The 72,089-nt window shown below is 41.2% G+C and overlaps 1 protein-coding gene across 1 annotated transcript; it reads right to left on the minus strand.

The window, feature by feature from the left end:
• Window positions 1-8,221: 8,221 nt before the first annotated feature.
• SAMD7 (sterile alpha motif domain containing 7) lies at window positions 8,222-26,455 on the minus strand. The gene is made up of 7 exons (XM_036118364.2): window positions 26,370-26,455; window positions 24,960-25,084; window positions 21,566-21,644; window positions 19,777-20,408; window positions 18,657-18,778; window positions 12,494-12,604; window positions 8,222-8,759 (listed from the first exon to the last, which is right to left on the minus strand). Exons 1-7 carry the CDS (start codon window positions 26,453-26,455, stop codon window positions 8,562-8,564), a joined length of 1,353 nt encoding a protein of 450 aa, XP_035974257.1. The 3' UTR covers window positions 8,222-8,561.
• Window positions 26,456-72,089: the final 45,634 nt, after the last annotated feature.

A 72,089-nucleotide genomic window follows, 5' to 3' on the forward strand; every position in this document is an offset into this window, starting at 1 on the left:
GTCATTGTATTTCTCGTTTTACTTCTTTTAAACCTCCACCTTCTAGTCTGTGAAATGAAGACATTGACCTATAGGGTCCCTAGCAGTTAATATCCTATGATCTATCAACCACCTACTTGCGTTTCTATGCAAACGTACACACACGTATGTGTCTAAATATGTTTTATTTTTTAGTGAAGAAAGGGGCCAGAAACTAACCTTTGAGGTACTGGTATGACAGATTCTGGTTTTGTTTACTTATTTTCTAAAAACTGAAAATCTTTTTTTTTTTTTTTTTAAAGATTTTATTTTATTCATGAGAGACAGAGAGAGAGAGAGAGAGAGAGGCAGAGGGAGAAGCAGGCTCCCAAGGAGCAGGGAGCCCGATGCGGGACTCCATCCCAGGACCCTGAGATCATGACCTGAGCCGAAGGCAGACGCTTAACCATCTGAGCCACCCAGGCGCCCTGAAAATCTTTTTTTAAAAAATATTTTATTTATTTATTTGAGAGCGAAAGAGTGAGTGAGAGAGAAGGAACAGGAGGAGGGGGAGGGGCAGAGGGAGAGGCAGACTCCCTGCTGTGCAGGGAGCCCAAAGTGGGGGCTCTGTCCCAGAGGAACTCCAGGATCATGACCTGAGCCAAAGGCAGACCCTTAACCAACTGAGCCACCCAGGCACCCCTAAAAACTGAAAATCTTATAGGAAATAGGCCCATAAACACTTTTCATGGCTGGGGCGGCTGGAAGGCTCAGTTGGTAGAGCATGCAACTCTTGATCTTGGGGTAGTGAGTTCAAGTCCCACGTTGGGGGTAGAGTTTACTCAAAACAAAACAAAACAAAACAAAACCAAAAAACCCACTTTCCATGGCTAAGTTGGGAAAACTGAAAGCATGAAAACTAACAAAGAAAAACAGAACAATAAAAACATCTATGTGTGTGGCTTTTACTAAATTTTAGTTCAATTCTCAGATGAATGTTATAACTTTGTCTGAGGCTCCCTCTCTTGTTTCATGGCTTTACACTCTGTTGTGTCATTTCCGAAATATCTGCCTCCCCCCACCCCATTCCCAAGGTTACAAGCAGAGAACAGCTCTTCACCAATCTGTGAGTGATGAGCTCTGTTTGGCAAAGGAACTTAACAACTGAAGCAAAGAAATCCTAACATCAAAACAGGTTGAGACAGGAAAATGATTAGTAACACAAGTGTCTGGGTGAAGAGAGTAGGAACCATCACTATTCTTTCTGGCCCATCAAGCTTGGAGTCATTTTTAAACCCCACATTCATTCCCGGAGAGCATTTAAGAAATGAGATGTTTCCAACATGATCTGGGCTATGCTGGGGTCTCCTTCATGCCCGTGCCTCTTCACCTGCCTAAGTGGAGAGTAGGTGAAGTTTGGGGGAGAGGGGAGATTGGGGAGAACCATGCTGGGAAAACCCTGCTCCTGGAAGTTTGTCCACTCAAGTGCACCAAGGCTTTGGAACTCATGACCTCCAGTGTCTGCTTTTTCCAAATGACCAATCGGAACAGATTTGTCCATTCCCAATCTGACTGGAATGCACCCAATTCTTACTCATTTCCTTTAGCTTGGGACATTTTGCCCCTCTGCTCATAGCACTGAGTGCCAGGCCTAGTCCGAAGTGTTGTCTTTGATTCCTGGGGTCTAGGCCAGGTCTTGCTGATCCAGTTATCACTAATGTGGCCACCAAATGGGATGTGGGCTTAACACCTGGGCCCTTCTGTTCCTGCAGTGGTGGGGGGCCAGTGCTGCTTCCAGTGGGCCTAGGAAAGCAGTCCTCTGTCTTCAGCTACACCTACAGCTGTTCCTCCTCCTCCTACTTCTTTTGTTTTCTAATTTGAAATTTTAAAAAATATTTAATTAATTTATTTATTTAGAGAGAGAGGGCATGCATGCAGGGGAAGAGGGGACAGAGGGAGGAGGAGAGAGAGAATCTCAAGCAGACTCCCTGCTGAGCATGGACCCAATGCAGGGCTTGATCTCATGACCCCAAGATCATGACCAGAGCCAAAATCAAGAGTTGGACGCTTAACTGACTGAGCCACCCAAGCACCCCTTTTATCCTAAAATTTAAAACAAACCTTGATTTTGAATTAAATATTTCAGAGATAATAATCATAAGAAGTAACCCAATCAGACCACTCGTTTTGGAAAATTCTCCATAAGGAAAACTATGCTTAGAATCTGTTCTGTGGATGCCATTTGCCTAAAGTGCTGGTCAGTGTAGACAAAGGCTGGTGAATAATGACTTTTTATGCCTCTGGCATGGGAACAGTTATCAGGCCAGAAATAAGGAATTTTTTTCATATGCTCCCAGCCTTTTATGGATTTGTCCTTTGGGGTGGCTAATGTTTATCTTAGGTACGACCTATACAATCAGATGTTGGCTGATTCATTCTGATTCTTGTGCTGTGAATCCTTATTTGCTTGTTCACTTAAATGAGTGGTTTTAGTGGCAAACCATTGATGTTAATATAAAGTACTAAGAATCAACAGATTTAGGAAAAGCAGTGTTAAAAGGTTCTAAGCCTGTTAGATGACCATAGTGATTCCAATCTCATGAGACTGTGAACCAACCACCTGTTCATCTAATTTATAAAAAAAAAAAACGAACAAAAACCCAAAACCTAACATGGAGAAAATTGCTTTCTGATGTTTGAATAAAGTTATTTCTATTTATTCAGTGTCTGGGGACCTAAATGTGTATCTGAAAAGAAAATATTGCCTTTTTTCAAAAGAAATCTGCAATTGGAGTCTTTTTTTTTTTTTTTTTTTTATTTTGATTTATTTGAGAGAGAGAGAATGAGAGAAAGCGAGCACATGAGAGGGGGGAGGGTCAGAGGGAGAAGCAGACTCCCTGCCGAGCAGGGAGCCCGATGCAGGACTCGATCCAGGGACTCCAGGATCATGACCTGAGCCGAAGGCAGTCGCTTAACCAACTGAGCCACCCAGGCGCCCTGCAGTTGGAGTCTTAAAAATATCAGCGGAACTGTTTTCAACTATAATTTATCAAATGTACCAATGCTTTTTGTAAACACTGGTAATTTCTGTCACGTAGGTGAAAAAACACTGCAGCAGGGTTCTGTTATCAAGGCAAAGCTCAGCGCTGTATTTGGCATAACTCCAGCAAATATCGTGCTTTCTTCATAGAACTGGTTGGATTAGTCATACAACGTCAAAAAACAGGTTGACAGTTAAGCATACTATCTGCCTGGCCCATATAGAAAGCACTGAAATTTCAGGTTTCCACAGAACACTTTGCAGTGTTCAGAGAACAGTTGAATGGCATTGCTAGTTTGATTCAAGGCAGTCGGCAGCAGAGCCTACCTTAGGGAAGAAACAGGCTTCTGATGTACAACACGCACAGAAACTTTGCCTTACAGATTCTGCACAATGTGTCCAGTTAAATTCATCAAATAGCTCTACAACAGTATGGGATAAAGACTTAGAAATGCTTAAAACAGCATTTGAGGACCCAGATAAGGAGAGAGAAGCAGCAGAATGGATTGCAGACACAGAAGGAAGGCTGTTTCAGTGCCACATGATAAATATAGCTCATAGATTCTGCATCCGTGTGTGTGTGTGTGTGTGTGTGTGTGTGTGAGAAGAGGCCTGTTTCCTAGAGGAAAGAGGAGATTCTGATCCTGTCTCCCTGGAGTTATTTCCTCAGGACATCGGGACAGTGAGTGGGAGACTGCTTGAGGTGACCACTATAGGAAGATGGAACAATTTAGAAGAAACGTTAACAGGAAATGCTCAGGAGTGAGGTAGGCTGAATTTAGAATGGGTGGGCTGGTGGCCTAAGGAATTTAGAGTCAAGAGTCAGAACAAAGGATGCTGTCTGTCAGGCTGGTCCCTAGGATAGGGAGGGACATCCCTCCACAGAGTGGAATGGGTGAGACTTCTGAGAACTGAGATTCTCACAGTGGGCAAAACTCTTTGGGGTGAGTTTGCTTATCTGGGAAAGGCAGAGCCAAAACTCGGAGCCCTTGAATTCAGGAGACTGTGGAATGATTTCAGTAGGAGGAAGTGCTGGGAAAAGGGGAGGGGCCATGAGCCAAAGATGGATGTCCATCTGCCAGGCACTATCCCAGTGGCATTCATCTTCCCTGGCCATGTGACTAGAAAGATTGAATCCAAATTAGTGGGTTCCCCAAACTCAGTGCTCGTCAACTGTGAAGCAAGACACTGCATGTGCAGGCCTCCTCTAGACCCAACTTTGTTACTCCTGTGGCACTTGAGAGCAAGGGAAACCAACACAAATATGCTAAGGTTTGGGCTGCTTGTTGTGTCATGAGTAATAAATACTCTGACTCAAGAGTCTTGAGTATTCTGCCAGCCTCCATAAAATACTAAGTGGGTAATTTATTAGGTTGTAGTTAAGGTAAAATCAAACACCAGATCCAACATATATCATTTTAGCCATACATATTTCAGTATACATTTCTAAAAGATGAGAACTCTTTAAAAAAGAGATAAGTTCTAGAGATCTGCTATATAACATTATGTCCATTGTTAACAATATTATATTGTGCACTTCAAATTTTGTTAAAATGAACAATTTTACTTTCAATGTTCTTACCACAATGAAAAAAACCTTCATAATATTATTATCACATCTAAAAAAAGGTAATCATTCTTTAATAGTACCGGATATCTCTGATTTTATTCAAATTTCCCCAATTGTTTAATTTTTTTTTTTTTTTACAGTGCATTCTATAGGCATCCAAATAATTGTATTGGGTGATTTGAATCTTAAAACAAATTTTTTGTGGATATATATAACAAAATTTACAATTTAAACCATTTTTTAAAAAATTTTATTTATGGGGCGCCTGGGTGGCTCAGTCGTTAAGCGTCTGCCTTTGGCTCAGGTCATGATTCCAGGTCCTGGGATCGAGCCCCGCATCGGGCTCCCTGCTCCGCGGGGAGCCTGCTTCTCCCTCTCCCACTCCCCCTGCTTGTGTTCCCTCTCTCGCTGTCTCTCTGTCAAATAAATAAATAAAATCTTTAAAAAAAAAAAAAAATTTTATTTATTTATTTGACAGAGAGAGACACAGCGAGAGAGGGCACACAAGCAGGGGGAGTGGGAGAGGGAGAAGCAGGCCTCCCGCGGAGCAGGGAGCCCGATGCGGGGCTCAATGCCAGGACCCTGGGATCGTGACCTGAGCTGAAGGCAGACGCTTAAAGACTGAGCCACCCAGGTGCCCCCAATTTAAACCGTTTTTAAGTATACAATTAAGTGGCATTAATTACATTCATAATGTTGTGTAACCATCATCACTACCTGTTTCCAAAATGTTTACACCTGGGTGATTTGAATCTTTACCATCTTTTAATCTATTGATTTTCCTTTTTCCTCTCTCTGTTTTTCTTTTTTTTTTTTTTAAGATTTTATTTATTTATATGACAGAGAGAGCAAGAGAGCACAAGCTAGGGGAACAGTAGGAGGGTGAGGGAGAAGCAGGCTCCCCGCCAAGCAGGGAGCCCGATGCGGGGCTCGATCCCAGGACCCTGGGATCATGACCTGAGCCGAAGGCAGACGCTTAACCATCTGAGTCACCCAGTCGCCCCTCTCTCTCCGTTTCTCTTTGCAATTTGTCTGTTGAAGAAAATCAGGTCATTTCTACTACACAGTTACTAAATAGTTTCTACTGTGCAGTTTCCCACAGCTTGGATTTTGCTATTTTCCTAACTGTTTCATGGACTTCCATAAGGAGGCATGTAATGTCTGGTTGTTTCTTTTTTTGTGATGTTAGCAGCCATTCATGATCATCATCTAGATCCTTTATTTTTCAGGGGTGCAAAATGATGATATTCAAATTCTATTTTTGCTTTTTAATAGCTGTAATACTTTGGTAGGGGAAACAGTTGCAAAGTATTCCACTGTATGGGTGTTTATTCAATCTGTCTAAACAGAATATTTCATAAGTCAAAGATCTTATTTAGCAAACACAGTTTCATTGTGACTGGTTTTCAAACATAGGAGATGTCTTTTGGTTGCTGTCATTTGTTATATTTCCAAAAAGGGTACAGAGTATGCTCAAGACTAAAGGAGTATTTGCAGAAAAGTTAAACACTATTTCTATATGATAACCTGAGTGAAATTTTCATCCCCCAATATCATTTCTGTGTCTAAAGTGGATCTGTTGTTAAAAAGTACCCTGGAGGGGAGCCTGGGTGGCTCAGTCGTTAAGCTCTGCCTTCGGCTCAGGTCATGATCCCAGGGTCCTGGGATCGAGTCCCACATCGGCTCCCTGCTCCGTGGGAAACCTGCTTCTCCCTCTCTCACTCCCCCTGCTTGTGTTCCCTCTCTCGCCCTGTTTCTCTCTGTCAAATAAATAAATAAATAAATCTTAAAAAAAAAAAAAAAGTACCCTGGAGTTATTCATCTGGAAAGAAAGTAACCTGAGTATGGACAAGCAACTCCAGCCTTCTTTTCTTCCACAGAAGAGTGCAAGGAGCTGGGGACCACTTCCCTCACCTGTGTCCTCTGCTTCTTTTTTTATGCAGGGATCTAAGATTAAGCACAGTGCTTTTTTTGGTGATAGTACATGCCAGGAAGGCATATCAGAACACTTTCTCTAGAACAACATTGAGACACATCTGTTCAAGTGAATCAGTTACCAACTCAGCTGACTCATTTAGCGGGGATAAGAAATTCAAAACCATCATATGGATTGAACCACGTGATCCCTTTGCCACTAAAAATATTAATTAAGCTTTCCTTTTTATCCCCAACCATAACATCTGTTAACTCACATTTGGTATCCTGTGAAACTTCTGTACACTGAGAATCGTAGCCGTTGAAAGGTCATATGACAAAATTTCTTAAAACTTTGAAACTTGGAGGGATTATTTCTCTTTCTCTTTCTCTCTCTCCTCAGTCTCTCTGTCTCTCTCTTTCTCCATAGAGGGTAAACTAGCAAGTCACAAGCATATTTCAGAGTATAGTATAATTTTTGTTGGCAAAAAACACTGCTGTCTTCAGATTAAAAGTGAAAGAAAGCAAAGCTGAGTTATGTTAGCATGGCTTGTAGGAAAATAACTTCAAAAGCCCACTTTCCAAATCAGAAAGTGAATGTGGGTACCATGCTATACATGTTTATCAATGCAATTTATTTGTTTGTTTTAGCGACCTATTGCTGTGAAATAAATTCCTCCCAAATGTAGTGGCTGAAAACAACACATTTATTATTTTGCAGTTTCCGTGGGTCAGGAATCCAGGAGCAATTTAGCTGGGGCCTCTGGTTCAGGGCCTCCATCAAGCTGTGGGCAGGAGCTGTGTGCATTGCCATTTCGAGGCTTGACTGGGGAGGAGCCACCTGCAAGTTCCCTAGTGTGGCTGTTGACAGGACTCAGAAGATTCATTTCCATGTTCGATCACTCAGGAGGCCTCTCCACAGGGCTGCGTGGAGACATAGAAGCCGGCTTCTTCAAGAGCCGGGATTCCAAAGAGAGAGAGAAAGAGCGCCCCAGACAGAACCACAGATGTGACATCCATCATGTTTTTCATGCTGTGTTCATTAGAAGAGTCAGTCAGTCCAGCCCGCGTCAGAGGGGAGGGCATTGCACAAGGGGAGGAGTGCCTGGAAGCAGGGATCGTTGGGGGCTATCTTAGAGGCTGCCTGCTACAGTTTCTTTATTTTGAATGTAAATTTTAAAAATAGAAAATGCATTCTCATCTTTAGACATTTAGAATGTAGAAGAGGGTACACAGTCAGTTCCCCTCGCATCCCTGTTACCGGGCCCCTCCTTGAGCAAACTCCTAGCAGTTTCTTGTGTATCTTTTCAGGGGCTTTCTGTCAAATGGGAAGTTGAAAGGCACTCCGCAGGGACAAGCAGAAAGCCACTTTCATCTTCTTGACTCCCACCTGCCAACTCAAACCTGCCTTGCAGAGATAACTCTACCCCACCCCTCCGGTGACATCTGAGGTGGGCACTATGACTTTTCATCTCCCTCTCAGATAACCAGGAGTTATTTTTAGTCATAACATAGTTCCATGCTAGAAAGAAAATGTTGAATAACCGTCACTCTGAACTTAAAGATCCAAGCTTCTGCTCTTCCCTAGCTTGGTCCTTCTTCAGCCCGGAAGCCTGAAATGAGAAAAAGTGGAGGTCTTGTGGTGAGCTTCTCTTCTCTTTTTTGCACTTCACCACTTTTTCTTCTACCTCCTTTTAACTCCTCGGGGTTGCCTTTGTCTCTTTCTGGGTTGGGGGATGGGAAATGAGTGAAGAGAGATAAGGAGCTCTTTTTTCAGTATGGGTTCTTTTGGCTTCTTCAGAGATTTCCACATGGAAACATCAACTAGCTTTTTTTTTTTTTTTTAGTGTTCGCAAATTCTCTCCATCATTTAGCATTTGCTTCCAAGGATACACCTCCAGCCACTTTGCTCCGAGGTCACTTTAGGAAACCTTTCAGGCAAGGCCTCTATGAGCTCCAGGAGGGCTGGCTTCTCTCCCTTCCAGCCTCCATCTCATCCTGGGGAAACCTTGACACACCTTTCAGAATGTCCTAGACTCTTTGGAAAACTGATTAAGACGTTCTTGCTCCTTGAGGGTTTTAATTTCTCACGCTATCTCGTTCGATTCCTTTAGGAATTGTTATATCCTGGGAACAAGGAATGTCCAATGTATTATCACCCCAGGAATTAAAATCCAAAAGAGGGGATGTATCTGCTGGTTGATCAAGTGCTTGTTTTGTTTGGGTAGGAAGTGAAAGACTTTTCTTGTACAACATACTTTCCACATGCTGAGATACCTTTGAAGACAAAATGGTGAGAGTAGTTAAGGCTAGAGATTCTTTCAATAATCCAGCATACTCTGCTTAGCCACAGAGGGTAGGAAGGTTGAGGTCATTTCAAGCACGGGCCATCTATATAGTTGTGAGGGACACCGATCTAGGATGTGGTGGGCTTTTTCTTTCTCTCAGAAGCATACAGTGTTTATTACTATAACACTAGATATCAAGGTGGTAGTAACTTTCGAATTCCCATGCCCGGGTCTGCTGTGGTTCATCTGTGTACACCATTATTTCATTATTTCATTCTGAGTTCAGTCCACCTCACCCTTTTCTAACAGTCCCATAAGCGATCCCACAGATACACCACTCCATCTTTACCAATGGCCAGCTGGTAACTTCTCCAAGCCCAGGCTGCAATTCTTTAGGCAACTTCAGCACACAGCTGGCTTTAAGTTGGCTTAGTGTTGAGACATAAACACTGCCGCTTTGGGCCTCGGTGCCCCAGTATTAGTCATTGGGCTCCTACACTTACGTGACCCTCGCGGGGACCCAGGAGATTTCTATGTTGTTCACATTATCAGAACTCAAACCCAGCTCCCTCCATTCTAATAATATCTGGGTTCTCAAATTCCAGTAACTTTTCCCTCTCCTATCCCTTTCCTTGTATCCAGGTCCAGGTCCACCTTCTAAGTTTCTGGTCTTCTGGGTGGGTTTCCTTCTTCTTAGCAGGGCTCACTGTAATGGAATTTTGCCCCTGCTTCCCATTTTGGAGATTGAGACTTTGTTATCTTATCCACTGATGAATTCATGGCCACTCACCTCCTGGGTCTTCCAGATGTTACCCAGAACCTTCCAATTCTGCTGCTTCAATTGGACCCCTCAAAGTTCTCAATCCCAAGGACTCTACAACTGTTCCGTTTGGTGGAATGTGTGGCATCAGTCAGACCGTCCCCCACAGCTTCTGTGGGAGTCCTGTCCTGTTGTGCAGGCAGACGGAGCCCGGACATTAGAACTCAGCAGGGCTCTAAGGAGGCACTTAGACACATCAGGCAGGAGCCCAAGGAATGACTATAGCCCTCAGAAAATGATTTGGTTGTTAATACCAATGGCAAGTGAGAAGAAGATTAAGAAGGACTTGGAGAATGTAACATTGTATGCCAACTATACTCAAAGAAAAAAAAAAAGAATGACTTAGAGTTGCCACATTGTAAGGACAAAAAAAAAAAAAAAGAAAGCCAAAGTGATAAATTAAAGCCAAAGAAAATCGTATTTGAGAAAAAACCATGCAGTGTCATTATAAAGTATGCCAAGAGATACACTATCCTCATTAAAGAAAAATAAATTATTTAAAAGTGAATACCAGAGTGCCTGGGTAGCTTAGTCCGTTAAGCACCTGACTTCAGCTCAGGTCATGATCCGAAGGTCCTGGGATCAACCTGTGTTGGGCTCCTTGCTCAGCAGGGAGTCTGCTTGTCCCTCTCTCTCTCCCTCTGCCTCCACCCCTGTTCCTGCACTCTCCGGCTCTCTCTCAAATAAATAAATAAAATCTTTTAAAAAAAGTGAATACTATATTGTACCAATGTTAATTTCTTAGTTTTGACAAATGTGCCGTATTATGTAAGATGTTAACATTAAGAAAAGCTGGGTGAACTCTCTGTACTACCTTTGCAACTTTTCTGTATCTAAAATTACTCCAAAATAAGAAGCTGAAAAAAAGAATACCAATAGAAACATGAAAGTGTTCACATAAAATAAAGAACTTCTTTACCCTAAAATTTTTAGGCAGATAGAAATGGTTTTTGAAGAATATTTTGAAATCTCATTGTTCTTTGCATAAACATGCATTGTAGAAAGGTGCAGTCCTGTATAAATTCTGGAAAGAATTAGTTGATGCTTCTTGGTTTCACTTTTAGGAAACTCACTCTTTCAATAAATAATTTTTTACCTATTACAGGTCTTGCATATTCTAAGGATACATCAGTCAAACAGATATATCAGTCAAACAGATAAAGATCTATGCTCTCATGGAGCTTACATTCTAGTGGGGTAGGGGGAAATCAACAATAAACATGAATATAATAAATGAGTTATATTGTATGATTGATAGGTGCTATGGGGGGGACAAAGAAGAGCAGAAAAGGGATAGCAGTAGTATGCATGGGGGTTGGGCTGTGTACACTTTTATTTATTTTATTTATTTATTTTTTGAAAGACTTTATTTATTTGAGAAAGAGTGAAAGTGATCACAGAGGGAGAGAGATCACAGAGGCAGAGGGAGAAGCAGACTCGCCGATGAGCAGAGAGCCCAATGTGGGGCTCGATCCCAGGACCCTGAGATCATGACCTGAGCCAAAGGCAGACACTTAATGACTGAGCCACCCAGGCGCCCCATGTGTACACTTTTAAACAGGGTGATCAGAGCAAGCTCCATTAAGCAGATAGAGGGGAGCAAGATGAAGGAGATGAGGGAACAAAGCATGAAGATATCAGGGGAAGAGCATCCCAGGCAGAGGGAATGGCCCTACGGTGGAACATGCCTACACGTTCAAGCAGCATCCAGAGGCAAGTGGTCAAAAACAGTAACTGTGGGGGGAGGGAAGGTAGAAAGTAGAAGATGAGGTCAGGACGTTAACGATAGTGGTAGGTGGAGAGGAGCACAAATAATATAGACCTTCGGCTTTTCCTCTGAGGAAATGGGGAGCTATGGCAGACTTTTGAGGAGAAGGGTGACACGATCTGTCTTATGTATTAGAAGGATCATCCTTAACTGTTTTGTGAGTAGGTGCTGGGAGGGCAAGGGCAGAGCAGAGAGAACAGTTAGAAGGCTAAAGTAGTAATCCAATGAGAGACAATGGTGCTTTAGTCCCAAATGAAGCAGTGGAGATGGCAAGAAGAGGTGAACTAGAGTTGGCTTGTTCCAGTCTCGAGAGCCAGTTGAGAAACTTCTTGGAAGTTCGCAAGCCAGTTAAGCATGGCATTATTAAAAATTAAATTATATAAACTTACAATTAAATACATTATATTGAAAACTCAAGTAATAAATACTCAAAAACTCATCACTTCTTAATTGTTTTACCAAATTATTTTACTATTATTTATTACTATTGTTATTTAGAGAGAATGTGCACGCGTGAGCACACATGAGCGGGGGAGGGGCAGAGGGAGAGAGAGAATCTTAAGCAGGCTCCAGGCCCAGTGCAGAGACCAACGTGGGGTTTGATCTCATGACCCTGAGATCATGACCTGAGGGGAAATCAAGAGTCAGACCCTTAACTGACTGAGCCACCCAGATACCCCATACTGTTATTTATTATTAACTTTGCTCCTAAGGTCATTTATGTCTATCCGTAGAGTGAAAATACTCTCAAATGGGGTACTGCTGTGCATCTCTTCCCAATTCTGTATTCAGTGACATTATGTTAGGAGTTTGTCAGTCATACTGGGGGTATTTACACCACAGAAATTAAACGCTACAAATCAGGATTCATTTGGTTTTTAAAGAGAACTAGTTGTTAAGTATTTACCAGCACACCATTGCTTTGTGCCTTCCCAACTATAGCTAGGAATGGGTACCACTACACCATCCAAAGTGTTCAGGTTCCCTCACTCCTATCATTTCCCCACCCACAGAGGGGCAATGCTTCATAAAGAGGTGAAACAGGTATTGTGCATATTATAACAGGAGAAAAATAACATATTTCTCTTAAGCCTCATACCACTGATGCATATTTAGTTACAAGAACTCACCATACCTGTGATTGAATCTTTAGTGCCGGCCCTAGCTTTAATCCCAGAGTGCTTCGAAGATGCTCCTCTGTGAGTAACAGCAAGGTTTCCCCATCAATTGCATGGTCTTTAAATACCTTATTAAACACAAAAGATGTTAACTTTGTCTATACGTCTTTTAAAAACAATTCTTGTTTTATATATAGGTATTTTAGTTTTGGAGGAAACATTAAGACTGCGGAGGATGACACAAAATGTTATAAAATTTCTCATTTTTAGTTGTTCTCTCTTCCATGCTCCAGTAGCAAGTTGTCTATGTTCTTTAATTACTCTCAGAGTACATTGTAATTCTGTTTATGGGACTCAGTTCCAACCTGGAATAGTTACTATTTGAGGGCAGGCCCATGTCTTATATACCAGCGGCCCTATAATGCCGAGGCTGACACATAGTGGATATTTCAGTAGGTGTTGCTGGACAAATCAATGAATGCACTAATAGACTGAGTAAAGGGTTGTGGATAAAAACCATGGCAAACAAGTTTCACCTCTCACATGGACAGGTGCAGCCTCTATCCACTGCCTTGGACAAACAGCAAGGGGAGGAGAGGTAATGCAGGTGAGAACTGTCATTCTAGGCCTTTCCAGGAGCCCTCCCTGTTCTGACTGTGGAGTAGATACCACCATGCCTTCCTTACTTTCAGAAACTAGGAAGGCTGCTGGTGGACAAACATTCCAGGCGGATAAAGAGATGAATCAAAAATCTGGGCAGACTGATAGTACTGTAATTTCATGATCTCCAGCTTCAACCTGCCCGGCAATCCTTCATTTACTGATGAGCTCTCTTTTTTCTATTTTCAAGCTTCCTTCACACGCTTCAAACTTAAAACCTTACAGAATCCTTCCTCATTTTCAGCAGACCATATAACTTCTTAATTGAGAAGGAAGGAAGGAAGGAAGGGAGGGAGGGAGGAAGGAAGGGAGGAAGGAAGGAAGGAAGGGAGAAAGGAAGAAAGGAAAAGAGACCAGTAGGTAAGAACTTCCTTGGGGCGCCTGGGTGGCTCAGTTGGTTAAGCATCTGCCTCGGCTCAGGTCTTAATCCCGGGGTCCTGGGACTCCCTGCTCATTGGGGAGCCTGCTTCTCTCTCTGCCCCTCCCTGCTGCTCTGCTCTCTCTTGCTCTCTCTCTCTCAAATAAATAAATAAAATCTTTAAAAAAACAAAAACAAAAAAACTTCCTCTAATTCTGCCCAGCAACCTAACCACAGATGTTTTCTCCTTTGTGCTGATGTGGTAGAAGAGGGTTCTCCATGTGTGAAGACAGTCTCTTCACGTATGCTGTGGGTCCCTGCCCCTCCCACCTCAGGCTTCCCTCAGCGGATAATCCCCTCTCTCAGAGTCAGTCTCCCCTCTTTGGCTCGCTCCTTCCCAACGGCATTTACGCAAGTCTCCATCCTTGAGCAAACAAACAATAATAAAGCACTTACACAAACGCTACCTCACTCTAACTCTTGATCCTGCTCCATATTTCTCATCCCCTTCACAGCCCAATTTCTCAAGAGTTTGGATCCTCCCTGCCTCAATGTTCTTCTTTCCCAGTCATTTCTCCGTCTCAAGGAGTCTGACTTCCACCCTCACTAGTCCGTTAACCCTGCTTGCTTCTGGGTCCCTCGTGTCTCTGCTGTTACCAAATGCATGGATATTCCTTGTGCTCCTGGCTGCATTTGACATTGTTGACTACTTTTTCATGAAGAAATGCACTTCCCTTGCCTTTGTGAGGCATCCCCCTCCTGGGTATTCTGTGCCTTTCCTTCCCAGTCACTTCTGAGGCTACTGTTTCTTTATTTGAGTCCTTACGTGTTTGGGCTTCTGAGGCTTCTACTTCAGGTCCTCTTCGGTTTTCCTGATTTACCTCAGTCTTTGGCTTCTGTGAATGTCTCTCTATGCCGAAGGCTTCCTAATGTATATCTTAAACTTAGAAGCTGAATCATGCTAATTCTGCCTTTTAGATAGTCTCTTTTTCTTTTTTTCAAGATTTTATTTATTTATTTGAGAGAGAGAGAGAGAGAGAGCAAGCACACTAGTGGGGTGGGGTGGGGGCAGAGGGTGAGAAACAAGCCGACTCCCCGCGGCCCGATCCCAGGACACGGCGATCATGACCTGAGCCAAGGGCAGATGCTTCACCGACTGAGCCACCCAGGCGCCCTAGATAATGCTCTTATCTACCCGCCCCTCTGCTGCTACCCTGGATCTAGTGCTTCCCCACTAGTCTTGCCACCTTCAACCTATTTTCATAAAAAGCAACCTAAGTGGCCATTCTGAAATATAAAGCTAAGCATGCCACTCATGCTTAAAACCTCAATTGCCTTCAGGATAAAGTCACAATCCCTCACGGGGTCTCCACGGCTCTCTGTGACCTAGTCCCTTCCCCTAGTCCAGCCTCCTGATTGCCATTCTCACCTGTGCCACTCTTGGTTCTGGCCCCCTCAGTGCCACCAGGAACTACTCTGGAAATCCCACCAGGAACTACTCTGGAACTACTCTAGTGCTGAATTCTTTCTGGTTCCTGGCCTTCTCCTGGAAATTCCTCCTTTGCCTCTCTTCCACCTCACCGCCCCCCTCAGCTGGTAAACTCAGTCAGACGCCTCTCCCTTCAGGGAAGGGATACATTTTCAAACAAAGGCAGGTTGGCAGCCAGGGCCTGATCCTCAGCCCTGGTGGAGGAACCTGGCCCCGAGGCAAAGTTGCAGAACCTTCCAGTGTCACTCAGTTGTCCCTCCCACCTCATTCTCAAGATAGCAGTGGAGGCCAAGAGCACCATATAAACATACATATAATTTTAGTGATTTCAGTTATTTTTAGAGAAAGAATATTTTATCTGTTGAGTCACTTAGGACAAACAAGAATCACTGAACACTACACCAAAAACTAATGATGTACTATACAGCGGCTAACTGAACATCATAAAAAAAAAAAAAATAATAATAATAAAGAATAAACAAGATGTGTTGCAGGGTCTCCTGGACGTCCTTGAACAAGTGAGCTACCAGCCCTCTCTCTACATCTGTTTAAAAGAATTCATTTGCACAGGGGCTTTGGGCTTTAGTTCTGGTTCTTTTTTCTGGATTTCTTTTTATACCTATGGGAGGCAGGTGGTGGGAGGCTGCTGAGTAGCAACCACCTAGAGATGAGAAAGAAGAGGACAGGGTGGGGGGAGAGGGGGAGGACAGCGAGTGTAACGCTGGGGTAGTCCCAGGCTGCGACGTACTAGACAGGGGTTTTCATGACTCCTGTGCCTGAGCTGTGCTGCTCTGAAGCTTGTTACAGTCTGTTGCGTCCAGGGAGATTCTCTCCGTCTCTGCACACCGTACTGTCCCCAAGCGCAGCAGGGTCGTGCCCAGCAGGGCAGCGGCCTTCTTGTGGCTGATTTCACAGCAGTCCCAGGGAGGGAATAGACTGATGAGGAAGCAAGAGCAGAACTTGATCCTAACCACATTTGAGAAACACCTAGAAATAATTGTACCCCTTCTTGGGGTGGGGAAAGGAGCACTGACATCCTGTTGGTGAGAGATAATGAGTCAGCCAAGTTTGTGGGGTATTCGTGTTTATGTGACTTCTATGTACCTGCAAGAGGACGTTGAGGATGATAAAGTATGAAATGCACACGTGGTGTCATTCATTACAGGAGTGGTTATGATAAAGAGCACTTCTATGCCTGTGGATCACTGGATGATTAAGAATGATAAGCGTTCAAATAGATTCAGTCTGCCAGAAGCCAGCAATCACATGCTCCTTACACACAGGGTTGCTTATTTCTGGCTGTTATCAAAATTTGGTAACTTCACTGTACTGGTGGTTGATGAAGCACCTGATAAGTGGAATAGACAAACTTAAAAATGATTGCCCCATGGTGAATGACTAATAAGAAAACAATAATATTATACTTGCTGAATAGGAGAGAACAGGACAGGAATTTTTATCAAGTATGCAAAAAGACAAAGTAGGTGACCTGAAGAATACACCTTGTCTCGTAAGTAATCTGAGGTTCCATTCTCTTGAGGATCCTCTGATAGAATGATGGGAATTAATGTTTATCAAGTACTTATAAGGTGCCAGGCCCTCTTTATGGCTTACAACAATCCTTTGAGAATATATTATACAATTATCCCCATTTTACAGATGAAAAACTGTGCACCAAGAAGACAGGCAACTTGTCCCAGGTCACATGTCCAGAAAACACAAAAGCCAGGATTTGAACTTGTACTTTCTGGTTTCATAAGCATATTCTTTTTTTAAAATTTTATTTTATTATGTTATGTTAATCACCATACATTACATCATTAGTTTTTGATGTAGTGTTCCATGATTCATTGTTTGCATATAACACCCAGTACTCCATTCAGTACGTGCCCTTTTTAATACCCATCACCAGGCTAACCCAACCCCCCACCCCCCTCCCCTCTAGAACCCTCAGTTTGTTTCTCAGAGTCCATAGTCTCTCATGGTTCGTCTCCCCCTCCAGTTTCCCCCTCTTAATTTTTCCCTTCCTACTATCTTTTTTTTTTTTTTTTTAACATATAATGTATTATTTGTTTCAGAGGTACAGGTCTGTGATTCATCAGTCTTACACAATTCACAGCGCTCACCATAGCACATACCCTCCCCAATGTCTATCATCCAGCCACTGCATCCCTCCCACCCCCCACCACTCCAGCAACCCTCAGTTTGTCTCCTGAGATTAAGAGTTCCTCATATCAGTGAGATCATATAATACATGTCTTTCTCTGATTGACTTAATTTCGCTTAGCATAATACCCTCTAGTTCCATCTACGTCGTTGCAAATGACAAGATTTCAGGTTTTTTGATGGCTGCATAATATTCCATTGTATATATATACCACATCTTCCTTATCCATTCATCTGTTGATGGACATCTTGGCTCTTTTCATAGTTTGGCTATTGTGGACATTGCTGCTATAAACACTGGGGTGCACATACCCCTTGGGATCACTACATTTCTATCTTTGGGGTAAATACTCAGTAGTGCAATTTCATAAGCCATATTCTTAATGACTACTCTATCTAACTTTTCCATAAGTCCCATAAACAGAAAAAAAAAAAAAAAGAAAATGTAGAAGAATTAACAGCATTACACTGAAGTAAAAAATGATCATAAAACCAAGATATGAAAAAAGTTATTTCTAACATCAGTTAATTATGTTAAATTATAAGGTCCTTTCCTTGCTTTCTTTTCCTTTAATATATAAACCAACGATAATGACATCAGATTTACTAGGCAAATTGTTACTTAAAACTGTGTTATTAAATCACTTGCAGGGTCCCTGGGTGGCTCAGTCGGTTAAGCAGCTGCCTTTGGCTCAGGTCATGATCTCAGGGTCCTGGGATAGAGCGGCTCAGCAGGGAGTCTGTCTCTCCCTCTCCCCCTGCTGCTCCCGCCAGCTCACGTACTTTCTCTCTCTCTCTCTCTCAAATAAATAAATAAAATCTTTAAAAAAATAAATCACTTGAAAAAAATAAACTTTATGTATGAAAATATAGCACTGACATAAACTTTAAAAATTGACCAACCCATTTTCCCGAATGAGTGAAACTACTCTTCTTTCCAACTGTCCTGACAGTTCATTATAACTCAAAAAACAGTATTTTATCTACCAGATTGAATTATCTCTGTGTATGCACTTTTGTAAATTGCCCCAGCATTAATATAGAATTTTTAAATAGTTATTTTCTTATTTTTCAGATCTATTGTCTTGTTATCCTGTTTAGAATGAAGAAGATATTTCTATTACCTATTATGAGTAGCCTAAAACTTCTGGTATGTTTGTTATATGGAAGAGTAGGGAATGTAGTAGAAATTTCTCACTGTTTTTGGATGTTTGGCCGCTGAATCTCCTAGTTTTGGGTGAATTCCTACCTCCCAGGAGTCTCGATAGAACAGAAGCTAAAGCCAGACAGGCATGGCTCTCCCAGCCTCCCTGCAGGTGGGGTGTGGAGACAGGACCCAAGCTCCACCAATCCCAGACTCCTGTCCCAGGTCACCCAATGACACATGAAGGGGTAGATTATTAGGAATCCTCTCTGAGAGAAAAATGCAAGTTTGACAGAACTCATTAGGAAGGAAATAGATTTCAAAGTGTCTTATTTTCATGAAAATATTTCAATGTTAAGTCACCTGGGCATAGTCTGAACAACCTGGAAGGCCACTAATGAAGTTGTGCACGTTGTCCACAGTCCATTTCTGAATATCTTCATCCAAGGACATGTTTTCCCCAATTGTAGCCAGTGGGTGTGCTCCTTTAAAAGTGGAAAGGAAATTATTTGGTGGTATAAAATTTCCAGGGAAAAGGGGGGAGCTGACAGCACAGTTTTATGTACAGTTACCTTAATTTCCTCATATTCTATTACCACAGAAGGTCTCTTTAGGTCCCTATAGATCTATGTGTAAACTCCTTAAAAGATACTGAGAGACATTTTCTTAAAAGTTGAGTAATCTCCTTTCTTTTCTTCCCCTAAAGGATCTTTAATGACAGCATTATTGTAAATAAAGAAGTTGCCGACTGCTCTGTTTCTCTGTGATTCCAAGAGACATGCCCTGTGGATTTCATCCTCCAGATGAATGCTATTGTGTTCTATGATGTTATGTGATTTATCATGCTCTCTAGGTGATGTGAGAATTTAGCTACGCATTCAACAAAAATGGCAAATTAACACTTTGTAAGGGAAGCAGTTGTTTCAGTGACTACAGCCCCCTCCCTACCAAATCCCTGTTTTAAAATATTTTTATCTAAAGAAGTTCTAGAAAACTATTCAGTGTGTGTTTGGGTGGGGTAGGTAGTGTGCTAATGCTTTTAGGTAAGAAGGTATCACCACAGTAATGGGCACTGAAAGTTCATGCTTCTGTTTAATTATCTATAGTTTTCTACACTTAAATACAGGGGAGATAGAATTCATACTTTTAGGCAAGAAGCCCCTCTATATTGTGTTGAAGAAATTAAGAGCTAATTAAATTAAAAATTTAATTTAAAATTCTGGCAGGTTTCCCCATCCTTCCTCATCCTTGCCTTCCTAGCTTTTGCTGAAAATTCTCTCTATAGCAACATATGAATAGAGATGAATGTCACTAATATGGCTTTATTGGGACTAACATAATAAAGTGACTTCAAAAAGTTCTAAATAGGACTAAGAAAAGGAAGAATAAAAGGAAACATGATGGGTATAGTGCATCATGGAATAACTTAAGGACTTGGTGACCTGTGGCTCATTAGGATCTGCCATTGGCCCCTGACACCCACCTGGCAGAGCTGGTCGAGGAATTGGAGGACAAACACCATTCTTTTCCCCACAGGCTGCAAAGCTCTGCTCTGAAGGCTTCTCTTTCGCACCATCCCAGGAGGCCTTTGCTTCTAGAGGAGCACCATGAGCTCCCCAAGGTTTTCTGTGGGTGGGGTCGAGCTCCCCACAGGTGTTGGCAAGAGCTGTAGTTGGCTTTTCATTGGTTTCACTTGACTTCTGATTGTTGAGAGCTTCAATCTCTGGTTCCTTTACATATTCATCCTCTTCATAGGGAATCACATGAGTCTGGCCTAAGAGTTTTTCTTCTACTTGACTTTTGGAGCTCTCAATATCGCTGTCTAGAACTTTCTGATTCCCTGTACCTCTCCTGAGACGGCGACATTTCTGACCCCAACTCTCTAGAAAATGTGGACCTGTCGCCACTAGTGTGGGGTTTCCCTGAAGATTTCTCAGGGTGCTTCTGTGAAAATGCAGGTCACCAGCAGGGAGCATGCTCCTGCCGTGGTAAGTGGCTGGGCCAGGTGGGATACTGGAGCCATAGAGGAATGGTATCCCTAGGCCTGCTAGTCCCTTGGGATTCACTTTCTCTATTCTCCTTTGTTGGTAAATGGCATGCATTTCCATTTCCATCCTAAAAACAGAACAATATGTTTTATACACCCCAAGAAAACCATTAGAAATATAATCTTAATGGACCTCTGCCTTCCCTGAGATGGAACCTCTGCTTTTCCTGAGTCTTCACACTGCTTATCTGAAGTGTGTTGGGTGGAAACACGAGCTCCCCCCAAAATTCACTGGGAAGGAGAGTTTGGAATAAAGATCTGAGGGTGAAAGGTTTGGCTGAATCTCTGGACAGAAGTGCAAGGTCAGTTTTTAAAGCATTACCTCTAGCAGGTCTGGCAAATTTAGCAGGAATGGGGATAACATGGCAGAGGGTAGTTTCTTGCCAGAGATTAATCTTCAAAGAAAATAAAGTTCTGGGAAGAGGTTTTTAAACCCTGCAGTATAATCTTAGTGGAACTCAAGGAAGGCGGTAAACCAATACAAGTCTCAACCGTGACAAATCGGTGCAACTGGCAGGGGTTGTGCTGGAGGACTTGGTGGGGGTTTTGCTTACTTTGCTTATGGATTATCACCTGACTCATTAGGGTTCAGTGATGAGAAAACTGAGGATAATGCCTTCTTGCACCCCAGGGCCATGCCTTATCATTATTGCTGTCTTTTCTTTCTAGTTGCTATAGCTGAAGGCTACTGTTGGGGCCACTGACATGGGGCTGTCTGGGCTCTGCTCGCAGAGTCTCAGGTGGGGTTGGCGAGCGTGGCTCCTATATTTGGGCAGAATTGAAGTCATTTAAAACAGAAGGGCTGATATGAATTTCAGAGGTATCACACCTAGGCATTTTAATTGTGAGACATTGTTAAACTGGTATGATCTACAGGCTTAGCTTCACTATGTAATTTCTAATCTTGCTTTTATCTTTAACCAACCTGAATATATGTTTGTATATATTTCTTTTTGTAATATTCCTGAAATACTTTTTGTATGTAATCAGATATCTATCAAATATACGTAATAAAATATGTATATAATTAGAGTGTGTATATATATATACAAATACTATATACAAATATAACGAATGAATGTATGTATATAAAAAGTATCTCTATATCATCTATCTGTCTTTCTATCTTTCTGTCTATCTTTTTATCTATCTATCTGTCTAAAGCAAATGAATAAACGAACAAGTGAGTGAATAGAAAATAAATACAACAACACTGTTATGTTACCTGGCAGTATGCTGCCTTTGAATCATTTCATTCCTTCTGGCTATTGCCTTTATGGATTCAGGTGGTAAAATGCCCCAACCTTAAAAAAGAAAATCATCATCTCACCCCACAAACAAATTAACAATTTCCATTTAAAAATAATACAAAAAAATATAATGATTTAAAACAGCATCTATAAAAACCCACCAGTAGAGCAAAATGTTGGAAACAGTATCAGATAATTGCTGTTCAGCATCTTAGGGTCACTTTGGTGATGGAATGATAAATACTAGATAATTTTATTTTTCTTTAAGTATGGGTCTCATGATTGGTGACATTTTCCTGCCATACTTCGAAAGGAAAAGAAGATGAAATAAGTTATGGATCTCTTCATTTCTAGCTTTTGATGTAAAAATGGATAACTTTTTTTTTTTTTTTTTTTGCTATAGGAGAAATTAGTTGACCTTTAAAAAAAAAGTAACTAAGTGCTTCTTATGCACCAAAATCCCTGGAAATAAATGCAATGATTTAATGGGTAAAATATAAAGCTCTCTATGTGGATTTTTGGCATATCTGAGGAAGATACTTTTTCCAAAATGTTTTCAATGATGTTGGGTAGAAATTACATTCTTTGTGTCAGTCTTCTAAAATTTCTTGAAATAACAGCAGCATCATAGATTTCAAGGCTCTATTCTTGCCTGGTAACTTTATGCTCTATTGACTTTCTTCTTTCTCTGTACTCCTAATGAACTTAGAGTCTATACTGATGCTTTTCAAACCATCTATGGTAAAGGACCATTTTTTTCTTTTAAAATTTCCAACCATCATGGACCAATACTTTTTAAAAATACAACATAATGAACTTTTATAAAATTGAAATGAAAACAAGGACAAATACAAGGTAAAAAAATATTAGATCAACAGAGAATTACCCTGTCAAATTGCTGCAAAATTTCTCTATTTATGTATTTATTTGCACAACCTCTTCACAGACCAGCACAGGTCTACAGAACACACTTTAACATAACAGACACACAAATTGTACTTCTTATATGTAGTTTTGTTCACTGATAGTTTTACATGTGAAAATCTGTTCTCCTTAACAAGGGGGATATCATGGGAGCTAGAACTGTTTCTTGTACATGCTTTGTACTAAGCTAGAGAGCTCATTTAACTCCCATTAATAACCTATCTTGAAATAAATCATACTATATGTTTTTAAAGGAGATTTTTTGTCATTTGTAAAATTCAGAGATTAGATGAGGTGACCTCTAAAAAAAAATCCTCCTAACTCTAAAGCTCTATATTTTTATAATTCAGTGGCTTCAAAATACTCTTCTTTAGAGAGCCGGTGTGCATGACACTTTCAAGCCAGGATGTATTGCCAAAGGATGCAGAGCAAGTTCTCAGGAGAAGTCCAGTATAGAGGGCACCGTTCTAATTACCTGGATTTTAGGACGCTCTGAAATTTGGAATCATCAAACCTATTCCAAGTTTCTTTCTCTTTCCCAAATAGATGACATCAAACGTAGTGCTAGTCCAGCTGTAATAATCCACTCTCTACCTAACATCCAATTTTTGAAAGATATTTCTGTCTTAGTTTCTGTTTTGCTAACTTACTTAGTAGCTCAGTTTCTGTATGACTGAGGCCCTACTTTCCCCTAGCTTACTCTCCTACACATCAGCCTTGAGGCAGGAGACCTGACCTATGTCCCTGAGATAGGTGGTCAACTTGCTTGCGTACATCCAAATGTTGGCAGGTTCTGGATTTTTTATCACTAAGACGGGCTCTCTGAGTCAGCAATGAAACTATTTCACTGGTCTATTTATGTGTTGCCTGTAACCATGGGCTGTAGATTTACTGGGTTCTTGCTGCCAGATGGGGCTTTTATCTGGGATCAGCTGTTGGAACAGTCATTTTGGTCCTTGGATCACTCCAGTGGGTGTGTCTAGTTTCATATCTGGCCCTGGCTTGTCCACCCAATCCCAGTGGATCCGTGCACAACATGCTCAAATCCAGGCAGTCTGGTATCTTCAATGGCCCTGGCACCAATCATATTTCTTCTTGTGTCTTCACTCACATTGTTCTTATCTATTGAGAGTTGTTGGAATTGGAGAGCAGGGACAAACAGAAACTCAGCAATATAGTTTTGGGGAGATAAGATACATCAGTTTGATTCAATATTGTGAGGAAACTCTCACTTTCTAATCTCTCTCAAGCCCCCATCCAGTCATGTTTTCAGATACCACTCTACTGACTGCTCTTATCAAGATCACCAGTGAGCTCCACTTAGCTAAATCTAATCATGTATTCTTTGTTTTCATCTACTTGGCACACTTGACACAGATGCTTTCTCTCTCTCCTTACAACTTGTTCCCTTGCCTTCAAGGCCATCAGGCTCTCCTGGGTTTCCTCTCACTGGTTTCTCCTCCTGTTCTCCTCCTGTTTCTTCCCTTCTCATCTTTTGGATCTTGTTGGTATGTCCTAAGGATCATTCTTTTAACCTCTATCTACCCTCGTTCTATGGGCAATCTCATCTAGTCTCATCTATGCTGATGAGTTCCAAAATTATATCTCCAGTTTGTCTCCAGAAGTCCTCTCTGGGATCTAGCTGCCTTCCTGACATCTCCCATTAACAGACTGTTAGGCATCTCAAATGTAATAGGAGCAAAAATGTGCCTGCGACATCTCTCCACCCCAAGAACTCTGTTCCTCTCACACTCTTCCTCAACAGTGACAGCAACTCTACCAAAACCAAGACCAAATTTTTGCTGTCCTCCTTAACACCTCTCTCTCAGACAGCTCATATCTAAACTGTGAGAAAACCTGTTATTTCTGCCTTCAAAATAATTACAGAATCCAACCACGTGTTACTACTGAACTGTCACCACCCAGGGCCAACCCATCATAATCTTTTGGCTATTCTAATAGCCCATTAACTCCCATCAGTTTATCCTCAGAACTTTGATCCTATCAAGTTTGTCCCAGACACAGCAGCCAGAGTGATCCTGGTGAAATGTAAGTCAGAAAATGTGGCTCCTTTGCTTCAACTCTTCAAAAGCTTCGCCTCTTAGAATAAAAGGTGAACCCCCACCATGACCTGTCAGACCATATCTCATCTCCTCATGACCTCATTTGTTCCTCACGTGTAAGATAAGACAGATAGTAATAGTGCAACTTATCATGTTATTCCCCAGGAAACTGATAGTTGGAGGAGTTAAGGAACTTACACTCAGTCACACAGTGGTGGAACCATGATTTAAATCTAAGTTGCAAGGGCAGAACCTACAGGCATAACTGCCACACAGTTCTGCTGCCAAAACTTAGCAGTAAATTTGATGGCATGATGGCAAGCTTAAGGCAGCCATCCAGGTCACAGTGGCTCCACAGATCAAAGCCATCTTTTGCTCATACCTGAGTAGACACGATTGGACAGCATGTTCGGCATATTTGCATTTGGTAGAACAGAAGATCCAAATTGGGAAGGAACGCAAAACTGTCTCGGGTCAGTAGGAGCTACAGTGGAAGGCAATAAATCTCTAGGGGAAAAAAGATATAAAGTAGATAAAATGAGGATGGAATAGTACAAACTTCCCATTGCATAGGCACTGAGATTTTTTAATTGCCAGATAGGATTCTATCATCTCTTCCCAAAATGTAGTGCAAAAATCCTGCCGCCTCTATTGGTTTAAGTAGAAATGTGGTAAGAAAGGTCTACTTTGGTAGAGCTATGTGTTGAGTGAATATATCAAGGAAGGATTGACCCAGCTGACAACACAACAGATAAAGCAAGAAAAGAAAGTTTTAGGGATGTCTAGAAAAAAGATCTAATCAAATTAATACTGCTCTCTGATTTCCCATGACCAACATACTGTTCTGACCACAACATTCTTTTCTCATGTAATGGACCTACTTTGGCTTGGTTGTTGCCATCTGGGATCAGTGTTTGACTCCCTGGGTGACAGTTTATTTATTTTGCCATGCTCAAGAAGTCCAAAGTTGTTGTTCACTGCTCCATGAACAACAATAAATAATGGATATAACTTTCTTCTCAGAATGTCAAAATACTCTAAAGAAGGGAAAATAAGAAACTGCCAGAGTGTACATCTTAAGCATTGATAATGCCACTTTTATTGAAAAGAGAGAATCATTCTATCACAGGAAATCCAGGGTACTTAATTGTTGTGGAGTGAGTTGCGTTTCCCCCAAATTCATGCATTAAGGTCTGAACCCCCAATGTGATTATATTTGGAGATAGGGCCTCTTAGGGGGGACTTATGATTAAATGTGGCCATAACAGTGGGGCCCTGATCCAATAGGACTGGTGTCCTTATAAGAGGAAGAGGTAGCAGGAGTGCATACACAGAGGAAAAGGCCAGGGGAAGGCACAGCAAGAAGGCGGCTGTCTGCAAGGCAAGGAAAGAGGCCTCACCACAAATCAACCCTGCCGACACCATGATCCAGGGCTTTTCAGCCTCCAGAAGTATGGGAAGTCAAATTCTGTTGTTGAAGCAATGCAGTCTGTGGTATTCTGTTAGGGCAGCCCTCACAGACTACATCAATGTTTATATACACATGATGCCTGTCACAGGGCAAGTGCTCGTTAGCTATGTGTTGATTGAATATATCAAGCAGGCCTCAAATGAGAAGTGACAGGATGTGTGTTGGAGGTGTGGCCCCCTGAGCATCTTGACACGAATAAGTGCACCACAATTCATGGAAGTAACATTAGACAAGAAAACAACACTGGAGTTACCATCATTTGAAAAGTTAAGGATCATCCATTTTCTCCTTGGACCAGATTAGTATACTGGAAAGAAATACCTATCCGCTGTTGGAGGTTCAAATGGTGAAGGAACCAGTGGCGTTCTCTGCTGCACTGATGCTGTCAATAAAGGGTTCATGGCCATCATGGGATTTATCATCAATATCTCTCGCCACTGATGGAATTCTAGAAGGAATCAGGTAGATATGTTAACAAGTAACTCTATGTTTTGTGAACTATTTGAATTTTTCTTGAACACCTTTTGTATTTTCCCAACATTTGGGGACACTGCTATAATAAGCTTTCAGTTACACAAAAACCCCTCCATTTCAAGCACCCAGATACAACTGTAGAACTTAGTGATTTATCCATTGGTCCTTGGAACTTGTTGATGAGCCCACAGGAAATACCATATCACATGACAAGTGATAATAAAATTAAACCAACCTTGCAAGATTCCAGAAATACCAACCTCCTTTCTTACAACTTATTTTGATTTTTAAAAAGATTTATTCATTTTAGAGAGGGGAGGGGCAGAGGGAGAGAGAGAGGAACTCAAGCAGACTCCATGCTGAGCATAGAGCCTGACGTAGGGCTCCATCTCACGACCCTGAGATCAGACCTGAGCAGACCAAGAGTTGGCTGCTTAACCAACTGAGCCACCCAGGTGCCCCCCTTATTTTGATTTTTATATTTCCAGAGGTACAAATGCATATATTCTCCCACATGTTCAATCTTCAGAAAAATATTCCTATTTAATTGATAAGATTAAAACAGAAAAGAAGGGGAAAATCTTTTTAATGGCTAAAAATATATCTAGTTAGAGTGGATACGGAATAAGACTGTGTTTAATTAGAACAAGTGAGCAAGTTATATCCAAATGTACATAAACACAAGGATTCATAACTTTATCTGCAGAACCAAGTGATCAGAGAAAGGGACCATTGTTAAAAGGATAACATTTTGCTTTCCATCTTCCTGTTAATTATTAATGTCCTTTGAATAATTTTAAATATTAAAAAAGTACTAGTCAAGCAGGTCATTTTAGCTTCTCCTTCATCCTCAATTGTCACTTAAAAAAAATTCAAGATACCTACAACTATATTTTATTTTTTAATTTTTTTAAATTTTAATTTTTTTTAAAGATTTTATTTATTCATTCATTTATTTGAGAGAGAGAGCATGAGCAGGGGGAGTGGTAGAGGGAGAGGGAGAAGCAGACTTCCCGCTGAGTGGGGAGCCTGACGGGAACTCAATCCCAGGACCCTGAGATCACCACCTGAGCCAGTTGGATGCTTAACCAACTGAGCCACCCAGGCGCCCCTTATTTTATACTTTTTAAGATTTTACTTATTTATTTCAGAGAGAGAGAGAGTGCGAGCTGGGGGAGGGGCAGAGGGAGAGAATCTCAAGCAGAGTCTGCACTGAGCTCGGAGCCAGACCTGGGACTCCAGGTGCTGGGCTGATCTCATGACTCTGAAATCATAATTTGAGCAGAAACAGAGTCAGGCATTCAACCGATTGAGCCACCCAGGCCCCCCACACAACTACGTTTTTAAAAAAGGAAATTAGGAAGAATATGCTCTGCTTTTCAAAGTAGTGATCTTTCTTTTTTCGTTTCTCATATGTATATTTGACTGAACTGTTAAACAGTTAATATGTTCATATGGTTCAAAAACCAAAACTATAATGGTATTTAAATAAACAATCACTCCTTTAGCTTCTTTTCTAGACCGAAACCTACTGATCAAGTCCACAGTTCACCTGACATTGGATTTCACCATTCATATACTTAAAAAACTTCTTTATGTTGATTTATTTTCACTGTATTTCTGTGAGATCAGTACAGTTTCCCCTCTGATAGTGGCCTCAGAGAGTCTAGTGACCAGTCAGGATCAGGATAAAAATAGCTGCCAGGTGCCCGCCAGCCATAGTGAGAATGCCAGCAAAGTACACAGGTGGGCTCTATGTCAGACATGGGCTTGCAATTCTGGCACGGACACTGTTCGTGCCTTGAAATCTCAGGTCCCCCATGTGAGATCAGGTGCACAGCCACCTTCTTCCCCCTAGTTCATTGCACAACAGAACAATGTGGGACACAACTTGGTGTTCCTGAACTTTGATTGGTGTCAAAAATTGTCTCTGGCAGAAGTTTGAATTTACCCATGAGTGAGATAGAATCTTTAAATGAGAAAATATAGTGTTTATCTCGCACTTTATGTGATGCCGGAGACAAATCAGGAAGAAGGAGAGGAAGAGAGGGAGATGTACAGAATCCCTCCAGAGCAAGAATTGCCTAGATGCTGACCACTCCTCTTCCTCACACATGTCACCTGAGGGAAATGCCATGGAGATTAGTCACCAAAAGCAGATGAGACTATCTTATTTTGGCATCCCCATGAGCAGGCCTCAAGACAAGGGCTTGAGTGCAGGTACTGATCCCAAGAAGCCCACGTGAGGGAGTGGGAAAGTGGAATCAGGAAGGGGAAAGCCAGTAAAGGGTGAGTTAATGTGTGGGTTACTACTGTGGGCAACTGGGGCTCAGCCCTGCTGGGGACCTTCTAAGAAACGTCATGGAACACACCTCAGAATTGTCCCAATGAGGGGCGCCTGGGTGGCTCAGTTGGTTAAGCAACTGCCTTCGGCTCAGGTCATGATCCTGGAGTCCCGGGATCGAGTCCCGCATCGGACTCCCTGCTCAGCGGGGAGTCTGCTTCTCCCTCTGATCCTCCCCCTCTCATGCTCTCTGTCTCCCATTCTCTCTCTCAGATAAATAAATAAAAAATCTTTAAAAAAAAAAAAAAAAAAGAATTGTCCCAATGAAAGACTAAGAGTTGGGTAAATAGCCATTTGGGTTATGCCTGAGCTAGATGCAATGAACTCCTGGGGTGCAGAGGGAAGCCTTCAGATTGACAAGCTGAGAGGTGCAGGTGCTTGAGTTGGGAAAGGCCCCCCATGGTTGTAGGTGAACTCGGAAGGGGGCCCAAGGAATATGGAATAGGGCAGCAACAGTGTCTAGTGCTGTCGAGGCGATGTGGTTACCTTCTAATGTCATTCCATTAGATAACTGGCACAAATGCCTTTCTTCTGGAGTACCAGGCTCACCAGGCATAGGCATATTTCTACAAGGTTCTGTAGGGTCCATTGTCTGCAACAACACAGCAGGATTTTTTTTCACTGTTAGTCACACGTTTATTGAAGTAAGCAGTGAACTCAAGGCTATCAGGTTAATGGAGATGAAGAAATGAGGCATCAGAGACAAGTCTCATCTAATTTAAATCTAATTTAATGCCCTCCTTGGTAACATAACTGTTCTGGATTCTATGGTTCTTGGCTTTCTTTCTTTTTGCAATGCTAACCAAGGAGATTGAATGTGATCTATAAAATTTTGTTACACATCTGATAGAGTGGTTTATTATTTTTTAATCAATCCTCCAAGTTCTTACCTAAAATGTAAGCTACTTGCAATGTCTAGAGAAGTATCCCCATGCCATGGAGGTCCCCAGGAAGGACGAATCACTGACATCTGCCACACCCAAATGTTCTCCGCTCCATTTGGAGCTAGTTTCTTTTCATCCTCACACATGTGAGCAAGTGCTTTTTTACTTACCACCATCATATTTCTTGGGGCCCAAATTTTCTTTTATAAATATCACTGTCTGATGTTATAGACTGAATTTTTATGCCCCCCCTTCCTATGTTGAAACCTAATCTCCAATATGATGGTATTAAGAGGTGACTCTTTAGGGGGTGATTAGATCATGAGGGTAGACCCCTTATGAATAGGATTAGTGCCCTTAGAAAAGAGACACCAGAGAGCTCCCTAGCCCCTTCTGCCATGTGAGGGTACAGCAAGAGAGTGGGCATTAGTGAACCAAGAGGTGGGTTGTCACTGGACGCTGAACCTGCTGGTGTCTTCACCTTGGATTCCCCTGCATCCAGAATTGTAAGAAATAAAGTTCTGCATTTAAAAGCCACCCAGACTATGGTATTGGTATTCTGTTATAGCAGCCTGAATGGACCAAGTTATCTTTTTGAGGCTATGTTGTTGTATTTTGAATGTCCCAAATTTTATATATTATATATATATTATATACAGATATTTTATTTTATAAATATATTTATTATATATATTATATATATTTTTATGTATATACATTTTATATATATTTTTTGATAGACTTTATTTTTAGAGCAGTTTTAGGTTCACAGCAAAATTGAATAGACAGAACAGGGAGTTCGCATTTGTCTCCCCCTGCCCCACATGCATAGCCTTCCTCACTAGGAACAACCCACACCAGAGTGGTACATCTGGGAAAGTGGTATCATCAGCGAACCCACACTGACACATCACTATCTCCCAAAGTGCACAGTGTACCTTACTTAGTGCTCACTCTTAGTGTTGTACATTCTATGGGTTTTGACAAATGTAAAATGACATACATCTGCCATTATTGTGTCATACAGAATAGTTTCACTGTCTTAAATAAAATTATATTTCAAAGTCAGGAGACTTCCAAGGAAATATTTGGGGGTTGACCAGATCTTTCCCTTCATCAGCAAGGTACATGTTTGAACTCTAAATCTAGGTTTCTACAAATTTACCATTTGGGGAGTCATGGGATCAACCCATAAGTCTTTTTTTTTTTCCAAGATGACATTTTAAAAACCCATAGGTCTTTAGATGTCACTTTTCACATTTTCAGGGTATCCTCTTCTATTTTAGAAACATCTAGACGACTTGTGAACCAAGGTCACTTTGGCACGGCCGATGAAATGCTCTTGAGAGCACATGCAGATGGGGATATGCACTCTGAATGCAGTGTGTCTGGTAATCCCAAGTGCGTGAGGGCACCGATGCTTAGGTTTGCATTCAGGAAGGATTTCTCTGACCCAGAGCTCTAATCCTGGATGCCCAGCACTTTAGGAGGATGAGGACTCCTTAATCTCTGTCTTCAGACTCTTACCCTCAACAAACCCCTCCAGGCAGCACACAGACGATTTAGCCAGTGCTAATTCTGTCTCAACTGATTAGGGCAGTAGTAGTAAGACATGAACTTCATGAACTAAAGCTCTTGCCAAATCAGCAGATATTTACGAATGCTTGCCTTGTGCCTAGTAGCCAGGTGCCAATTTGATTCTATTTCCGTCTCTCATTGGCTGCCCTGTGACCATTTATTAAACTCGGTGCAATTTGAGTTTGGCCAAGCCCAAATTTGAGCAATTACCTATTGAATATTTGTTGCATGTAAGAATGCTTGAATTCTGGGATTTTATTCATTGAAATAAATGAATGTTTAAATAACTTCTGTATGTGATAAGTTTTTACATTTGAAGGGTGGATTAGTAGAATTAAATGTTTCTACAATTCTGAAAAAAATAAATTCTTAAAACTAGCGGGAGATATTTACAGAGTTCTTTTGTTTAAGGTATAAAACAATCCTTAGTAGCTTCACACATTCACTATTCTAGTTGTCCTATTATTTTTTAATCAATCCTCCAAGTTCTTACCTGAATGTGGGTTCTGAAAAGCATTTTAATACTAAAGCATAATTCACACTTCTTTTTAAGTATATTAATGTGGGTTCTGAAAAGCATTTTAATACTAAAGCATAATTCACACTTCTTTTTAAGTATATTTTCAAGGTTTTTTAATAAAGATTTTATTTATTTATTTGAGAGAGAAAGAGAATGAGAAAGAGAGAGAGAGAGCACATGAGAGGGGGGAGGGTCAGAGGGAGAAGCAGACTCCCTGCTGATCAGGGAGCCTGATGCGGGACTCCATCCCGGGACTCCAGGATCACCATCCAAGCCAAAGGCAGTTGCCCAACCAACTGAGCCACCCAGGCGCCCTATTTTCAGTTTTTAAAAATAATAAACGATCCTATTTTTAAAAAATAGGAAGGCCAAGGAGCTATCCAAAAGTATTTCATTATCAGTACCTGTATCAGAAAAATTCACTGTGAGAAGAGCAGTCATGCTAATTTCTCACAGTTACAGTTAGAAGTGTGAACAGTCTATTTTTATATCCAATAAGAAAAAAGTTTTAAAAAATAATTACATAAAATCTTGTGTAAAATGTAAATAATTGTACTGATATTCAAAGTACATTTGTTAATTGAAATAAACCTTAACGTAAGACTCAATGAATAAATTGGCATAAAATATTTGACTGTTTCTAATTGTAGATACACATAATTTCCTGAGATTACAAGGGAATCTAAAATTATTCAAGCCCTTATTTCAAGTGAAAGAAATACTTACATTTAAAGTATCTTTACCCCAAATGTGCATCATGGCCATTTATAACAGGACAAATGACATTGCTCCTTAAAATCTGAGTGGCTGATGTCACCTTAGGCCCCATCCCACCTCTTCCGCAAGGTCTCTGCCCTTTCCTGAGGATTTCATCCTCGTGGGCGCTCTGGCTCTGAGTCCATGCTCTTGTGGGATTCCCAGTCTACCCCATGGCCCACCTCCTATAGCTCTTCCTTCCTCACAGCTCTACGCTGACTCCGAATGCCATCCATTTCCCTCAATATCCACATCAAACCACCCACACAAGCCAACATGTGTATAGTCAACTGACCTAGATGTTGGCCAATTGGAGGTTGGGGGGAGCAGAGAGTGTTGTGTCAAAAACAGTTTAAAACTGGACATTAAATTTCTCCACCATAAAACATTCTTTTGAGGACTTTTGCCATTTCAGGCCCAGGCTTCCCATTCTTTTTCTTGGCCTTCTCTCAGCCAGTCCCCCAACAATGCCAAAATTCCTCCTGTTTCGTTTTGCAGAGGACCTCTACACCTTCCTCCTGATTCTGCTCTGAGCCTCTCCTGGATGCCTTTGATTCTGGGTCTCTGCATATTCCCTCCCCTCCCCATCCTTGCCAAGGATAGTGAAGAGACTTAGAGACTTCTACTGGTTTGAATTATGCCACGAACATCCCACTTTAGAAGGCGGCTAGATGTAATTTTTGTTTTAAATAACAAGTCTTGCTCTGTTATACCAGCACCATATAAATGAAATGAGTTCTCCCTGCAGTGGTAAGCAGTACTGCCGACAAAGGCAGTTAATACCGAGGCACTGGGCAGCGGCCCTAAAATATATCTCACTTTTACAAAAGGCGCCACAGATTTAGTTAGCACTTGGCTAAACGCACCGCATCACAACGCATACCCTGGAAAGTGTCCCATGAAGACTGATGATATGTGTGCTTCCCTCACCTCTCCTTTCTTTTCACTCTGGAAGCTCATTGTCATTTCAGCCCTGCATGCCTCCTTGAAATGTAAAGTGCTAGGCACGTTTGCAAGTGTCGTAATGAAAAAGACTAAACCTCTGTCATTGTTAAATAAATGGACATGATGTAATAGCTTTACTACTTCGATATAATTTATGTGTCACTATAGGTTGAATAAACCATGTTCACTTTCTCCAAGAGATTGTGAGGCAAAACGCGTTGTATATAAATTTGTATGAGAACCAAAGTGAAATCTAGCAGCACCCTTATAACCGAACTGAATTTTAGATATTTTAGGTAGATTGTTGTAAAGAATGAGTGAAGAAATATTAACATAGTGTTTTTCATGATTATCATTGATTGTTCCTCAATTTTTTTTCCTACAGGTTTCTACTCTGACATTTCGTAGTCCATACATCATGACAATTTTTGGAATATAGTTAACTGCAGTAATGAAAGGCCATTAAAATAATAATGCATTGTAAATGTCTGGCAGCAACACAAAGAGGCAGGTACTTAATCTATTTGAAGATGAGAAAACACTTAATAAATTTACATACAACTTTGAGCTGACTTTATTTTAAATAAACTTCCTTTTACTTTTACTTAAAAAAAAAAAACCTCAGGCATGATAGTATTTATTTATTTGGCATGAGCAGTATATCATTAGTAACTCTTCAGTAAGTTCAGCCAAGAATTTATTAGCTAACATATTGTTAGCAATAAAGGAGCCAACAAAATTTATAGATAAACCTAAGCATTTCTTTATAAAAACTTATTTTTCTGAAGTCTAAATTGTTTTGTTTTTATAATGTACCCAGTGATTTTGGCAGGAATGCTGTTGATGGTATTTATACAAGATTATTTCCTTACTTCTCCGTCGGGCATTGGATGAGCATATATTTGCATTCTTTTTAAGATAAAAGTGTCCTTTTATTTTATATGTGCATTTTACTAAAAGCAACTAGCCTGAGTTTGGACTAATTAAAGTGTAGCTGTATATACTTACATCCTCTGTGAAGTCTTCCTGGTTTTGACATTGCTCATGGAAGAACCATCCAAAGACTTCACTTGCAGAAGCGATTCTGGCTGCAGATTTAAAAGCACATCTGACAACTGTTTCAGAAACCGTCTTAATTAATTCACCTTGCCTTAAATACGAACTCAACTAAGTTGATTAGTCCTATTTCATGACAGAAACGTTGCCCTCCGATATCCTCTAAAGATAGGGGAAAAGACGCTAAGCCCCAGGAAAGTGCACTGCAGTGTACATAAACCTGTCTCAGAGTTTAGTCTTTAGTTTAATCCTTCCTTAGCCTCTAAGATGCTTTGTGGGCATTCACTTAATGCCCCTCTTCAATTTGACACAAAAGGAAAATACACGGAGAATAAGTAATAAGTTTTCTTTCATGGCAATATGACCTATTTCATATTTCCAACAGGTTTTGAGTGGGAAAATTCCTTCACAAGTAAGGAAAAAAAACCAAGTTATTTTTCACAGAGCTGCAAAATTAAACAGAAGAGGCAATCTATTTAAGGAAGAAGCTTCTAGGAAGTACAACTGTACTTTCTGATAGACAAGAAGAAAGCCCTTCACAGTCTGTGTGAGAGCTGCGATCTATATAAAAGAGAAAATATGGAACTTTGAAAATGTGATCTGTTTTATTTACTAGTGAAACATTTGTAGCTTTGAAAAAGAACATCAATAATTTTTATTCCTAATAATTTGCTAGTGGAAAGTACAAAATAAGAATCCAAGACAAAAATTAGAATTATGTTACAAGTAGTGCTTTAGGTTTCCTGTTTGAAGATAACTTGCTTCTTTGTTGACACACATTTTTTTCTTTAAGATTTTATTTATTTATTTGAGAGAGAGAGAGAGAGCACACACAAGTGGGGGGAGGAACAGAGGGCGACGGACAGTCAGACTCCCCACTGAGCAGGGAGATGGACTCAGGGCTCAATCCCAGGACCCTGAGATCATGACCGGAGCCGAAGTCAGACGTTTCACCGACTGAGGCAGCCAGGCGCCCCAGTTGACACACATTTTTATCATTGGTTATTGAGGTCACTAAAAAAATACCGTATGGGATGCACTGATTTCACTCTGGGGTTCTTTCTCCTGAAACGGCAGTCAACAGCAGGGATTTACATCATTAACAGACCCTGTCACGTCTCAGGCCCGCCATTTGTGAGCTTGATGACCTGCCCAAGTCATTGAACTTCTCTGAGTCTCAGTTTCCTCATCTCAGCAGAGTCTCATAGAGTTTCTCTGAGACATGAAGGCAACAATGTAGACAAAGTATTTGGTAGTTCCCACTAGGTGCTAATTATTATGTTAGATAATGACATTATAATGGAGTCCTCTGTTGAAAAGCCCTGGGAGAAATTTTTCTCAGCCTACAGTGCTAGGAATAATTGGGCTTTTCCCTGAGAAATCCAGCCAAAACAAAATCTCAAGGATCATGTATCTAGTGCATGTCTTTCTTTACATTGGCTACTAGGAAGCTCAGAGCCAAATTTGTGGGGCCTGCCTTTAGGCATGCATTTTAAAACTAGAAAATATCCATGGCTTTATCTTATTTTTCCTAATGTGGTTTTCCTTTTGCCTTGATTTCTTTACTCAACTGTCTCTCTCTTTGTATCATATGTGCATATTAAAGTCTCTGCTAATAAATAATAAATGCATATAGATTTTCATTACCCTGATAGGCCTCAAATTAGAAGAGCCTGTGTCTGCAAGGCTTGTCAATACCCTGCTAAACAAGGACTTATAAATGCACTGCTTTCGTACAAGCAACATCCTAAAGGGGAATTCAGTTCCTGGCCAGCCCATAAACACCCATCTAACAGTGTAACAGCAGTCCTCATTCCAAGATAGAGCTACCATATATAGTCCTGTTCTCTGGAAATGTGATCAGAGTCCCGGTCGGGTTCATGAATGACACGGCTTCTCCTGGCCTGGCCCTGGATGCATGTCTCTGCCCCACGAGCAGCTGTTACTCCTTTTACTCTTCAACACCAGCTCCTGCTATATGAAGGAAGGAAGGAAGGTGAGGAGCTCTGACAGGTGGAATGGGGGGATGAGGAGAAACAGTGGCTTCCGAAGGGTCTGGGGGCTCCAACTGGAAGTGGGAGAGAAGAGGCAGAAGCTTCTGGTATCCAGTCAGCACACATGGGTCTGATTGTGCCAATTGTTAAAAAAAGACTGAAATCTCCTGCTCTGGTTAGAAAAGAGTGAGTGCCCCGAGCCCCCAAGTATTCCTCCATCCTGTTGTTCCAGGATTTCCCCCCAGACACCCCCACCCCACGGTACAGCATCTAAAGAGAAGGCTCCTAACAGGCAGAGGGCTGTAGGTCGCTGCTCCAGCACCCTGGCCAAAATCCAGTCAGACTGGTCTGTACTGGAGGTGACTGCCTCTGAACGAGAGAGAGAGAGAGAGAGAGAGAGAGAGAGAGAGAGGAGAGAGAGAGAAAGGTCACAGTGCTGAGAAGGAGTACAAGTAGGAGAAGGAGAGCAATGGCTGCAAAAGAGAGAGAAAGGGAGGACTGGCGGGGCCCTGGCGATTTGGGGAGAAGCTAGAAGAAGCTCCACAGGCAGAGAGGAACGGGCGAGGATAAGACCAGCCATGGGCATGCACATTATTTGTTAGGCAGTCAGGAGTGTTGGAAGTTTGCACCCTACACTCAGTATGAAGAAAAGCCTCTTTATTTTCTTGCAGTTGGTCTAGTCTCCTTCAAAAGTCCTATTCTCTAGGTAGGAGGTGAGAAACTACGTTTAGTCCAATCTGGTAAATTCAAACGTACCCAACAATGCAAAGAGACCATGTCTCTCGGGTAATTTAGTTCCTTCTGAGATTAAATTGTCTCCTTTGGATCTTTTCTCCATCTCCCTTTCTTCCTTAAGATGGTGCATGAGTTGGGCCTGGGCAACATACAGTGTCCTCGTGGGGGAAGGGGTGAGTTGAGGGACCCTATCCTGCCCTCTGGCTCTTGGGTGCTGCTTCAGGCTGGAGGCTCTGCTGGCTTCCCATGGGGACATCATGGCCTGGTCTGCTCGCCAAGAGGCCCTACCTGCTGACTCAGCGTCTGACACAGCAAAGCCTCTGAGGTTTGGCTGTTCATCCTCCGGCTGAGATGGTCCTCCCTGCAGCTCCTGACCACAGAGTCATCTTTGCTCTGAGACTGGGGACCCACTCTAGCAAGCTTTCCAGACAGAGCCTCTGCCACTTTCATATCATCTGAGGGGATGCAGGCACTTCTAGATCCCTCCTTCCACACCACTCAGGGTCACTCAGGAAAGCTAACTCAGGTCCCTGGTATCAAAGCATAGACCACCTTCTTCCTTACTTGCTGGGACTTCCCTGATGTACACCTATGAGCAGGGACCGCAGTCCTCACTCTTGATATGCTCACCAAAGGGGACGATCTGGAATTGGGCTATCCATCCTCTCTCTACAAACTCTAGTTTTAAGGACAAATGTCTCAATTAAGCAGATGAAAAAAGGAAGTTGGGGACTCAAAACCAGCGCCCTCCCACCCTGACCCCCACCCCACGCACGGCTCTGATGATGCAAGTTCTCCCCCTCCCCCTCCCTGTGGCCCTAAGCCTCATGGCTCTGCCTCTGGGCCATCTTGCTGCCTTTATATTATCACATCTTCGTATTTTCTCCATCTATTTTTTAAAAAAATAAAGTTAGCTTTCAAGCTTGGTTTATTACTAAAGTTCTTACTGACTTACCATCAGTGACTTCTCTAAATGTGGAAAGGATACACTGAAATATAAAGATGGCCTTAGAACTATTTTATATCGTTTGTTTTGATACTGAGACACTTCTGATCCACCATGCACTTGAAATTATTTCCTCCTGTAGGGTTGAGAGCTCTTTTCCTGGAAGATAAGCATGTAAGTATAGAGATGGAATGTAATAGTATTTGTTCTAAAGACATGTTTTCTATGTAAACAAAAGACTTCCAAAGAAAGAATAGGAAATATTGCTTCTTCCTCTGTATTTCCCTTTCCTTGCCCAGAATGTAGATGGTGATTATTTCACGATCTAAGGAAATTGTGAAAAATTGAGATCTCTAGCTTAATGAGATTTTGATTCATTTATTAAAAATATGGTAGCATTAAATAATTTCTTCTGAAATTGTTATATGCTAATTTTTAATGCTTCACAATTTACTTGCTTAACAATTAACAGAAGACTATTTGGTATAAGTCTTGTATGAATGAAAGTATTTGCTTATGTAAATAACTGAGCTGGAAATAGCAAATGTACTTTACATCAATTTGCATATATTCAAGACTACGAAATATGGTACTGTTATAATGGCAATTCCATTGAATCAGTGAACTCTGGTTTATTTCTTACTCATGCGTATTTTACAAGTGGACAACAATTTGGAAATGGTAAGACAAGAAAGATAATCAACAGAGGCTCTCATTTCTCTAGATGCTAGTTTTACTTGCCGTTTTCCTTCATGTTATCAATTTTTAAAAGCTCACTTTCCTTAATATCCCCATTCAAAAATAATTACTGAGATTTAGAAAGCCATGAACCCTGAAAATAAAAATAATATTTAAAAATTATTTTCTGCATAGCAATGTGCTTTTAAAACATCACTTGATCTTAAATAATGCTTTTTTTTTTTTTAAATGGGGAGCTGAGGGAAAGGGAGAGAGAGAGAATCATCTTAACAACTCTTCTAGGAAAATTGGATCTAGACTACTTGGCCTTGTCACAAAACTTCTGGGATTGAACACATTTTTGTTATGTGGGTATTAGTTATAATGGAATTTGATTCCAAAAAATTATTAGCATTTCTCTAAATAATAAAACTCTTCCCCACAAAGGATGATCATGGAAAATGGGAACTACAGTTGCCGTGCTCTTGAAGCTCTATAAAATATTGAGCTCTTTTGCTGAGTGTCATTATGATTCACGAGTAACATATTTTTACTGCCATTAGAACACTTGCAAAATTAAGCTAGAATTACCTCAGTTGACTGCTATTAGCCAAAGCACCAGCATTCGGTGCCAAGAATAAATCCTTGTAATGAGAGACTTCAACAGTTGTACAAAACAGGCTTTTAAAGATTGGTTTCTGGAAACTAAATATTACTTGCTGTGACAAACGGCCTATCATTAATAGATATTTAGCCCCAACTAGTTAAATGGACTTAACAATGTAAAAATGTTTACAGAAGTCGCATAATAATACCAATGATATATTTTTTTCTTTTTTAAAGATTTTATTTATTTATATGAGAGAGAGAGTGCACGTGAGCATGAGTGTGCGCGGGTGAGTGGGGGCAGGGGCAAAGGGAGAGACTCTTAAGCAGACTGAGCTGAACACCGGAGCATGACTCAGAGCTCCATCTCACCAGCTCGAGATCATGACCCTGAGATCATGACCTGAACTGTAGTCAAGAGTCAGATGCTTAACCAACTGAGCCACCCAGACACCCCTATTTTTTCTTTACTTACAGTCTTTTTTGGTATGAATGCGGTAATCTTTATAAACCGCATTCATACCAAAAACGCTTAGGGTTTTTTTTTTGAAAGCAGTAAGAGCATTTGATCAAATCCTCAAAAGGTACAATAATGCAATAACTGCATTTCACATGCAGTGCATCATTGATGAAATCAGAAGTGACCCCAGGTTCCCTCACTCCTCCAGCTTAGTGCTCGGACTCCTAGAATGAACAACATCCTGTTGCGAAGCAATCTTGGATGTCTATATTTTGTATCTAAATAATGAATCACTCTTATGAGTGCCACATGGCATGAAATATCTTTTTTTAAAATTGTGGTAAAATACACTTAACGTAAAGTTTATCATCTTAACCATTTTTAAGCACACAGTTTAGCAGCAAGTTCATTCACATTGTTGTACGACCAATCCCCAGAACTCTTTTCATCTTGCAAAACTGAAACTCTGTTCCCATTAAAAAAACTCCCCTTCCCCGTCTCCTCCCCCTCCCCCCAACTCTCGGCAACCACCATTCTACTTTCTGTTTCTATGATTTTTACTATTCTGGGTACCACATGTAAGTGGATTCGGTACAGTATTTGTTCTTTTGTGACTGGTTTATTTCACTTAGCATCATGTCCTCAAGTTTAATTTCCTCCCTTTTTAAGGCTGAGTAAAATTCCATTGTATGTATATACCACCTTTTAAAAACTCATTCATCCATTAATGGACTTTTGGGTTGCTTCTACCTCTTGGCTACTATGAATAATGTTACTATGAAAATGGGTGTGCAAGTATCTCTTTAAGACCCTGTTTTCAATTCTTTTGAGTATATACCCAGAAGTGAAATTTCTGGATCATATGGTAATTCTATTTTTAACTTTTTGAGGAACTACTCTATAGTTTTCCACAGCAGCTGCACTACTAGATTCCTGCCAGCAAGGCACAAGGATTCCAATTTCTCCACATCTTTGCCAACACTTGCTATTTCTGTCTTGTGTATGGAGAGGTGTGTGTGTTTTATAATAGTGATCGTACTGGGTGTGAAGTGGGATCTGATTGTAGTTTTGATTTGCATTTCCCTTGTGATTAGTGATGTTGAACGTATTTTCACGTGCTTGTTGGCCATTTGTTTGTCTTCTTTAGAGGAATGTCTGTTCAAGTCCCTTGCCCATTTTTTAATTGAGTTGCTTGTGTTTGCTTGTTGTTGTTGTCTAGTTGTTGGAGTTCTTTACATATTCTGGGTCTTAGCCCCATACCAGATATATGACTTTCTCCTGTTACTGCATGGTATCACTTAGATGTAGAATTGAAAAAGAAGAAAGAGAAAAAAAAGGTCAAACTCATAGACACAGAAAGTAGAAAAGTGGTTGCCAGGGGCTGGGAGGTGAAAGAAATAGGGAAAATTTGGTAAAAGGGTACAAGCTTTCAGTTAGGATGAATAAGATCTGAATATCTAACATAAAACATGATAAATATGATTAATAATACTGTATTGTATAGTCTGGATTCGCTAAGAGCATAGAACTTAAATGTTCTCACCACCACCCCCCAAAAAAGTAAATATGTGGGATAATGGATAGGTTAATTGACTTGATAGGGAGAATACTTTCACAACATGTATGTATATCAAATCATCACATTGTACATTTAAATATCTTATAATTTTGTCAATTATACCTCTATAAAGCTGAAAAAATTTATAAATATTGAAAGAATAGTTCCTCAATTTTTTGTGCTATTCTCTAAGTAATGGCTTCTCAGAGACATGACACTTAACATTTCCATCTGGATTATTAACATTTTCTCTATCACCCTCTTAAGTCTATGATCAACAAAACAATATATCAAACTCTGATTCATAGCATTCTCTGATTTCTGTGGCATCCATACTCCCACCATGGCAGATCTCAAGCCACCACCGTCCCTGAAGAGAGGCACAGCAGTGCATTGTTATGCGTTGTTTCCATCATTCTGATAAGTAGATGTAAATCATCTCAAAAACATAGAAAATAGTAAAATGTGGTAAAATAATTAGGAAGAAATAAGTTTTGGGTATGTATTATGTTTATTTTTAAGACAATGGATTCAATTATGAGTCTGTATGATTCAATTTTTAATAATGGATATGTTTAACAACCAACATGCAAAATCCCTAAGAATTTTTTTTTTAGAGATTTTATTTATAGATAGAGAGCACAAGTAGGCAGAGCGGCAGGCAGAGGGAGAGGGAGAAGCAGGCTCTCCGCTGAGCAGGGAGCCGGACATGGGGCTCGATCCCAGGACCCCAGGATCATGACCTGAGCCGAAGGCAGCCGCTTAACCGACTGAGCCACCCAGGCGCCCCCCAAATCCCTAAGAGTTTTATAATCAGCTCTTGTGAGTTGCTGTAAGCTGGCCCAGCACAATGCTGCTTAGACCACTTCTGCCCTCAAACGTCCGCACTCCTTCCACCCCCAACATTCTGCTTGGGTTTCTAAAATAGTGTATAACTTTGGCCTCTCCTTGAAAGCTTTTAAATAAGTCTCCACTAATTGCTTTTCAAAGTCCTTCGAAATCCGGCCCCAGCATCCTGCTTGACTCTGGGCCCTGCTTCCTCCCCATTTCTCTGGAAAGCCTTCCTCCTTTCTCACCCAAGTTCAACCCTTCCTTCAGGGTCCAGCTCCAATTCCATAGGCTGTACAAAACCTTCCCTGGGTGCCTCAGTCATTTCTCTTATCACGTTATTGCCCTTACAGTTTCTACCAGGAGATGCACCCTGAATGAACTCGTATTTTCATTGACACTATTTTGTTGTCACATGTTGTTCCTCATTTTCCAGTGATAATGTATTAGATATGGCCAGCATCTCCAATTAGAAGGTCAGGGAAAGACTGGTGTTTCATACGGCTTGATTACCCTCGCTGGGTATCTTCATGCATTCAGAACTATTTATTGAGCATCTACTATGTATCAGGGGCTGTGCTAGACATCAGGGATACATTTGTAAAAGTCTTTGTGAAGGAAGAAGACATAAGCTTGTCTTTGCCAACCTCAATGGAAAAGCACACACCAGGCATTAAAAATAATTAAATTAAGTTTGGAGGGTAAAGTATATAAACAGAACCACCAAATTTTAGAACTAGCAGAGATCTTAAACCAGGCATTCTCACTGGAGACAATGATGTCCCCACAGGGACTTTGTGGAACACTGTTGAAGGTTTTTGGTTGTTCAGTTGTTTAGAGAACTTACGGGATTTATGGGTATTTCCAGGGATAGGAGACATCCTGCAGCATGTGGATAGTCCCATTCAACAAAGGACGGCATTACCTCACCTGATTTTTAAGAGTTTCACTGGGAATTCACAAAGATAAATTATAATTAGCAAAGCTCAGAATTAGAACTCTACATGAAATACAGAGCTTTCTCTTGTGTGGTTTTTGAAATACACAGATTTTTTTTTTAATTTAAAGATTTTTAAAAAAAATTTATTTATTTGACACACACAGAGGGAGAGCACAAGCAGGGGGAGTGGCAGGCAGAGGGAGAAGCAGACTCCCCGCTGAGCAGGGAGCCCGATGCGGGACTCTATCCCAGGACCCCGGGATCCTGACCTGAGCCGAAGGCAGAAGCTTAACGACTGAGCCACCCAGGCGCCCCACCCTTGGCACTTATTATCCAGCAAACGCACCGCCGCAGCCTCCAGCCTCCTCAGGGCTCATCCCCTTCCCCCCCACACCTAAACACAGGAGTCCCCGTTTTGCACAAGCAGTGCTTCGTTTTCATTTTTTTGTAGTGTCTCCCTCTTAGATCTCTGGTCAGAACTGCAGCAAAGATTCACACAAAAAATTTGAGAATCCAACATCCCCAACTTTTAAGTAAACAAAGTCACCCCTGACCAAACGTTTGCACTTCGTACCCCCACCTGGGGCCGCAAACCCAGGTTCTCTGGATTGGAAGAAGAAACATGCTTCAGAGCAAAAACAAGCTGCAGCTGGTGACCGTGCTGATTACCCAAGTGGCTTCCCCGAGTTCGACCCACTTAGGAAGTGCCCAGAGGGGACGCTGGGGCAATGAGGGACCAGCCAGCGGAGCCAAAACCAGTCAGGAAGAGAAGTCAATTGCAAATACGAGCAACTGCCGGTATGTCAAGTAATTTTCTGGCTGAATTATGAATTCTTTAGGTACAACAAAAAAGTAATTTTTCTCTTTTGTCCGTAAGGTTAATGCATCACTTTTTCATGTTGCTAGTTTTTTGACTTTCTGCTCATCTACTGTTGCCCTTCTAAAGACACACTAAGAGAAACAAGGGTGAGATCTTATCTTGTCCGTCTATTATAATGCAGAAATAGTATTGCTGCCTCTACCCCTGTCAGAAACCATGGCAACAGCCTTGGTTGAAACCAAAGCCCGGAAACCTGGACGCCAGCAGCTAGAGTTTTCCCCTTCTTACTCTTGAAGAGAAGGCTGCCTGTGTCACTGCCCTCCATTAGAGAGATCTCCGTTGGGTTCAAGTCCTTCTAGGCATGCCTTTTGGGACACGGTTCCAATTTTGTGGACGTTTCATTTTCTTTGGTGAGATTGATGAGCTAGCCACGTTCTACTGAATTGTCGAAGGCGTAAAGACAGGGAGATTCTGAAATGTGACATTGGAAGATGCATGCACCTCCACCTTACAAAATGCCAAAGAAATTCGGCAGTTTTGCCCTGGCCTCTGGGGGAAACGTGCCAGCATGTTTTTCATAGAGTAACACTGACCTCAGGTGCTGATTTGAGTTGAGAGAGGGAATTCTTTGTCCATAAATGCAGGTGGCTCAGGCTAAACCGGTCACCTCTGTTCTTCCAGCAGAACAGAGCCATGGACTTCATACAACAATAAAGCTGAGAGCTAACGTTTATTGAGTCCTTACTCTGTATTAAGTCCTGGGCCATGTGCGTCTCACACACTGTCTCATGCATTCATCACAATGAACCTGTGAGGCGGTACTATTATGACTTTCATTTTATAAACGAGAATGCTAAGGCAAGGACACAGGTGGGTTCGCACTGCTGGTTAGAGGCAGCTGGGATTTGAACCCATGTCTGTCTGGCTTTACAGGCTTCTCACCCTCACCCACTGCCTTAGGTTGGAGTTGAATGGATTGGCGTAGAACACCTTCCCTCCCACTCCCCACCCCTGCTCCCCAAGTCTGTGCCATTGGAGGCTCTGGGCCTTTTCTTGGTTCTCCTGCTCCTAGTCCTGTCTCCCCAGGCTAGTCATTTTTTCTTCTTGCAATTGAGGTCTTGGCATGCAATTATTACTATTGTCTGGTGACCTGGAGTATAACTGTCCACTCTCAGAAAACACAAGGGGAGTATACGTTTCTTAAGGTTCTATGCTAATGATCCTTGGCACTCTTTAGCTAAGGGGACATGAGTGCACAGCTGTCATCTTTCTAGCTCTAATTTTGGAAGTACTCTGATTAAGAATGTAGCCTATCAGGTTGGGCGTCTATATATCCAAAAGGACAAGGCTTTCCTTTGTTAGCTTGCTCTGGGCAGAGACTACAAACAGCAGGAATGATAGTTATATGAAGATGTAATCCTATAGTGAGAGCTAGATGGCCACTGGTTTGCACACTGGCTGTGAGAAATCTGGAATATCATAGCCGGTTACTAGGATTTCTGTTGCATGAGAACCCCTCAGGGTCCTGGAAAAACAGGGAAGTGAATTTTGAGAAGTTATAAACTCCTAGACCATTAAGAAGAGGAATCTCAAAGATGTGATGAAGGCTTCCTTCAATTTAGGGGGACATGGGTACCCTGAAAAGCAGAGCATGTACCATGTCTTGAAGGAAAACTGGTCCCTAAATAAGGGCTCAAGGTCAATAGGGGAGAAATACTCTATTACCTGCCCACATTTGTCTAGATCTGGGAAATCTTTCCCAAGTTCCTCCAAAAGGAGCAGGCTACCTTTCAAAGAAAGCTCAAAGAATAGAATAACCAGTGTAAGGCCAGGCCACAGGAAGTTAATCCAAAAAAGGTTTGCTGGTAGAGAAGAAACTCTTCTTTAGTGTTAAGGATCATTGCAGTGAAAGAAGAGGGAGCAGAGAAGAATATTCCAGTGACAGGGAAGTAACAGCCACAAACCCAGGCCACCAAGAGCCAGAACAGGCAACATTAACTGCAGCCATGTTGAGAAAGCTTCAGAAGCAAGACCAGGAAGACTACTGTGGAGCCAATAGGGAAAGGAAGAGAGCTCGAGACCTTGTCATCCAGTGACTTCCTTGGAAAACTCAGTCTAAGATAGTGTAATTGTCCCTGAGGACAGGGAGGCCTGGGAAGATAGGGGATACCCAGTATTATGGGTTGAATTGTGCCCCTCCAGAATTTATGTGTTGAAGTCCTAACCCCTCCCTCCCCCCCCCCCCCCCCCCGCCCAGTACCTCAGAATGTGACCTGATATGGAGATAGGGTTTTACAGAAGTCATTGCCCAAGTTAAAGTGAGGTCATTAGAATGGGCTCTAATCTAATGACTGGTGTCCTTATAAGAAGGGAACTTTGGACATAGACATTCAGGGAGAATTGCTTGTGAACATGAAGGCAGAAACCAGAATGATGCTTCTACAAGCCAAGGTATTATAAAGAGTGTGAGCAAATCATCTGAAGCTAGGTGAAAGGCATGGAACTAACTTCTTCTTACGGTCCTCAGAAGGCACCAGCCCTGCCAACACCTGGGGGCTAGAAGTCCGAAGATCTTGGACTTCTAGCCTCCAAACTGAGACTAAAAATTTGTGTTGCTTAAGCCACCCAGTTGTGAGGCTTTGTTAGAGTAGCCCCATGCAACTAACATACCCAGTAAAGCCCTCAGAGCACCAGTAACGGAACATTTTAGTTCTAATAGCAGGGAACCAAAGGGACGGCAGGTCCCACTATCACGATAAAGTTATGCCCCTTAAATTGTGTTCTCCATTCAGGCCATGTTCTGGTGAATCACTAGAATGACCTCTCTCCTGTGGCCTAAGTGTAAATCCTATGAAACACTCAAAGCACAAATTTTCATTCAAAGACCGCTTATAGGCAACCACTATATGCCCAATGACCTTGCAGATTTTAAAACATGACAAATGAAATGAGGTTAAATACTGAGTCATCTCCTTTTGAAAATATTTTAATAAACAGATTTATTGAAATCCATCTCCAACATTGCTGCCCTGGCCAGCTCTCCAGAGGGAAGTTGGGGTGGGGAGGAGAACTGACATAGCAATCAGGGCATGCAACAGGGTGTCCTTTGTTTCAACGATGCTTTATGGTTCCTATATGGAATGTTTTCTTGAAAGCACTAAATGCTGCAGGATTTCCCTTTCCAGAGTGGAAATCCTGTATGGAACAATCATCAGGATAATCATGGACTCTTTTGCCCGGCTTTCCCTTAGAGGTGAGATTGGAGCAGAGATTCATTGGTCCACTTCATCTAGTTTTGTTGGATTCCACTAGAGCATTTGAAATTCTTGTTTCTGAGGACATTTTCTCTTCTCTGGTGTGTGGTTTAGGAATATAGAGGAGGATGGTGGTTGGACATAGCCTTAAAAAAAAAAAAAACACAACTTCTCATTGTGGATAATTTCAAACATACTCTAAAGGAGACAGACTAGAACAATAAATGTGAATGTACCAATAATGTAGCTGCAACAATGACAAACTCTTGCCTGTTCTTGTTTCATTTATGCCTTCTGCTTCTCCTTCCCCACACTGGATTATACTGAAACAGATGCCAGCAATGATATCATTTCATCCATAAATATTGCAGTATATATCTCTAAGAGAGAAAGATCCTTCAAACTATTATCGTGAAACCATGACCACAACTCAAACATCCACAATTCTAAACATCGTTTATTGTCTAGTCAAGTTCAAGTTGCCTTGATGGTCTCATAGTTTTTAAAAAGTTGGTTTGTTTGAGAATCCAAAAAATGCCCATGTGGTTTATGTGCATTTGTTGATGTGCACTGAGTTTCTTTGAAGCTATAGGTTCTCCTCTCTCTTCTTTTTCCTTGGAATGTATTTAAGAAAACAGGTTATTTTTTTCTGTCAGGTCTCTGGTTTTGGTTATTGCATTCCCCTGGTGTTGTTACCATGTTCCCCAGGCCTTCATATTTCTCAAATATTAGATTTAGATGCTCGATCTGATTCAGGTTTGATATTTTGGCAAGGTCACTTTATATAAAGATGGTGTTGAATCTTCCATCAGGAGGCACATCCTGTTCAGTTCTCCCCTGCGATGTTAGTGTCTGCTGATAGCCAAAACCTAGATCTTATTTCTTTTGAGATTTGCCAAATGATGGTATTCTAATTTTTTTTTTTTTTTTTAAGATTTTATTTATTTGCAAGAGAGAGAATGAGAGACAGAGAGCATGAGAGGGAGGAGGGTCAGAGGGAGAAGCAGACTCTCCACTGAGCAGGGAGCCCGATGCGGGACTCGATCCCGGGACTCCAGGATCATGACCTGAGCCGAAGGCAGTCGCTTAACCAACTGAGCCACCCAGGCGCCCCCAAATGATGGTATTCTAATTCTATTATTTCTTGAGCGTGAGGGTACAGCTCACACAGGAAAGACAGGTTCAATGCTTGATTGATTTTAGAATAATTGGTTTACTAATATCCTTCAAAGGTGACCAGTGAGTTTACTTTAAAAAATTCATTATTGGGGCGCCTGGGTGGCTCAGTCGGTTAAGTGTCTACCTTTGGCTCAGGTCATGATCCTGAGGTCCTGGGATCGAGCCCTGCATGGGGCTCCCTGCTCAGCGGGGAGCCTGCTTCTCCTTCTGTCGCTGGCAGCTCCCCCTGCTTGTGTGTGCTCTCTCTCTCTGACAAATAAATAAATAAAATCTTTAAAAAAAATAAACTTCATTATGAACTCATTACTTTTTAATTTATTTAATATGTTTTAATCCATTGTTGGCATTAGTACTCAAATTGTCCCATCATTGGCTATTTGGAACTGTTTCAAATTGGTTCTTGAGTCTTGGACATAAGCTTTTTAACTGCTTTTGGGGAAAGGGCACAGAGACCCTTACCAGAACTTTCACTCCTGGATCAGTGGTGTCCAAACTTTTTTGATTGTGAACTCCCATTAGAAAATATTTTCAAGGGGGGGCACCTGGGTGGCTCAGTTGTTAAGCGTCTGCCTTCAGCTCGGGTCATGATCTCAGGGTCCTGGGATGGAGCCCTGTGTCGGGCTCCCTGCTCTGTGGGGAGCCTGCTTCTCCCTCTCCCACTCCCCCTCCCCCATCTGTGTGCTCCCTCTCTCCCTCTCTCAAATAAATAAATAAAATTAAAAAAAAATATTTTCAAGCATGAATCCCCTCTATATGCTTATTTATAAATTATACACATATCCTAGGATTTAATATATTATATACATAACAAAACACCTCCAAATAGAAATCTTGGATCCTAAGAAAAAGCTGAAATAAACAGTGTTTAAAAATGAGAGTCACTGGGGCACCTGGGTGGCTCAGTTGTTAAGTGTCTGCCTTTGGCTCAGATCATGATCCCAGGGTCCTGGGATCGAGTCCCACATCGGGCTCCCTGCTTGGCGGGAAGCCTGCTTCTCCCTCTCCCACTCCCCCTGCTTGTGTTCCCTCTCTCGCTGTGTCTCTCTCTGTCAAATAAATAAAATCTTAAAAAAAAAAAAAATGAGAGTCACCTAGGAGGTCACTAGACCTAGCTCTCTTAGCCAACCCAACAGGGGAGTTGGAGGGGGAAGAATCTTTGCCTGCTGAGGAGCCAGGAATCCTAGAAGAGACCAGGCTGCTGGCCTCCAGCCCCACGGCCTGGAGAGCTCAGCCCTGTTTCCTGCCAAGTGCTTGGCCATGAGCAGGGAGGAGATGCCTGACAGTGTCCTGGCAGCCCACCAAGCTCTTTCACTGGCCAGCAATCTGGCAAGCAGGCCTGGTTGGGTCAATGCTCAGGAGAGGAGGCATGCAGGCTGGCTTCACGGATATGGAAGTAGAATCATGTCTGCTTTCTTTCTAGGAAGGAAAAGTCTGAAGTTTAAAAGTTTAACTTCCTTTAAAAAGGGAATAGGCTTTAATTAAAAAGAATTGATAAAGCAAATTATTGTAAAAGGACCTTTTCGGGGCATCTGGGTGGCTCAGTGGGTTAAGTGTCTGCCTTCGGCTCAGGTCATGCTCTCAGGGTCCTGGGATTGAGCCCCACATCGGGCTCCCTGCTTAGCGGGGAGCCTGCTTCTCCATCTCCTGTTCCCCTTTCTTGTACCCTCTCTCTCTCTTGCTCTCTGGTAAATAAATAAATAAAATCTTTAAAAAAAAATAAAAAAAGGACCTCGTCATTGGCTTTCTAGCCGATAAAACCAGAAGATGAATACTGATGACTCAGGCTGCTACACCAGTGACTTGGTTAGGTAACCTGGTTGAGACAAGCTCTTAGGTAGAGATTTGGCTCCATCATAAGGAGCAGATTCCCTCAGCTGTGTTTTTATGATACTCAGTTTAAATTGTGAGGACCCCTTACTGCCAAATTGTTTTGATATCCATTTAAATGGCAGAACTTTGTGTTTGTCAATAACTCTGAAATGTGGCTGGAAAATTATGGAACATCAAAAAGTAAGGCAGGTATTGGAAGTAATGGTGGTTTATGCAAGGAAATTGTCCTTAATCTCCTCAAAGTATCTGAACGTAAAATCAACTCCAAAATTTGCTGCGAAAAAAACCATCTTTTGTTCTCCAAAACAATAAAAAAAAAATCAGAATAGCATTTGGCTTTTGAAGTGATGGTTACTATTCCCTGACTCTTGGTTGTAAAAAGCTCGAAAGCAAATTTGAATAAAATAGAATGTTCTCTTCTGACAGTTTCTAAACTTAAATATAGAATTTTGCTCATAATTTGCAATTGTAACAAGTAAGTTAAGAGGAAGAAGACCTCAGACAGTAAGATAATCTTTAAGAGGAAGTAGAAACTTCTGAATAGTTCATCATCTGAAGTCATTCCTGTGAGTTAAGGATTGCTGATCCTAGAAGAATATAAATATACCCAGGAAGTGGAGCATCGTGTTGCTAACATTTTGTATGTATAAGTCGTGGTTTTCTACTGATCGGTGGGACCCAGGCAGAGACACTGAAACTTGTGAATGAGTCTTTTCAAAGAATGGGAAAATTTCTCACCTACTGACTTATTTTCTAAATAAGCACCTAAGCCCCATTTTTGTAACCCCAACCACTCTTACTGAAAAATAAAATATGACCAATTTTAGTACCCAGATGAGAAATTATCCAAAAGTTCAGTTCACAAAATTGGGGGGAAAAAAAGGCCCAAACTGAAACCTTAAGAGCCTTTACTCTATCACAACCACCTTCACTGGAAGGAGGGCTAGGGGGGCCCCTCAGTCATGTGGTATTAACCCACCACTCTCACTTCTTTGTTTATAAAGTGCCTTGGGATTCTAAATGATTTTTCAACAAACGCTCAGCATCACCGATTTATCAAAAGAAAAAAAAAAAGGAGACAAATAGATTACATCATCATGGAAAAATCTTCCATTCCTTTTGATTTCTCAACTGGATTAAGTGCTTAGAGGCCCCAAGGCAGGTGTTGAAAAGACAACAGTGCTGTTTCTATTATGTAAACAAGTAAAAAACTTCCAAACTACATAAAATACTTGTAGGGAGTCCAGCAAAGGATTTCTGTTTCCCATGATGATTACTTCAATTTTTAATTTTTTTTTTTCAGATATCAAATACGAACTTTTTCAGAAAAGAGGTTATTGGGTGCTTGTCTTTTGCTCATCAGCCTGTGCCTGCTAGTCCCCTCTGCGGACCTGGTCCCACATGTTTTCATCACAAAAGACCGTTTGCTCCAAAAAGCTCAGTGTCAGGATTTCAGTTTCTCAGGGGAACAGGCTCACCAGTTACTAAACAGGTTTTTATTAAGCATTTGCTAATGCCCAGCACCGTGCTAAGTCCTGCAGGGAACTCCAAGACTTATGAGGGCGAAGATAGTGTGACATTCAAAGAGTTTATATTCAAGTAGCGCAAGACCACTTACGTAAAAAAATGAGACAACAACCAAATGTCAATTGTTGGTCAAGGTGAATGTGAAATTGAGGGCCTGGGAGGCCCTTTGGAAAGAAGTTGGACTTGTGGGTTGTGTTTTTATTACTTTACATTTTATTGTATATTTTGAGTAAATATGTATTCCCAAGGCCCAAAATTCCAAAGAGCTCCCTTTCTCCCCTGCCCTTTGACTGCAATTTCCCTCCTCAAGGCAATCAACCTGGTGACTTCTGCCTATTTTTTCAGAGCTGTATTATGTATATATGTAAATAAATATGATAAATCTTTCCTTCCCCTTCGGCGTTACAAAGGGTAGCTATTCTGTACCTTGAAGCGCAGAGTGGTAGAACGGTAGAGTTACTAGAAGCTGAGGCTCTGGAGCCTGTGTTCCAGTCTTGACTCTGTCAATTTTTACCAGGGTGACCTTGGGCATAAGTCACAGAGCTGCTTCCTGATCTCTGTAAGGGAGGCAAATACGAGTACCTGCCTCTTATGGTTGAAACAAGCTAATGTATATTAAATGCTTAGCACAGGGCCCAGCAGGTAGAAAGCACTGTAATATATGCTAGATTGTGCTATTTTCACTTAATATATCTTAGAAATTGGGTGGGGTGGGAGGGATGGGGTGACTGGGTGATGGACACTGGAGAGGGTATGTGCTCTGGTAAGCGCTGTGAATTGTGCAAGACTGTTGAATCTCAGATCTGTACCTCTGAAACAAATAATGCAATACATCTTAAGAAAGAAAAGAAGAAGAAGAATGTAGCAGGAGGGGAAGAATGAAGGGGGGGAAATCGGAGGGGGAGAAGAACCATGAGAGACAATGGACTCTGAAAAACAAACTGAGGGTTCTAGAGGGGAGGGGGATGGGAGGATGGGTTAGCCTGGTGATGGGTATTGAGGAGGGCACGTTCTGCATGGAGCACTGGGTGTTATGCACAAACAATGAATCATGGAACACTATATCTAAAACTAATGATGTAATGTATGGGGATTAACATAACAATAAAAAAATTAAAAAAAAATATCTTAGAAATTGTTCCATATCAGCACAAATAGACAAATTTATTTATTTACAAATGCTTAATATTTCATTGAGGGACATGCTATCTTGTGCTTGGCCTTGTGTGATGAAGACTGTTTAGAAAATTAGGAAAACAGTGTTCTAGGGTTTCCAGGAGGTAGAGCAAAAGTAGCAGGTTATCACTACACACCTTTATTTGGCTAAAGTTTAAAAGACTAACCACACGGAGTGTTGGTAAGGATGTGGAACATTGCAACTCTCTCACACACTGCTGATAGGAAAGTGAAATAGGGTGATCATGTTGGAAAACAGTTTGAGCATTTCTTATGAAGTTAAACACACATCTGCCATTTTCTTCAGTCATTGCACTAGGTATTCACCCGAGAGAAACAAAACATATGTCCACACAAAGACTTGTACCCAAATATACCTAGCAGCTTTATTTGTAATAGCCAAAACCTGGAAACAACCCAATGTCCATCAATGTGTGGATGGATGAACAAGTTTTGGTAAATCTAAACAATAGGATACTACTCAGCAATAAAAATGAGCAAACTAATGATAAATGCCACATGGATAGAACTCAAAGTAACGTTGTAAAAGAGTACATACTATATGATTTCATTTATACAGAACTCTAGAAAATGCAAACTAATCTGTAGTAAACAGAAAGCAGATTAGTGTTTGAGGATAGAAGTAGAAGAATGTGGGGTGAATTACAAACGGCACAAGGAAATTTTAGGGGGATGATGCATATGTTTATGATGATAGTTTCACAGGTATGTACATGTGTCAAAGCTCATCAAATTATGTACTCTATGTGCAGTTTATTATGATAAAATATACCTCAACAGACTTGGGGAAGGAAAAAGAAAACAGATGTATTCAAAACAAAAGGATTAAAGCACCCCTAAGAAGCTAACAGAAAAACTAAAATTTTTGGAATGTCCAAATTTCAGTTGAGTATGCATGCAAACATAGCCTAATACCTAAATAATCATTTACATTTAGTTCTTCTTTTGTGCTTTCCCTTCCTCATATCCATACTAGGTATGTTGGTAGGGGAGGCAAAACCTTTCCTTCCAACCTTCTGTGTTTTCAGCTGGGCCTCTGGAACAAAGACAGACCAAACAAAACAAAACAACCCAAGTTTGTTAGCATGTATATCTCATATATGCATGGGAGAAACTCAGAAAAAGAGAAACTAAATAAAAAAGGTGGCTTAGGAATCCTACTTATGCAGCATCTTTGGCATAGAACAATAAATGTTGGAAGAAATGACAGGACCCAGGAAGGCTGTGTTAGCCTTCCAGGGGAGACAAACTGAGGGAAGGAAATACAGGGGTGGAAGCTGATGGAATTGGATTTGTTGGCAGATTCCTCTGGTGCTGTCTCTGGGCTGATGTGAATCTATAGCCATCTCCAAGAAAGGGGAATTGGTATACTGCCTTTAGGCAGAAAAGGTGGAAGGTAGAGAGTTTTCCCGTGTTTGCTGCTGCTTAATTGCCTTCAGCTCAACATAAGAGCTCAAAGAGGTATATTTTAGGGTGACATACTCTGGTTTCCTCCTTCATTGCTCAGTTGGGGGACTTTTTTCTTTCAATTGCTCTGATGAGTCGCTTAATATTTACTTATTGAATGAAACTGTTTTTTTTCTTAAGTAAGAGATGGGAAAGAGCTCAGTTGGTGTGTGTGTTGTGTGCTCTTCAAGGTGGGACATGTGGAAAGGTGGCTAGTAAATGGTAGGGACGTCTCAACATTTCCCTTACACCAGCAATTCTCAAACTGTTTTTGGTCTCAGGATCCATTTTGTTCTTAAAATGTATTGAGTGCCTCAAAATACTTTTGTTTAAATGGGTATGCATATCAATATTTACTGTATTAGAAATTCAACCAAGAGAATTTTTAAAAATATTTATCAATTTGGGGCATCTGGGTGGCTCAGTCAGTTAAGAGTCCAACTCTTGATTTCTGCTCAACTCATGATCTCAGGGTTGTGAGATAGAGCCCTGCATCAGGCTCCGCACTGGGCATGAAGCCTGCTTAAGATTCTCTCTCTCGGGGCACCTGGGTGGCTCAGATGGTTAAGCGTCTGCCTTCGGCTCAGGTCATGATCCCAGGGTCCTGGGATCGAGCCCTGCATCGGGCTCCCTGCTCAGTGGGGGGCCTGCTTCTCTCCCTCCCTCTGCTTCTCCCCCTACTCATGTTCTCTCTCTCTCTGTATGTCTGTGTCTTGAATGAATAAATAAAAAAAAAAATCTTAAAAAAAAAAAGATTCTCTCTCTCTCTCTAACAACAAAAAATTTAATTAAAGAAATATTTATCAATTCATTTAAAAAACAATAAACCCCTTACGTGTTAATGTGAGTAAGATATTTTTATGAACAATATCTTTTCAAAAAAAATTTAGTGTGAAGAATGGCATTGTTTTCCATTTTTGTCAATCTCTGGAACATCTGGCTTAAAAGAAGACAGCTGGATTCTCCTATCTGCTTCTTATTCCATCTGGTGTGACATCATGTCATGTAGTCACTGGCAAAGTCCACTGTACAATCATGAGAGTATGAGAGTGAAGCAGGCAAATAACCTCTTAGTGTTGTTATGAAAATTGTTTTCACTTCAAGGACCTTAATGGAAGGATTTTTATTGGCCCCAAATCTCTTCTCTGGGAGAGGCTTTGAGCCCATGTCTTATAGGACCACATGTAAGTCACAGCATACAGCTAAAAATCTATCCTGTTTTACAAGAGTACCTTTGAAAGAGAGTCAACAACTGTCCCAGTTTTATAAAATATTTGCCAGATAATGCAGCTGGAGCCTGAGAAATGTTAGGCTGGAAAAAACAGATATGAGGCCAGAGATGAAAAGGAATGTTTGTGTATATATATATATATATATAGTTAACGTTTACCCCCAAAACCTTAAAGAATGTATCTAACACTGGATTTAAAAAATCTTTACTATGGCCAGACTACTCTGAAAATTGACCCACTAAAACATCCGGGAGTTGCTTCAGCAATCAAGGGAAGAGTCCCCTGACCACATTTTTCTTGAATGGCAACAGAGTTTCCACTGTTTTCCTAGACAACAACAGTTAGTCATTAAGGGCTCTTTTAGGGCAGAATGTGGTCTCACAGTCATGCCCAAACCAGTGGATTAATTTAAAGTAATTATGTAGTAGAAACCCAGTATTGTGTTTAAATGATACTGCTCCTAGCCACAGAATTTGGGAATTGGTGGTGATTGCACCTCCAGAAAAGATCTAACTTCGCTTAATGTATAAATGACATAAAGCTTATTTGAGGAACAAAACAGACAGTAGGTTTTTGTTGTGCGTTGGTTCTTAAGGTTAATTGCATAATTTCTCAGTGGGACAAAAAATAAAATATATTAAAAACCAGAGCAAAATCCTCATGGCAAAATCCCTCCTTTCCCACACTCCAGGAGTTCTTTCGGATTGTTTCTGTTTCCATTCAACCATGTGTAATTTTACCCTGTCAATGCTGTGCCGAAGATCTGTGATTGATAGGTATCCAGTGCTGGTCCCGAGGGCCTTACCGGACCCAGTGGTACAGTCCTTGGCAACTAACTAATTGAGGGGGAGGGGGAGGGTAAAGGAGCTTGCTTTCCAAACCTAGGACAAAGTAACAATATGCATTGTGGGGATCAAATAAATAAACGTAGGCAAAAGAAACCTACAAAATTCTAAATTGTTTCATCATCAACAGATGTTTATTGAAGCCCCACTATGCATTCTGCCAAGCAGTTATCAAAGTGTTCTGTGCTGGGCAAGGTGCAGCATGGATCAAGGTGGAAAGTACCTTCCAACTCTGGATTTTACACTCTAGTTGGAGAGAGAAGCACACAGGTAGTATTAGACCAGATCAGAGGTGTGGGGGAACATTTCACAAGGCTGAGAGATCCCTTCTGCTATAGACTGAATGTTTGCATTCCCCCAAAACTCATATGTTGAAACCTACTCCCCAATGTGATGGTATTTGGAGGTGGGGCCTTTGGAAGGTGATTAGGTCCCTCATGAATGGGCTTAATGCCCTTTGAAAAGGGGATCCAAAAGAGCTCCCTAGCCCCTTCTGCTGTGTGAGGGCACAGTGAAAAAATGGCTTTCTGGGGACCAGGAAGCATGTTCTCACCAGACACAGAATCTGCCTGTCAGTACCTTGATCTTGGACTTCGCAGCCTCCAGAACCTTGAGAAATAAATTTCTGTTTATAAGCCACCCAGTCTATGGTATTCAGTTAGAGCAGCCTAAATGTAAGACAGCTTTTGTCTGGAATTGCCCGAGAAAGTTTTGTGGGTATGGTGTGATGTGAGTACTCAAGGTCTGGAAGAATGTGGTCCATAGGATATTATTAACACCAATATTATTATTCATGATTTCCTCACCTGAAACTAGGTTTTTGGTTATATTAAATGTTTAAAATACCTGGTATAAACTTCTTTACTCTTTTTCCCACCAAGATTTAAAGAAGAAGAGAACCACAAAATTTCCATTGTGAAATTGTTTAATGAGTTAAGTGTAAATGATTCAAAAACATAAGGATTTTTATTTCCCTTAAAATACACAAAGATCCCTGGCCAAGGGGAAAACGTGTGGCCCCAGTGTAGCTTGCTGTTTGCCAGAGAGGGCACGTTTGGGCAGAGAGTGAATTGGGGGGGGATCATTTGACCAGGGTCCTGGCATGGTTTCTCTTTGCCACATGTTGAGCCAATTGCTGTCAAGGACACTTTTTGTTATTGAGTCAATTGATGGGTCTTCCTATTTTGTTTGATTAAATACATTTCTTTTTTTAAATAGGAACTTTATGTTTTTATTTATTTTTTTTTCTGTTTTATTTTTTTAAATTTTATTTTATTATGTCAATCACCATACATTACATCATTAGTTTTTGATGTAGTGTTCCATGATTCATTGTTTGCATATAACACCCAGTGCTCCATTCAATACGTGCCCTCCTTAATACCCATCACTGGGCTAACCCATCCCCCTCCTCCTCTCCTCTAGAACCCTCAGTTTGTTTCTCAGAGTCCATAGTTTCTCATGGTTCGTCTCCCCCTCCGATTACCCCCTCTTCATTTTTCCCTTCCTCCTATCTTCTTCTTCTTCTTCTTTTTCTTTTTTTCTTTTTAACATATAATGTATTATTTGTTTCAGAGGTACAGGTCCGTGATTCATCAGTCTTACACAATTCACAGTGCTCACCATAGCACATACCCTCCCCAATGTCCATCACCCAGCCACCCCATCCCTCCCACCGCCTACCACTCCAGCAACCCTCAGTTTGTTTCCTGAGATTAGGAATTCTTCAATCAGTGAGATCATATAATACATGTTTTTCTCTGATTGATTTATTTCGCTTAGCATAATACCCTCCAGTTCCATCCACGTCATTGCAAATGGCAAGATTTCGTTTTTTTTGATGGCTGCTATTATAATATTCCATTGTATATATATATACCACAGCAAAATGGTGGAGGAGTAGGAAATGTGATTAAATACATTTCTCAGGAAAGAAACTGGATATTATTTTTTTAGGGATTTATTTATTTATTTGAGGGAGAGTGAGCAGGGGGAGGGCCAGAGGGAGAAAGGGAATCTCAAGCGGACTCCCCACTGAGCCCGACATGGGGCTCGATCCCATGATCCTGAGATCATGACCTGAACCAAAATCAACAGCCAGACGCTTAACTGACTGAGCCACCCAGGTGCCCCCCCAAAATTGGACATTATTAATTAGATGTTTCCCAGAAAAATTTTATGGAATTGATTCTGTTTTTGTTACTGCGTGCCAAAGAATCTAGCCTTTACTCCAAAAAGAGGTCTGGTCTCTGTCCTCAGCTTCCTGATAGGAGTGTCTTTGTTTGCCTGGGGACCCTGCACCAGACAGATAGTCACAACTCGAAAGAGGTTGGGGGATTTGAGCCATGTGATATCAGTTGAACTCCCAAGGGGCTAGAACTGAAGATCGCCTGCTGGATGGGGCCCTAATAGAGACTCTGGACCCCAAGGCTTGGGTAAACCTCCTTGGTTGGCAATACTCACTGCATATTGTGTCACATCAATGCCAAGAAAGTGACAGTGTCATGGGTTCATGGGGAGAGGACGAAAGTTCAGGATTTTGTACTTCATCTTGACTTCTGCGCTAGGTACTTCCTCCCTCACCTGATTCTAATCAGTACCATTCAGCTGTGTTATAGCCTAACCATTGCATAATAGCTTTCAATGAGTTCTGTGAGTTCTAGCAAGTGATCAAACCTAAGGATAGTTTTAGGTACCCCTGAACTTACAACTGGTATCAGAAATGAGGGTAGTCTCTTGTGCAGACTGTTTGTTCTAATTTCTCAGTTGGCTAAACTCACACAGGTATAAAGGCACATTAGTATGTCCTACAAAACTCCCTGTGAGTTCAACTTTACTGCCTGAAGGCTGTCCATCCTGGCCTATCCTAATAAAGTACAGACTAGGATTTTTCTCCCCAACATTTTGGTCAGGAGAAATCACATTAAAATGAAGATGAAGGGCAGTTTGGGAAAAGAGGACACATACACACATAAAGATGTCCATTGGGCTTTTGGCTTTCAGCTCAGAGGAGGAGGTGAAGATGCAACTGTCTTTGGTCATCCTGATTCTGGGCTCATCTGACACCAGCCACTTCCACCATGCCACCTCAGTTCAACCTCAACAAGATCAAAGTCGTGTACCTGAGGTGCACCCATGGGAAAGTCAGTGCCTGTCTGCCCTGGCTCCCAAGATCGGCGCCCTGAGTCTGTCTCCCGGAAAGGTTGGTGATGACATCACCAAGGCAACTGGTGATTGGAAGGGTCTGAGGATAACAGTGAAAATGACCGTTCTGAGCAGATAGGCCCAGATTGAAGTAGTACCTTCTGCCTCTGCCCTGATTATGAGAGCCCTCAAGGAACTGCCAAGGGACAGAAAGAAGCAGAAAAACATTCAGCACAGTGGAAATACCATTTTTGATGGGATTGTCAACATTGCCTGACAGATATAGCACTGATCTTTAGCCAGAGAACTCTCTGGAACCATTAAAAAGATCCTGGGGACCCCCCATTCTGGGGGCTGCCATGTTGATGGCCGATAACATCAACACTGTTGCACTGGAATGCCTCACTAGTTAAGAACTACAAAGGAAAATATTTCAATAAATATTTCAATCAATTTGATGATGCCCCCCAAAAAAGATGTCCATTGAAGTATTTATCATAAGAATGAATAGAGAACTGATTATATGAAGTATGATATTCCGTAGAGTGAATACTATTTTAAAAATTAGAAATATATGTACTAATATGAAAAGATCTCCAATATAACTTATTAAATTATAAGAGCAAGGTGCAAAGAATTTGCTTTTTTTTAACCTCAGTAAATAACCCTGAGGCAAGGGGGTAAATGTTTAATGATGAAATAAATAAACAAGTTTATTATTTATTTATTTATTTATTTTTAAAATAAGCAAGTTTAAAGAGTTTTCTTTCCTTATTTGGGCATGAGGACTTACTTCTTTGGGGACCTGGAAGATGAAACAGAAGGAGGAAAAGCCAGTCCAGAGTGTGTTAAAGAGGGCAATGGTGATTCACTCCCTCTGGGGACCCCCTGTGGAAATATGTAAAACACCCTCAGAATTGTCAGCCCAAGAGACAGAAGAGGGGAGCATGTATCTGCTGCATTTCCTCCCCGCCGAGTTCCCCTTTGGCTGAGGTTTGCCCCAGGGGTGCTAACTCCCTGGCACTTGAGGCTTGTACCCACAGAAGAATGTCTGGGCAGCTTCCTCCAGCATCTTTCAAGATGGCAGCAGAGCTCCAGAGCAGGGAAGAGCCCTTGGGTTCGGCCGAGGCAGTGCTGTTAGGTTAGGCCTGCTCATGCCTGCTTGTGGCAGCAATGGCCAGGGCGGCCATGGGCTGAGAGGATGTCAGACACACACAAAGATGTTTGACGTGACATAGGATTTGGATATTAATCCCAATGCTGGACTTCCTAGAAGACCTTGAGTTTCTGGATTCTCAGGTGCAATTATGACCTGAGGACAACCCGACATCAGGACTGACATGGCTGGACCAACTGGAGGCCACCACTGGGCTAAGTCCCCTGCTTTCAGTATTTCTCCCCACTGCTTTGGCAGCATCCTCTCTGCATCCATTGATGGTAAATGTTCTCTCCCTATCACTGTTGCTGATCATGCTACTCTCTGTCCTCTCTCAGGCTCTCCATAGGGAAGCCCAGGCCTGGTGGTGGGGTGGGGAGAACCATACTCCGCTTGCTGAAACCTACCACCCCCCATGCACAGATCACTTTCCACATACCCCCACAGACCTGACTATACAACACTATGTGGAATTTTCTTGCCTCCGAAATTCTTTTTATTGCCCCACCACTGAGTCTGTGTTTAAATTTACATGGCCATGAGTTTAGGCGATATTTAGGGGGGTTTACATCTTGTTTTCTCAGCTGGAGTTAGTTCCTTGAGGACAAGAGCCATAAATTGTATTTCTTTGTACCTCTTAATACCTAGTAAAGGAATTATAGGTAACAGATGTTCAATAAATGTGTGGTTGATTGTTGCTGCAGGCCCCATTCTGCAAAGCCCCAAGAACAGCCAATTTCAAAGCAAATGAATGAAAGCAACAGTACACCCATGGTTCATGTGTAACAAAGGGACTAAATCTGCTTGTCCTCATTAAGGCAATGAATAGATGATGAGCCAGCTTGGGTAAGCGAATTCTGCTATTGACCTAAAGTTCATTTTCACAGGGACATTTCTGGTAAAGCCCTGAGCTTAGGACTGCCAAGATATGAATGCACATTAGCCAGTAGAGAACATAACAATAAAAGTGAAATGGGAAAAATGTGCCTTAGAACAAAGAATGCAATGTGCTTGCTTTAGGAAGTAAAACTCAAGCCACTACTTACAGACTAATCAGTTCTTCTCCCTATCCCAGCCTTAATGTTTGGGTTAGCCTCTCGGGTGGGGAGCTGCAACAGGCCAATATTTGCAGTTCTCTTCCCATTCTTGATCACCCTTTTGAATGTAGATGGCCTCGTGACTTGCTTTGGCCAATGAAATGTTAGTGGGAAGGGATGCATGTCACTCCCACGCAGAAGCATTTAGGAGCCTGTGGCCGAACCTGCAGGCTATCTTCCCTTGCTGCAGCAATCTGGGGGCAGGTATTCAGATAGAGATACAACAAAATTGAACCAGGAAGATGGAGCGCGTTCACTCAAACTACACTTATTGAGTACCAGCCATGTGCAAAGCATTGTTAGACACTTTGAATATGCTAGCCCACAAGGCAGTTTCTGCTCTCATGAACTTCCTTGTCTGCAGGGCAGACGTCTATTTTTAACTTCCATAAATCAGTCTTTAATTCTGGCTGTGACTTATTATGAAGGGAGATAGAACATGTCAAGAGAACACATAACATGAACATGCCAAGGTCTGAGATTTGATGGGAGGATTGACTTAAGAACAAGTAGGAGTTATCAGTTAAGAATGTCCCAGGCTGGGGTTCTGAGGCAGAGAAGGGCATAGTGAATCTGAAAAAGAAAAGGCCGGCATGGCTGGGCAAGAAAAAGTGGGGGAACGGTCCACCAGGCTTGTGAAACACAGAGAAACCACAATGGATGGGCCTTGTGGGCTTTGTTAAAGATCTCAATATCTTATTCTAAATTCATTTGGGTTTTCTTGAAACAAACAGTGGTCATGCATCACCCTTCCATAATCCTTCTCTTTACCCCAGCAGCCCCTGTGGAGCGGCACTGAGTTCCTCCTTGTTGGGAGGCACAGAACCAAGTTGAGAGATTGAGCATGTCCCCCTGTCCTGAGTTCAGCGAGTGGTGTCTCCCACTCCTTCAGAAGTTACCATCACCTCCTACCATCGGAGGTATCCAGCCTGATCCAGTCTGGCTAGATTGGTAGAAAGGCATCTGTTACAGGTATTAAATGGCTTATGGAATCATGGAGAAATGGGTTCTACACTGTGTTTCCAGGAAGAACCTAGAGCCACCCCACATGACTGGCCCAGCAAGAATGCCACTGCCCTGGAGCCATGAGGACGCTGCTTGTGAAACTGGAAGCAGCTGTCCCAGCTGCTGGCTTGAAACCACACACATCAGGAAATTGGGTGTCACGTGACCTGCCCCTGTCCCCAAGTACCTCGCTTGCAGAGTCAAGGCTTGCACAAATGAGAGGGATCAGCAAGACCTAGATCACATCCAGAACCTCACTTCAGTGGAGGCTGGGAAAAGTCCTTTAAAGTTTGTAGTCTCAGGGCTCCTGGGGGGTTCAGTTGGTTAAGCGTCTGACTCTTGCTTTCGGCTCAGGTCATGATCTCAGGGTCGTGAGCCCCGAGTGGGGCTCCACCTCAGCATGGAGTCTGTGTGAGATTCTCTCGCTCCCTCTGCCCCTCTCCCCAGCTTGCATGTGCTCTCTCTCTCTCTAAAAAATAAATAAATAAATAAATCTTTTTTAAAAAAGAAAAAAAAAGCTTGTAGTCTCTGCAATATGGAAAAGCTGCTGGAAGAGGGTTGAAGGAGATTCTGAATGTGCAAATCATGGTGCTCATCACACCATGTCTCAGAGGAACCAAGTTTAAATAAGAGCCCTGCTTTCGAAAGCCTTCCCAGCTCTCACTTTAGCTTTTGCAAACCCTATACTGATCTGCATTTATTTTATGCAGAATTGACTCCCAGGCCATAAGTTTTTGTTTCTTCAGTTTCTTCTGGGATATCTTGTTCTTCTGTGCGACCTCCTCTTCTGGTTTAGGAACAACCTGCTCTTTTTCAGTAAGGATCATCATCTTGATGTGGCAGGGAGAGCTCATGCACAGGTTAATCTGACCAGGAGCCCCATAAGTTCTACACTGCCTCGTAGGGGCTTTGTTTTCCTGGATGTGCTTGATGACCAGAGAATCTACATCTAAACCCTGAAGTTCAACATTACTCTCTGCATTTTTTAAGCATGCTCAGCACAAATTCAACACTCCTTTTGAGTCCACAAGCCTGTGTCCAGTCCCACTGTTTGGCCCAGGCACACCTACTAGGTCCACCACTGTAGGGATGGAATGGCACACGTGGCTTCAGATACCTGGTGGCTTCTCGGATCTGCATACCCTTTTTTTTTTTTTTTTAAGATTTTATTTATTTATTTGAGAGAGAGAGAATGAGAGAGAGCACATGAGAGGGGGGAGGGTCAGAGAGAGAAGCAGACTCCCTGCCAAGCAGGGAGCCCGATGCGGAACTCGATCCAGGGACTCCAGGATCATGACCTGAGCCGAAGGCAGTCGCTTAACCAACTGAGCCACCCAGGCGCCCCTCGGATCTGCATACCCTTGATGGCCTGGGCAGTTTCACATGTGTTCTTAAAGTGAACACGAAGATTTGAAACTCTTGCGTGATTTTGTAAGGTTTTCTGGGTCAAGCGAATAGCGAACCATTTTCAGAGATCACCTCAGGCCACTTAGGGGAAGCTGAAAACCCTGTACGGATCTAGTGCTGCACTTGTTGTCTTTCGTCTTTTCTCCGCCAAGAGTGAAACCACTGTCTTTCTCCATTTCTTCTGCATTTCATTAAAGCATGTACCCTTCTGTTTATCTGTTCCTTGTTAGGAATGTTAGAAGCTATAAGAGGACGAGTTCATCAAGGGTGAGCTTTGTCAGAACTCAGTGCTGTGTAGTGTATATACACATGTTTATCATACAAATGTTGTTTGTCTCATTAAGTTCCTCTGTAAGGGAGTCACTACTCCAGACTGCTTGGAGAAGGTTTAAAAGGGAGTATAAGGAATACAGTTGGGATGAGCTACATTGAGCATCTAGCTTAAGGACCAGAGGGGAGTAGATGTTTCAAACCTCTCTGGACCTATATAATTTTCTGTGACGAACCGGGCAGTGTTTTTACAGCTTTCTAATTCTCTTAAAGCATTTTCTTTACCTTAAGCTGATTTCACGATCAGGATTTGTCTAGATAGACCTTTGATGTTTGGGATTTTTTCTGAGTTTTAATGTTTTCCTGGCACTGAGCACAGGGGAACTGCTAGTTTATTGTCCAAAGTGATTGTGCTCCCCCCCAAGAAAACAAACAAAAACAACAAACAACAGAAAAACCCAAACAAAAACAAAAAAAGCGAACAAAGTGGTTGTGCCATTTTCTGTTCCCACCAGCAGTGTATGAGGGTTTTGAATTCTCCACATCCTTGTTATTATCTGACTTTTTGATTCTAACCATCCTAGTGAATGTGAAGTGGTATCTCATCGTAGTCTAGGTTTGCATTTCTCTGGTGACTAATGATGTTGAGTGTCTTTTCATGAACTTATTGGCCATCTGTCTGTTTTCTTAGGAAAAATGTATATTCAGATCATTTGCCCATTTTAAGTTACCAATTGGGTTCGTCTTTTTATTATTGAGTTGTAATAGTTCTTTATATGTTCTAGATACCAGTTTCTTATCACATAAATGATTTACAAGTATTTTCTCCTATTCTGTGAGTTTTTTCACTTTCTTGATAATATCCCCCAAAACTCAAAAGTTTTAAATTTTGATAAAGCCCAATTGATCTATTTCTTCCCTTTGTTGCTTTTGTTACTTGTGTTTTTGGTATCATATCTACGAATTGGCAAGTCAAAGTTCACAAAGATTTACTCCTATGTTACCTCTTAAGAATTTTATAGTTTTGCCTCTTACATTTTTTTTAAAAGATTTTATTTTTAAGTAATCTCTACACCCAATATGGGACTCAAACTTACAAACCCAACATCAAGAGTCACATGCTCTACTGACTGAGCCAGCCATGTGCCCCACCTCTTACATTTTAGGTCTTTGATGTGGATGGAACTAGAGGGTATTATGCTAAGTGAAATAAGTCAGTCAGAGAAAGACAGTTATCATATGATCTCACTCATATGTGGAATTTAAGAAACAAAACAGAGGAGCATAGGGGAAGGGAGGGGGAAAAAAAGATGAAATCAGAGAGGGAGACAAACCATAAGAGACTCTTAATCATAGGAAACAAACTCAGGTTGCTGGAGGGGAGGGGTTGGGGGGATGCAGTAACTGGGTGATGGGCATTAGGGCACTTGATGTGATGAGCACTGGGTGTTATATATATGACTGATGAATCACTGAACTCTACTTCTGAAACTAATAATATACTATATGTTAATTAATTGGATTTAAATAAAATAAAGTTAAAAAATAAACTAGCTGAACCACAAAAAAAAACTCAAAACATTTTAGGTCTTTGATTTATTGAAATTAATTTTTGTAATGGTGTGAGATGAGGGTCCAATCTCATTCTTTTGCATGTGAATACAGTTGTTCCAGCACTGTTTGTTGAAAGAACCTCTCTTTCCCATTGAATAGTCTCAGCACCTTGTTGAAAATTAATTGACCATAAATAAGTGAGTTTATTTTTGGACTCTCAATTCTATTCCATTCATCTTTGTGTCTATTCTAATGCCAGTAGCACACTGGCTTGATTATTGTTACTTTGTAGTAAGTTTTGAACAGGGAAAATGTGAGTCCTCCAACTTTGTTCTTTTTCAAGAGTGTTTTGGCTCTTTTGGGTCCTTTGAGTTTCCATATGAATTTTAGGATCAGCTTACCAATTTCTACAAAGAAGTCAGTTGGGATTCTGATGGTGATCGTGTTGAATCTTTGGACCAATTTGGGGAATACTACCATCTTAACATTATTAGGTCTTCTGCTCCTTGGACATGGAATGTCTTTCCATTTATTTAGATGTTCTTTAATTGCTTTCAACAATGTGTTATAATTTTCAGAGTATAGGTTTCACACTGCTTTTGCTAAATTTTTTCCCAAGTATTTTATTCTTCTGATACTATTATAAATGGAATTGTTCTCTTAATTTCATTTTTGGATTGTTCATTACTAAGTTATAAAAATTCAATTGATTTTTGTATATTGATCCTACAATTTTGACAAACTTAATACTTCTAATAGTTTCTAATAATTGTTGCAGTTAATTTTTTTAAAAATGTTTCAAGTTAAAAAAAAAAGTTTCAAGTTTCTATTTAAATTCTAGTTAGTTAACAGATAGTGTAATATTAGTTTCAGGAGTGGGATTTCGTGATTCATCACTTACATATAACACCTAGTGCTCATCACAAGTGCCCTCCTTAATACCCATCACCCATTTAGCCCATCCCCCCACCCCTCTCCCCTTCAACAACCCTCAGTGTGTTCTCTATAGTTAAGAATCGCTGCAGTTTAAAATTTGCTTTCTGTTGTACTTATTACTAATTCATGCACAGACTCTGGCAGAGCTTCAAAACTTCCTCCAATATGGCCAGATAAATCAGAAATCACTCCTGCCCGTTTTTTGTTTTTTTTTTTTAACGGAAAAATCCCTCTTAAAATCCTCTGTTTTTGACCACTAATGGACTGATTGACCCTAAACCTAGGGCCTGTCATTCTGGGATTTCCCTTTGTAAACATCTTGGGACTTTTTCCTTTCTGGATCCTATGTTTTTTTCTTTATCTTGGCTAATTGCCTCATTTTCATGGAGCACATAATCCATTGGCTTCCTGAGAAAGTATACATGAGAGGGAAATTTTTTTGAGACTTAATTTTTTGATGAGCTCTATCCCTTACCTTCCACAAAACAGGGTACTTGGGAATGTAGACTTCTACGTTGGAAATAACTTTCCATAGAGTTTTGAAGACACTATTCTATAGTCTTTTAGCTTTTTTTAAAAAAAGGTTTTATTTATTTATTTGTCAGAGAGGAAGAGAGAGCCAGAGAGAGAGAGAGAGAGAGCAAAAGCAGGGGGAACGGCAAGCAGAGGGAGAAGCAGGCTCTCAGCTGAGCAGGGAGCCTGATGCGGGACTCGATCCCAGAAGCCTGGGATCATGACTTGAGCTGAAGGCAGACGCTTCACTGACTGAGCCACCCAGGCGTCCCTATAGTCTTCTAGCTTTTAAAGTTAATGCTAAAAGTCCAATGCCAGTTTGAGTCCTGATCTTTATGGACCTAAGTTTTTCCTCTATAGCAGCTTCTAGGATCCTCTATTAGTCATTGTTTAGACCAGGAACAAGTGCTTTGATACAAGTATTTTCTTCTTCATTCTTTTAATGACTACTCGGCAGGCTATTCAATGTAGAAACTCATACTTTCCAGTTCTGGGAAATTTTCTTAAAAAATTTCTTTGCTTTTTTTCTCTTTCTGGAGAGAATAGACTATTATTGATAGTTTTATTTGCAGCTATTTCTTTTTAGCTTTTTCTGTAATACAGAAACCATATTCTGTTATACTATAGTTGCTATTTCTTTTTCATAGTTTTCATAATTTATTTATTTATTTTTTTAAAGATTTTATTTATTTGCGAGAGAGAGAATGAGAGACAGCATGAGAGGGAGGAGGGTCAGAGGGAGAAGCAGACTCCCTGCTGAGCAGGGAGCCCGATGTGGGACTCGATCCCGGGACTCCAGGATCCTGACCTGAGCCGAAGGCAGTCGCTTAACCAACTGAGCCACCCAGGCACCCCATAGTTTTCATAATTTAATATTCATAATGTCAGAGCACACAACCATTAAATACTTGGTCTCCCTTAAATGTATCAATTATTCCTAGAACCACACATAAGTATACATTCAGTGATCAACATCAGTTAGTCCTTATGCTGATGTCATTTCAATTACTTCTGTTGTCTAAAGATCATTCTTTAGATTAAGATTCCCCCAGGAAGAGTTCATGGCAACAGTATTTCCTTATTCTTAAATGTTCATAGCGGAGTACAACTTGGCTAATTATAAAATCCTTGGCTCATTTTCTTCCTTGAGTATTTTAAATATGTATCCCACTATCTGGAAAAAATAGTAAACTATTGTTGAAAAGTCTGCTGACAGTCTGATTACTTTCCTTTACAAATGACCTCATCTTTTTGCCTATTCTTTATTTCTTTTTTTAAAGTTCATTTGTCTTACTCGAATATGTCTTGGTGTTATCCATTCCAGGTAGATTGTCCTGGGTATGCTCTGTGCCATTTAAATATGCCAGTTTAAGTCTTCATTGAGAAGTAGTTTCATGAATTAAAGGTTTTAGTATTAGCTTTGGGTTTCTTCAGGGAATCCCCTTATGCAGATATTGGTTTGTCTTTGCCTATCATCTATTTATATCTCTCACTTTCTAATTTTTTTTAATATTGTAGGACAGTTTTTAATGTCCACAAATTCTTTTATACTCCTTCCTTGAAGGGGTAGAACCTAATTTCCCTTATCTTGTGTGAGGGCAGGACTTAGTGACTTACTTTTAATGAATAGAATATGATGGAATGGATGGTGAGTTACTAGGTCGCCATAGGCCTCACAGCTTTCTCCTAGCTCTCACTCATGAATCATGTGCTCTTTTTGTGAGCTGCCATTTTGTGAGAACACATCAAACAGCCCTATGAAGAGGCCTGCAAGGTGTACCTTAGGAGAGGAGAGTGGGCCAGGACTGCTTCCCTAGCTCAATGGCTATTCTGTTGTTATTATAAAGAGTTAAACCTGGGCACCTGGGTGGCTCAGTCAGTGAAGTGTCTGCCTTTGGCTCAGGTCATGATCCCGGGGCCCTGGGATCGAGTCCCACATCAGGCTCCCTGCTCAGCAGGGAGTCTGCTTCTCCCTCTCCCTCTGCCGCTCTCTCTCTCTGACAAATAAATAAATAAAATCTTAAAAAAATATTGCCTTGTGCTTTTTGAAACTACCTTTTCTGCCTCCTCCCCCACTTTATCTGGATCTTCTCTTGCCTTTGCCCACAGTATCTCTGTGCTGCTCTATTTAGATTCTACTCAGCAGACTCTCCTCTGAGAGGGACTTTGTTCTGCAAAGGAGATTCCATTGGTTAGTGCTGAGACTTAAGAGGGCCTAGACCATCCCATACAATGTAACCTTTCTTTTGCCTTCACCCTCAGGAATCCCTTTCCAGCTCTGGCACCGCCCAAAGAGTTCAATTAGCTTTCAAAGCCGAGTGGGAACATTTACATTTTGGGATAAATACCTTTGGCAGTTTGATTATGAGTTTGCTGGCACTCAGTGCCACCAGAAATCCTTTCTTTGCCTGCTTTCTACTGTCTCCTTCCACTTGATGATATCATGTGGGTCTTGCTGCTGCCAGTTAATCAGCCCTCTCCTTGTACTTGGAAACTCACAGGATACCTTATTGCTTTTATAGTAGGTCACCGTTGTGCATTTGTGGTGGTGATGGCTATTGTTGGAGGATTAGGTAGATTCAAAACAATACCACTTTACTCTTATACAGAAAATATCACATTTTTCATTTCTAGAAGTCCTTCTGTTCTCTGGATTTTCCCTTTCTTACATCTTCTGGTTCTTGGTTTATGGACCCTCCATCAACTCTTAACTCTCTAATAGTGATTTTTAAAAAATCTTTTAGTCTCCCTACATTGTCCTTATTTTCTCTAAGTTCCCTTTCTCTTCTTGTTTCTGCATCTCATTTGCATGTCAGTCTTCCCTCCACTATCTTGAGATTTTTGGCCCTCCAAGCATATATAGAATTTAGGCATTTTTTCAGGAGCTCTGTGTATATATTTGGGACTTCTCAATCAGTGAGCATCTCTGTAATTGCTTGGCAGAGACAGATTTATGTAGTTGAGGGATGCTGCACAGTCAGTATTGGTTTCCCCAGATTGGTGTCCTTCCATATGCCGCTTTGGGTTGGGGAAGTGGGGGATCCAGCTTGGTTGCCAGTGTATTCTTAGTGGAACTGAAGGGGGAGTAGGGAGGCGTCTCATGGTTCAATATACAGACCTTACTTAACTTCCCTATCCAATAAGGTACTCAAAACATGACCAGTGTTTGAGTCCAGATCCTCTATGTTTCAACCTGTCCTGAAAATAAACTTTCTATCTTTTGCCAGGGTGGGGGAGAGGCCATGTCTTGTCTGCCCTGGTGTGAGAAATGAAATTTAATTGTTGAACCTCTCACAGATTGGGGCGCCTGGCTGCTCAGTTGGCCGAGCATGTAACTCTTGATCTCGGGTTTGTGGGTTTGGGCCCCATGTTGGGTGTAGAGATTACTTAAAAATAAAATCTTAAAAAAATAAAAACCAAAAAAAGGTCTTACAAATTTTTAACTAATCACTCTGTTTTCAGTCCACCCATACTCACCTCTTCCTTCAGAGTTACCTGGTACAGTTATTGGTTCATTTACCAGTCTTTCGGGATACTGAATTTTTAAAAATTTGTTCCCCAACTCTTGCACACACTTAACTATAAAGTCAGTTCAATTCTTCTTATGCTCTCTAGATTCCAAAACTTTGCTGGCATCTATCCAGTTCTCTTTATCCTTAGAGATTTATGAAGTGGGTTTTTTTTAACCCCTTAATTATTATTTAAGTGGGGTTCAAAAGGATGCAGGCAAATACATGTTTACCTCTGCCATCCTCCTAATAAATTCCTTTTCTGCTTAAACTGAGAATAGTAATTTTAACAATAATGCTAGAAATATATCTACAAATAGTGTGTTTTCTAGAGAAGAGTTCTGAATAGGGCTGAACTAAGTCCATCAGATATATAACTCAAGACACCATAATACTTTTTTAAACAATTACCTAGGATTTTTACTTTGCACTCAATAAAATATATTTTAAAAAATCATATCACACTTGTACATACATAAGGAAAGTAAAAGCAGAAATTAAGGTATTTCTAAAACTTCCTTACATTTAGTGTTCTAGTCCTCTGAGTCATATATATAAAATGTGTAATTGTGGTAAAAAATCCACATTACATAAAATTTACCATCTTCATATTTTTTTTAAAGATTTTATTTTAAAGCAATCTCTACACCCAACATGGGGCTTGAACCCACAACCCCAAGAGTTGCATGCTGCACTCACTGAGTCAGTCAGGTGCCCCCCATCTTAACCATTTTTAAGGGTACAGTTCAGTAGTTTTAAATATATTCACATTGTTGTGCAACCCATCTCTAGAACTTTGTCATCTCGTAAAACTGAAA

The sequence above is a fragment of the Halichoerus grypus genome, chromosome 1 (assembly GCF_964656455.1).
Source record: "Halichoerus grypus chromosome 1, mHalGry1.hap1.1, whole genome shotgun sequence".
In the NCBI taxonomy this organism is placed as follows: Eukaryota; Metazoa; Chordata; class Mammalia; order Carnivora; family Phocidae; genus Halichoerus; species Halichoerus grypus.

Coding starts and splice junctions, on each gene's coding strand:
- SAMD7 (XM_036118364.2), bottom strand. CDS start 26,455: ATGGCCATGAACCCTTTATTGACAGCATCAGTGCAGCAGAGAACGCCA. Junction 25,085..26,369: donor GAACCTCCAACAGCGGATAG/GTATTTCTTTCC, acceptor TTTTTCCCCTAG/AGATTTATTGCCTTCCACTG. Junction 18,779..19,776: donor TCCTCGACCAGCTCTGCCAG/GTGGGTGTCAGG, acceptor CCACTTTTAAAG/GAGCACACCCACTGGCTACA.